Genomic DNA, 72,089 nt, shown 5'->3' on the forward strand with positions numbered 1-72,089 from the left:
AGTTACACTCATAAATTAAAGTTTCATTTATAAAACATTAAAGTTCTCATCTTAAAATTTTAAAATCTCAACCATCAATCTTACAAGATCAATGGTTAGGATTAGGACTTAGTGGACTCACCAATTTAGGTGGACTCATTTGAACTTGGCTCTATATATATATATATATATATATATATATATATATAGAGATAGATAGATAGATAGATAGATAGATAGAGAGAGAGAGAGAGAGGGGGGGGGGGGGGGGGGGGGGTTCTCATGAGTCCACTATATCTTATAAGTCCCTAAGTTCTCATATGGATCATTGGATGTAAGGGATGGATGGATGAGATTGCATCTAAATGGAAGGCCATAAATCTTCCTCTCTAATCTCCTCCCTAATCCTCCATAACTCTTCCTAATTCTGTATAACTTCTTCCTCATTCTAATCTCCCTACTCACTCCCTGATTATTCATTCTCTCACACTTCTCTCATTCCCATTCTCTCTCTTTCTTCACTCCCATATTTCTCTAAAAAAAAACCCAAAAACAAAAACCAAAACAAACAAAAAACCAAACATTCCAACCCCTCCATTTAGCCCCACCCACCACCACCATCTTCCAGCCCCACGACACCACCCACCACCGCCAACTTCCAGCCCCACCACCGCCAACTTTCAGCCCCACGCCTCCTCCCCCAGGACATCAACACCACACCACCCTTGGTTAAATCTGGTGAAAGGACCGCCCTTTCATCCCCAACACCAAGATACCACCACGACAACATCACCTGTTGCCGACACACCAACAACCTGCCGACATACCACCACCAGAACCGCCATATCGTCATCACCATCAGATCTCGAAAATTTCGAACAAACCTTGCTGTGTGTTGGGTGTTGATTTGGGGGTGTTCCATGAGTTGTTGTCGCCGTCTCCCTTCTCCGCCGCCACATACTAATGAGATCTGCCTCTCCTCGACGTCGTCTCCCCTTGTCGCAGCCACCGTCTCCCCTCGTTGTTGTCGCTGTTCTTTTTTTTTTTTTTTGTGTATGTTTATGTGTCTTTGTTTGTGTTGTTTTGTTTACTTCATAATTTTCTAATTTCGAAATTTTTTAAATTGTTTTGATTTTTTTGCTATTTTTTAGCATTTGAAGTTTAGATCTATTAAAAAGAAAGTAGATTTTGTTTTGTTAACTAATTTGTTGATTTTATTTTAAGATTTACTAAACAATAAAGTAGATTTTATGTTAATTTTTTTTAGATCTGCTTTGTTAATTTTTATTGATTTTTATTAATTTTTCGATCTATTTGTTAATTTTTGTTTTTGTTATTAGTTTTCAGATCTAGTTTTCTTCTTCTCAATTTTGTTTTTTTTTTTAAATTTTGTTTTTGGTTTTTTTTATTTTAGATCTAGATGGTGTTTGGCCATATTTAAAAACTGTTTTTTCAACTACAAAAGCAGAAGTGAGGCTAAACATTGATTTTTAGTAATGTAGAAACAGTTTTTTAAAAGCCTTTTTTCTAAAACTAGCCCCTAGAAACAGAAGTAGCAATTTGCTAATTCTGCTTCTGTTTCTACAAAAGCTTTGTGAATATTCCTTGATGCCACTATTAAATAATAAAATATCTCCCTTTATTAGAATTTTTTTCCTCTTACTTTTCATTAATACCCCCCTCTTGTATTCTACTCCTACAGTCCTACACAAATAAATTGTTTCATTCATTTTATATTTTTTATTATATCAATGACTTGTTATGTACTCCCTCCACATTTCTATGTTCTTCCCATTTCATTATAATACTACTCACATATAATGGAGAAATGGAAAGAACATTAAAATGTGGAGGGAGTAAATGTTATTAATAATCTTCCACAAGTTATTATATTGGTTTTGCAATAATTTTACTGCACTTGATTTACGTTTTTCTTATTATTTGTTGTTTGTATGATGGTAAATTCTAAGTCAAAGGTTACACGTAGTTGAATAATTACAAAAATTTATCTTAATTCAAAAAATATAAATTTTTACTTGAATTACGACTACAAAAATGATATGGAGGAAATGTAAATCAATATAAAAAAAAAAACTAATTAGGCCAAACATGTAAAACTAGTAAAAAACAGTTTTGTAAAATTTTGGCCAAACACGAACAATTTTGCGAATAAGTAGTTTTGAAAAAACTCCTTTAAAAAAGCAAAAATTCTTATTTATAAGCAAGGCCAAACATGCTGCTAGTATTGGCGAGATTTACGGTTTTTCTACTTTATAATTTCTGTTTACAATTTACATTTGTCAACTTTTTTTATTTTGAATTTTCAAAACTATATGTTACACTACTTGTGATGAAACTTTTTTTTATTTGGTGAGACTATATGACTAAAGTTACACTACTTGTGATGAAAATTGCATTAATTATGACTAAAGTTATACCCTTTAAACATTAAAGTTACAATATTTAGGACAAAAGTTATATCATTAAGGATTAAAGTTATACCTTTAAAATATTAAATCTCTTATTCTTCTCACTTCTCTCTTTTTTTTGGGACTAAAGTTGCACAATTTTAAACTAAATAGTGTAAGTTTATGGACTAGAGTTATTTGGACTAAAAGTTATACAAATATGGACAGAGTTATTTAATAAAATTCACTCTCAAGAAATAAAGTTTTACCTGTAAATTACAAAAGTTATACAAATTTGGACTAAAGTTATACAAATATGGACTAAAGTTACAGAATCTTGACTTAAAATTATACAAATTAAATTTATATTTTCAAAATCATGTAACTCTAGTGTTTTAAGAGTGTAGTTTTAGTCCTTAATATTATAACTTTGGTGTATAATAGTGTAACTTTAGTCCTTTTTTGTATAACTTTAGTCCAAATTTTCGTAATTTTAGTCCAAAATCGTGTAACTTTAGTCCAAAATTGTATAACTTTAGTCCGAATATAAATTCAGATTTGAAACCAACACAATAACTTGAGTTTATGTAACTCTAGTTTCTGGTGTGTATAACTTTTGTTCATTGATAGTGTAATTTTAGTCCATAATAGTGTAACTTTAGTCTTTTTTTGTATAAATTTAGTCCAAATATAAATTTAAATTTGAAACCAACACAACAACACGATGAGATTGAAGTTAATATCACTAAAGCCCACTGAAGTTGCACATAATGTCAGTGAAGTTGCACACAATGTCATTGAAGTTGCACATAATGTGGATTGAAGTTATACATAATGTCAGTGAAGTTATACATAATGTTAGTGAAGTTATACACATTGAAGTTTTAATATTAAATCTGAAAATTATTCATAATGTGGATTGAAGTTTTACATAATGTTAGTGAAGTTATATATAATACCACTGAAGTTGCACATAATGTTCATTGAAGTTGCACATAATGCCATTGAAGTTATACATAATGTGGATTGAAGTTACACATAATGTCAGTGAAGTTGCACATAATGTCATTGAAGTTATACATAATGTGAATTGAATATATGTATAATGTCAGTGAATTTATACACATTGAAATTTAAATACTAAATCTGAAAATTTTATATAACAAGACGAATTTTAACAAGACGAGATTTTAAATAATTTATAAAACAAGACATTGAAGTTATACGCATTGAAATTTGAGAAAATAAATAAATACACATTAAAATTTAAATACTAAAACTGCAAAATTTATATAACAAGACGAATTTTAACGAGACGAGATTTGAAAAAATAAAAAACCAGACGATATTTAAAATGTCAAAATATGAATTATAATAACTTTAATATATTTAATTTAAGATTAATATTAACAAATATAAATAAAACAACTCCAAACAACAAATTTAACACAAAATCTGAAAAAAAAGGACGATAAAAAAGAGACTCCCAATCCGGTAAAAAAAAAAAAACCGTTACTGATTTACGGTGGTAGTGGGACGGTGGGTAGTAGGACGGTGGGTGGTGTCAGGTGGGGTGGTGGTGTATGAGGAAGAGAAGTTTTTTATTTATTTGGACTTTTGATTTTTTTGGGTTTTTGATTTTTTTGGGTTTTTTTTTTATTTATTTGGATTTTTGGGTTTTTTATTTATTTGGATTTTTTGGGTTTTTTTATTTATTTGGTTTTTTTTTATTGAGGGTTTGAGAGAAGAGAGGAGTGAAATGTGTAAGATGAGAGAGAAATGGGTGAGTGGAAAACAAATATATAGTAAATTAGTGATTAATTAGGGTGGATTAGTGAGGGAGGAGAGAGATGGTGAGATTAGCCATTAAACACACTTTTTTGGAGTTGATCTTGGCCATCCATTTTTACCATCCAAAGGCCCTTCAAAGTGGATCTGCCATTCCCAGTAACCAAACATGTGAGAGATATACAAGGATGCAAAGTTAAGCTCGTCAAGAGCAATGAACCATACTGTGCCGTGGCGTCTACTTCCACTTCATCGATGATCCATCTCAAAGAAAGAAAAGATGGCCGACACATTTACTCCGCAGGATTCGTCACCTTTAAGCCGCTTAAACAACCTGGTCTATGCAACCAACAATCTAGTGAGACAAAGTCCAACCTATTGTACCAATAGAAGAAAGTGGATTAATAAAAACTCGAAATAACAACAATTACAACATCGTACAACATAATTACAGCGATTACAGCAGAAAAACAACAACATTTACTACATTTTACAGCAAAACAACAACATTATATAGCAAAAGAATTATATTACAGCATTTGCAGCAATATTTTACAGCATTTTACTTCAAAGCAACGACATTTTACAACAAAAATACCAGATTACAGCATTTAGAACAACCATTTTACATCATTTTACTGCAAAACAACAACATTTTACTAAATTTTACAGTACTTTACAACATTACACAGAAAATTGGCATCGTTTTAACAAAAATTCGGAGCATAAACAATGAGACCTTAATTTCCAGAAATACAACATACATAATTATAACGTGTGGTACTGTTAAACATAACATGTGATACTAATAAGTATAAGGTGTGATACTAATTTACATTAATTAGCTAAACAACCATGTATTATATTATATTTCAATCTGTGATACTATTAAGAATGACATGTGATGCTATTAAGGATAACATGTGATACAGATTTACACTAATTAGTTGAACAATATTAGGTAGTTAGAAAAGGATGAACAACAAAGATAACTCATACAGAAATTGTTAATCGGTAATACTTGAATGAAAACTTGATTAAAACGCAAATCCGAAGAAAATAATGCAAAATGTAGTGAATATACAAAGAGAAATAGAAGAAGAAAGAATAAACATTAAACGAGATGATAAGAATACATCAATTAAAAGAATATAGGATCAATTAAAACAAAAATTATAATAGTTATGTTCAAATCATAGAAAAAGAGATCATAACAAGACATCAATTAAAACGAAATGAGATGATAAAATTACATCAATCAATTAAGTTAAAACGAAAAAGTTGATAAAAATAGACCAGTTAAAAAAGAAAATAATGATGATCAAAACAAACTTAAGTGCATATAATTCAATAGCAAAATTAAAATTTCCGATAAAAAGGAGAGTGAATCATACCTGACAATTCAATTGCTAGAAGCAATGAAGAAAAAATCAAATTGTATAGCTTGTATAACAGGGAAAAAGTTGACGATGAACATTTAGGTCGACGGAGGAACAACATCGCATAGAAAGAGAAAGAGAAAGAGTAGAGAGAGAAAGTGATTGAAAAAGAATGAATGAATGAATGGCTGCTGGCTATTAGAGTATATATATCAAATTATAAAATGACGAATATACCCTTACTATTCCGCGCACATCTTAGCCATTGATCTCTTAAATTTGACGGTTGTTATTTAATCCTCAATCCTCAATTATATGACTTATACTCACATGATCTCATTCCTATATATATATATATATATATATATATATATATATATATATATATATATATATATATATATTATTATTATTATTATTATTATTATTATTATTATTATTATTATTATTATAATATAGCTAAATATAATCAGTCTCGACATAAATCCTGCGCGTCAGACTTGGTTTTGCTCGATCGACCAACATAAAGTTAGTCGATCGAGAGATATCTTCCCCAAAAGTTCTCGATCGAGCACTAAAGCACTCGATCGAGTACAGTAAGAATCAAGGTAGTCGATCGAGATATCTAAAGTACTCGATCGAGCACTATAGTACTCGATCGAGTGGTTTCAGCGCGTAATTCATGCTTCGCGCAATGAACTTCAAACGGCCGCCATTTCTTCGTTACTTGTCCGAATCAAGCGATTTTTGTGGTGTTGGAAAGCTAAGAGGATAAGCTTTAATTTCCAACTAGAATAGCCTGATTATTGTTTGTATAACTCGAGATATGGCCCTTCAAAATAGGTACTGGTTATATGAAGCCCTTCCTTTGCTCGTCTAACTACCTTACTTCTACGCGGATCACAAATTAGTAGTTTCCAAGCTCCGACTCAACTCATCTCCTAAATGCATGCATAGGGACATGTTCTAAGCTTGATTCCGCTTCTCTTTGGTTCATTCCTGCAAATAGAACAAGAGAAACCAAAGTAGACAATTCGGGGGACATTTGTAGCTTAATACTACAAAATATGCATAGAAATGCGTGCAAATACGGTACAAAAAGTCTATATGAAATGCACGCATCAATGTCATGCATGGTCTAAAAATTTGAAAATCTTGTCGTAGAGTTTTTCTTGATTTAATTGAGTGACAAGACTTCAATTTTGTTAATAATGCTACGTATTGTCTTGAATCGAAAACCTTACCTTAAAATTTTGCCCAATTTTTTTATATGCCATAGCGCATATGATTGAATTTCAAATTTTATATTTGAGACGTAGTTTCCTTGATCCAATGTTGCGATCTTTGTTAATGAGGTATTATTTTGCTTATATATATGGGTCTCAATGTTTGTTTACCGTGTGAGTTGTATGGTGTTGATGAGTAAAAACGTGTAGACACACGTGGTTATGATTGAGAGAATGTGAAACAAAAGTGAGTCGGCGAGCTTATGAGGAAAAAAAGGGCAAGTGCTAATAATGTGTGATGAGTGATATTGTACTTGAGAGTTATGAATGTGAAACATGTGTTTTATTGGGGTTAACGTAAGTTGTTCGTTTGAGGTGAATTTGAACCGTGTAAGTAGGAAAGTGTATGATTCATACTTGGAAATTAGGAGTATGAGAAAGTGACTTTAACTTACGTAAGGTGTCTTGAATTGGGTACGATGATTGTATGAAGTAATTTGTGGATGATGAGTGATGTGTGATCTAGGTTGAATATTTGTTGAGTGTTTTGAACTTATGGATAGTGTATGAAGTTTGGATTGCATATTAAGGAATATTTTTTATTGAGCATGACTTGGGAACTTTGGTTGATAAATAATTGAGGTATATGATGGTGGATTTAGTATTACCAAGTTTGGGTTTTCGCGGTCATGAGAGTAAGAGTGTGACATGTAATGCTTGATGATTCAATCATATCGTATAGGTATTTGATCATTCGTATTATAGAGTGTAATCGTTTAATTTGAGTGTGTATGCATGAAGCGTGAAAGTGGTTGTGTAGGAATCCGACCCTATGAGTGGTAGTATAGATGTTGTTGTAAAGTTGCCTCCCAATCGTCAGGTAAAGCGTCCCTGGTATACATCGTGATCTTGTTGTAGTGTCCATTTGAGGGGTGATGTTGTTGTTCTCCCTTGAGGATAATGGGTGGTTAGGGCCGTGTTCATGAGGTAGTGCAATTGTTGCTGATACCGATGTGACTATTGCGATTGTTGGTGACGGTATGGTGACATCGTTACCGGATATAGGGGATGTAATGCTTATGAAACGAATTTTGAAATGTCACGTTGTGCCTGATTTGTTTTAGTTGGGTTGTAATGATAGCCATAATAAGGTCGTGAGTCTGTTTAAAATTTGGTTATTTGATGGTGTATTAGTCACCATCGGAGTCTATTACCATTTGTGTGATGAAATAGGAAAGTTGGAACCGAGTTGAGAACGAAAACATTCTGCCCAGGTGACACTCGATCTAGTGCACCATGCACTCGATCGAGTGGTCGCCTACTCGGCCGAGTGGCCTCCTACACTCGACCGAGTGGCCCGTCTTGACCCGTGTTTTGTTGATATTCGACCAAATATTAAACGTGTACCCTTATTTCGCGGTTTACATTAGTTGACTTATGTTTGGATGAGCATGTTGGCCTTACATGGGTGATATTTCGTGAATTATTTAAGTTTGATTATATGGTGCGGCATTTGACAAGTAAATGGAAATCGTTGATCCGACATGAGTGGATTGATGACATAAATAATGTGATAATCTTGTTGATATGCGTTAATCGACATGATTTTATTTCGTGTGTAAAAGTAAGATGAAAAATGCAAATTATGTGTCGGATAATGATAATTTGTATGATAGTGTATTGTGGCCTTCTGTATGAGCGGAAGTGTTGATGATGTATGGGAACGGATATGGAAACACATCTGTGATCATGTGGTGGATTTGACGCGGTATATGCGCGGCATGATGTCCGAAAATGGAAGTGTTGTTCATGGTTGAGTCATATAATGAGTAACTTTGCATTATTTGATTGTTTGCTAGAGTTCGTATATTCGTGATTGATGTGCATACATGTGAATGTGTGAAGTTTAACGTGATATAGATATGTAATAATGATCGAGTTATACCCGTGATAGATACATATACATATAGCCAACATGAATCGGGAGTTGTTTATAGGATTATAGATCGGAACCGTGGGTTTGACCTGGCGCTTGACCTTTGGTAGGGTTATATATGGGGGATTATATCAATGGAATTATAACTATACGAGGTTTGATTACGGATTTGCAATGAGTAAGAGAGAGTGTTGAACCTGGAATATAGTCATTTTTGTAATTTAGTAATGAACGTATGAGAGCACACTATGAGGTTTGATAGTTGAACTTCGGGACGAAGTTATCTTGTAGGGGGAGTGAATGTAACAATAGGGAATTTAAAGTAGGAAAACGTGTGAGCTTGTGTGAGCCTGGTGAGAGAGATAAGAATCATATTGGCATAATGAGAGTGATGATGACAGTAAGAACCCCGAGAGTACTTGAGAATAAGTGATGAGACTTGAGGAAAAGAGAGAGATGGGCGAACTTTGGGGACGAAGTTCATTTTAAGGGGGGAAGACTGTAATACTCCGTATTTTATAAATATATATTTTATATTGTTTTTACGAATTTTGTATGAGACGAAATAATAAAATTATTATTATTATTATTATTATTATTATTATTATTATTATTATTATTATTATTATAAGATAATAATAATGATAATAATAACAAGTTAGTAATGATAATAATAATAATAATACATAACACGTAGACATATGTATTATATACTTCCACCTGCCATCTACATATATACTCCACCCACACCACTCATCCTTATCTCATTTCATTTTTCCAGCACACAAAACTTTAGAGAGAATGTAACACCCCGATTATTCGGCCAAGATAATTGGAGCGTTACCATCTCGGTTTCCCGAGGTAGTATTTCAAAACTTCAATAAAAGAACATTTTATAACTAAATATAATATTAATGAATTACATAAATGTAAACGAATGAATAAATGAAATACAACTCGTCTATGACTATGTCATCTACCTAGTGACTAAGTACTCGACTCCAAAGTCCGTAGCGCGGTCCGGTTCCCGATCACGTCAACAAGCAATCCTATACTTAACCTGCTCCTCATATGACCAAAGATTATCATATGGATCGACACAGGCCACCCAAAGATAGGTGACAATTACACAGACACACAAACCTCAGTAGCAATAATTAAAGTGTGACACGACTCAAGTGCGTGAGTCTACGACATGACCATGATATGAATGGCACACAATTATCCAACCGTCACACCGGTACCGGGACATGCCCGGACGTACCCACAACCACTGGTGCCAAAAACACGTCCACGACACCGCACTCACACAAGATACTCCTAACACGTCGGTGGTACCGGGCCCAAGAGCGACTCGGATCCCCTGCCAGACGTCGTGTCTCACCCACACGCGTCCTTCCAAGACTCAAGTCATTAATGTGCACATCCCTCTTGGAGCGGGAAACTCCAAGAGGCGACTCAAGCGGAAGACGGTCTCCCAACCGCCTTCCGTCTCCATAGAACAAGTAACCAACCAACACCGCAATATCCTCCAATATACATAGACAAACACAATAAATGCAAGATACCGTATAACATGCCAATTACCGACTCATTAAATGCAATTAATGACAAACAACTCATTTTAACAAATAGACACATTATCGAAATTGAGTAGGATAAACCTACCTTTTAGAAAATCCGCACAAGCAATCCGTAACACAAGCTAGGCCCGTCTCGTAAAACCGTCTCACAAAACCCATTTCCTAAAATACGATAATAATACAAATACGTATAAATATACTAGTATATTTATACTAATACGTATAAATATACTAATACATTTATACAAATATGTATACGACTAAATTAAATACGAACTAACTTAATTAAATAAAACCCGACTTCTTAATTACCCAAAACCCGACTTACACTCCACACCCAACTACCCACCACCACCACCATCCACTGCCGCCACCGTGGCCACCACCACCAGCCATGGTGGGCCACGGCCAGCACAGCAACCCCACGACAATAAGCCCTAACACCGAACAACAACCTATCGCAACCCACACACGCACAAACTACCACCACCGTGGCAACCAGCACCACCATGGTGCCGCCCTGACCACGGTGGGTCCAAGGGCGGCCACGATGCCGGCAACCACCACCTACAACCGCAACAACCGCAATAATGACAACAACAACAAACCCGCGACAGCCGTACAACCCCTTTATACCCTCGTTTTCCACCACCTACAGCCACCCTAACTACAACCCATGGCTGCCACTGAACTCTCCTCTCAACCCTCGACACAACCACCCCAAAACCACCCATGTTCAGTCACGGTTGAAGGGGTAAAAACCCGTCTCAAAATTGTGTCACACAAACCAAAACCGTGCCCTAGATATACTCGGCCAACTCGTTTTTGAACAGTCAATGGCGGTCAAACGGGTGGTCAAACGACGGGTCAAGGTTGGTTGAGGTTGGGGCGATTCGACGTTATAAATTAATTAATATAAAAGTTAATGTAAGACGGTATAACCTTACGATTCCGAGGTGGAGGGACAAAATCTCCAAATCTCCTCTCTTTCTCTCTTCCTCTCATCTTTTCTCTCTTAAATGTGGATTGTGTTGAGATTACAAATGGATAGGGTAGTATGGATATGGTAGTATGTATACATATGGTGGTAGTGTATAATACATGTATAGTGCATTATTATTATTATTATTATCATAATCATCATTATTCTTACTATTAATATTATTATCATTACCATCTCATAATAATTATTATTATTTTATTATTCCATCTCAAACATAATTCGTATAAATGCGATATAATATTATTATTATATAATTATAAAATACGGAGTATTACAGAGAAAGAAGAGAGAAAGTGAGATTAGAAGAAAATGGAGATTTTGTCCCTCCGCCTTGAGATCGTAAGGTAATATCGTCTTAAACTAATTTATATATTATTTAATTTATACTGTCGACTCACCTATGACTTGGACCCACCGTGACCATCCTAGACCCGCCGTTGACCACCCATATTCGGGTTTGACCAAGTTATAATAGATTTGTTGTTGTTGTTGTGTAACCGTCTTAAGACGGATTTTAACCCTTCTTTCGTGGCCTGACTTGGGGGAGGTTTGAGCGAGGATTGTGGAAGGTGGAGAGAAGAGTTGATTGGTGGTCAGTGGTGGCGGCATAGGTGGCCGTAGGTGCTAGAAAACGAGTGTAAAAGGGGGGTGTACTGTAATACTTGTCCTTTTAGAGACCCGTTGACCGACGTTGGATGACCTTAGATACCTATCTTAACCTTCGAAAACCTTGTGAGTTAAACCTTGTGACGTTGTGGGCCTTTGCGTTTGTGTTACTCGATCTAGCGGAGGCCACTCGATCGAGTAAGTGGGTTACTCGATCGAGTAACGTGAGTTCAGTGGGGAATTATAAATCGTAAAATTGTGAAACCCAAATCATTTCTCCACCTTTCTTCCTAAACCTAGATGCTGTCATTTCACTTCTCCTCCATCATGGGTCATCTCCTTGAAGCTTTCAAGAGTGGTTATACCATAGGGGTGAGATGCTTGAGTCGGGTAGCGGTCTTGACGCCGGATTGCTTTGTATAGGTATTTTGTCATCATCATCATCGTCTCCCCTGATTTCAATTGTGATATTGGTAGTAGTAATAGATGGTTGTGCTGGTTGTTATAGGTGGTTATGGTGATTGCTTGTTATCTTACGGTCGTGCGCGGAATTGTTGTGGTTTGTTAAAGGTAGGTTTTCCTACTCAGTACTGTTGATTGTCTAGAGTGTCGATTGTTGTTGTGTGATTGGTTTAGTGTCGCTGTTGGTAGTGTAGATTCATGATTGCTGATTATTGTTGTTGAATAATATGGTTGGTTGTGGTTGTTTGTCTGTGGTTCGCGAGGTACGCTCTCGGCTGAGTGGAGTCACTTGCGGGAGTGGCTTCACGCCCTTGATTCGCCCTCTGTGGAACCCGCCACAGAGGAGATGTGCACATTAAGGAACATGGGTTATCGCTCGGATTAGATGACCGGGGCTTAGGTGGGAATGGCTGCGGTCCCCCACTGGCAGGACTGGACCTTCGGGCAGTTAGAGATGTGTGGATGGTTGGAGGAGGCAGTGTTTGTGATTTACTGTGTTCGTTGTGTCTGTTCTTGTATTTGTTACCTCAGTTACTGACCTTGTGTGGTATTGTTGTGTTGTCTTCTTGTGTTGTGTCTGTCGTGATCCACTATGGTGAGCAGTCAGTATTAGCAGGTTGATGTATGGATCATAGCTGGGTGCTTGGAGGGACGAGTCTACCACGAGTCATGGCAGGAGTAGTTTCATATGGTTGATAGTAGTCATGAGTTGTACCCTTTGTTTTATTTATATCACTTGTAAAATAATATAATCGTTCTATTATCGACATTTTATTATTACTGTCCTCGGGCAACCGAGATGGTAACGCTCTTATTTATTAGGGAAGGTCTTGTTAAGGCTCCTTGGTAGATGGGGGTGTTACAAAGTGGTATCAGAGCGACGATTTTGGAACTTGTAACTAATGAGCCCAATGAACGTAGTGAGTCTAATAAAATGAACCTGGTGTATGTATGTTGGGAGCCCCAGCTGATGCTTGATTTTGGGTGAGTAGGCGCCCTCATTTCTAAATCATGGCCCCAATGTGCTTAAGCTAGCCACTGAGTATGAGGATATCGAGTCGGGAATTATGTGCATGAGTGTGTATAATAGATAAGTTAGAAATAGTTGTGATGGAGTCTATGGTAATGTTTAGTGCGTGTAATTCGTGATGATGAACTGTGAAGGTTTGTGGTTTGTTGGAAGTGTGGGTGGGTGGGTGGGATAAAGATAGTGAAGGTGCTAATAGTTGCATACGAATGTTGGATGATGTGATGATAGTAACAAGTTGCGAGTCGAGTCTCTATATGCGTTCTAATTAGTATAAGTTGGCAAGTAATGTTTGGGAATGTAATGGATGAATGTTGTTGAGTACTTTTGCGATATGGCATAATTATGTTGGATATTTGGCTGATGAATTATCGTGACATGTTTGAAATTTATAGCAAACTTGAGTAATATATGATGGGTTATTGATAAGTGGATGCTTAGAGTAGTGTATACATAAGTTGGGTAGTTGAATTTGTAAATGCGTAAGGAAATGAGAAGTAATGTGTTGATTGTTTATATGTATGAGCTGATATCATAGCAAATTGTCTTGTATAATGTTTGACATAGGATGGATGATATGTGTAGTGTTCAAATGAAATAGTGGTGTTACGATTGGGTAGTAATAATGTGTCGTGATTGGATGTAATAATCTGTGGCGATTTCCAAATATACTTGGAATCGGCACGAGTTGTTGTTTTGCAGGAATCGTTAACTAAACTCATAACTTTTGAACGTATACCTAACCTTACTTGACCAAGTACGAGAGCCTACGGGACCGAGTAGACCTTATTCGATCTAGTTGAGGAGTTATAAGATCGAAAAAGTTGGAACTGCCAGCGAAAACGCGATCGAGTAGCTCCAACTCGATCGAGTAGAGGCCACTCGATCGAGTACTCTACTTACTCGATCGAGTAAGTGCTACAGTACCCGGTAAATGATGGGATTCTTATACCTTTCCTTCCTCTTTTCTTCTTTGTTCCTTCATATCTCTAAACCCTAATTTTCTCTAATCTCTCTCTTTCTCTCAAAACTTGGTGAGTTTGTGCTTGTTTCTTGGTTTTCTTCTTGTTTAATTCGTCCTTTGCACTTGCTAATCGATCATTCAAGGTAAGAATGTTCATCCTTTTCTATGTTTTTAATCAATTAGAACAATATAAAGTGTTGGATTTTTCTGAAAATTCTATTTGTGTCTATGTATTTTCGTTTATAATTGTTGAAATATGATATAATTGCTCTAGATTGTCATTTATTGATGCTAGAAGTAGAAAAATCGAATTAATATGGGGGTATGTATGGACCAAATTTTCTAGGGTTTGGGATTTAAATTGAATTTTTGTTTGTCTTTTGAGTTTGAAAGGGGAAAAATTGAGTAATGTATGTTGTAGGTATCATGTTTAGTGTTGATTTTGACTAGTTTAGCTCAAAATTTTGTCTTAAAACTCCGTCTTAAAAGTGCCCCAAACTGAAATTCGCCCCAATTCTTCATGATGTTTACCTATTTGTGAAGCTATTTTGAAAAGATTAATACCTTAATTTGGTAGTTTTTTGTTAATTGATGTTATACCTTTCATATTTTGAAAGTTGTAAAGACCGTATGAGATGAATTATGGTAGTAGCATGGTTAAAACTTTTGATTGTTTTTGTGAAAGTGTGTAAGTAGTTGTTCCTTCTTCCATGAGTATGCATGAAAAGTTTATTTATCTTCAAGTAAGAGTCTGTTTGTGTGCCTAAAGTGTGTGTTGAAATAGATGCCGAGACCTGCAGTTGGTACCCGTCAGAGTAAAAGGGGGAGGGCTTCTGAGCCTGAGGTTGGTGAGGGGAGTCAGGGACCCACTGTTCCACCCGTGCCTGAGTACCCCACCGTTGTCTTTGCAGACTTCAAGCAAAGAGAGGCCTTTGTCGAGTTACAAAAACGTCGTATGAAAGCAACCCGTTATATCGATACCACCATATTAGAGGATCTTAAAGTAGAGACGGATGTGAGGCACATATTTAAGACCCTGGGTTTGACTGGTTTATTCTGTCTTAGGAAACATTCCTATGCCTTCTTGACCTTGGCCTTCTCTATGATGCGGCGGCTAAGACTGTCCAATTTCGCCTCATGAACACTAGTTTCATCTTGACCATGGACTTGTTTGCTACCCACCTTGGCCTTACCCGACCGGAGAAGGGAGCCCTTATGGATATCCCGACTGAGTGTGGAGCCAGTAGTTACATGCCTTACGTTACCGGTAAGCATGCCCCCACCTCTAGCAACATGTTGATAAATGATGTGCAACATATCACCTTGAAGATCATTCTTCATGCCTTGACTTGTCTACTCTACTCTATGACCGGAAGGATGTGAGTAAGTTGAACTTACATGAGGTGATGTTGTTAGTTGCTTATCTTAACCCCACCCGAGCTCCGAGAGTCTCTTACAGTGCCCTGGCCATAGTCTGTGCTAGCCTAGCTTAGATGGCCACCTCTGGGACCTGATACTTGTGTTGTGGTGCCATTTCCACACGGTTGGTGGAGCGTCTAACCACTTTTGAGGCCTCCTCGGCCCTTATACCTTTGGCCCAGTCTGTGCCTACCTTGGACCGTGAGTACTTTCTCGACCAGAAATGGTTGAGAACTTTGGAGGGTGGTGGGTTGGCGTGAAGAGTTTGGGGTACGAGCTGGATGAAGATACCTGAGCCCGAGCACCTTCCTACGACTGAGCCCTTGACGGCGGTGTTAGTGGCAGCGGACTCCGATGATGAGGAGAAGGCTCCTGTGCGGCAGTATTACCTCATTGATGATGATCTTTTGGAGGTTATGCAAGAGCCAACTAAGAAGGAGCAGGCTAGACCCGAGGATAGGCAGCCTAGAGTGGGGAGGGGACCGAGACGGGTGATGCGTGTCCTAAATATGATGTTTTACACCCCATTTTACATGCATTTCAGAGCTCATTTATATAGTTTATGCTACTATTTGCCCCATTTCGTCTACTTTCGTATTTTTATGTAATATTGCAGATTTATGCGGAAATGAGTAGAAATCAAGCTAAATCCGTCCCCAAGTACTTGGCATTTTATTTGACATGAAGTAGTGACTCGAGAAATGAACTTGGTCTGTGTGTTAAGGCCTGGAAGACAATTTTATGAAGAATTTAGAAGCGACTACCAGCTACAGTGGTCGATCGACTGATGCCTATGGTCGATCGACCAGAGCACGACTTCCAGTAGCTCCTGTACAGTGCAGTCCAGTCGATCGAACGGTTGCTTTGGTCGATCGACCAAACCGTTAATTCTGACGTGAATTAATAGAACGAGAATTCCGAAGCCCATTGTAATTAGGTTTAAGAATAAGAGTTACGTAATATTCCTATATAACGTAACCTTAGTTTTCAGAATAATCATCAAGCTTTAATCAAGTCTTTTCTTCATCATTTAGGGAAATAATTAGGGTTTGGCATTCAAGTTTAATCATTCAATACAATTTACTTTCGTTCGTGCTTTTGATCTTCTCTCTGCAATTCTTTACGGTATTCTTTTGTTCATTAATTTCAGGTTGTTTTTATCCATCCTTAGATTAGAATTGCTAGTTTAGAATTCCCGAAGCCGAAATTATCGATTCATTTTATTTGCTTATTTAGTTATTTCAATCATGCATTCAATAGCTTTACTTGTTAATCTTACTGTTGTTTTCGTAATAGTCATGAGTAGCTAAACCTTTCGTGCTAGGATGTAGGGAATCTGTAGCGTAGGCGGCATTAGAATAGTGTACCTGAAATCGCGCCATGGTCGATCGACTGGGTTACCTGGTCGATCGACTGACCTCGTGAGATTTGCTTCGTTTTAATTAATTTAATTTCTATATTTGACGAATCGAGTGCACGCGACTAGTTGAATGTTTAGGAATTGACCGACCCGGTAAGATCGAAAGCTAGGGGAGGGAAATAGACTACCTAATTGAGACGACTAAATTAATAAGATCGAGAGATAAGTTAATTTAGACTTTTAAATCACTTTTCAGGACGAAAGTTAGCATTAGTGATATTAGGGACCCGTAGCCAGATCGAAAGATGCTACCTGTTAAGAATGGACCGAGAGGACTTCTTATTTTCCCATCTCACGTGATTATCTTAGACTTGCCTAGGATACTGCCGCCGAAACTATAGTGAACCGACCATCTTAGCATCCTTTTATTATTTGATTTCATCTATTAGCTTAGTCTACTTTTCATTTGCTGCCTTTAGTTATAGAACAACTTAAAACAAACCCCCACTCATTTGTTACTTTAAGACTGAAATTAGACAACTATTAATTGCATCGCCACCCTGTGGTTCGACCCTGACTGCCACTATCTATAGTAGTAGTTTGGAATTATAAACTTATCTTTGGTACTTTACGACGGTATCAAATTTTGGCGCCGTTGCCGGGGAGGCAATTGTTTAAAATTTTTAGTTGTTTTATTTTTTGTCTTTCTTTTAGTTTAAGGGACATCTCTTCCTTAAACTATTCTCATATTCCACTTGTAGTTTCCTCTTATGCGCAGGTCACAGGGTGGTGAATTGCGACCATTAGATCCTGAGATCGAAAGGACTTTACGCGAGTTGAGACGATCATCTAGAGTAATACCGGCAGAGGAAGAGCTGAGTACTCTGTCTAGTTACTACGAGAACGAGCTGTTTGAGGAGGATCCACCTTCGTCACCTATTTCTACTTCCTTTGCTGAGACCGTCACATCTCCAGATATGGCTGAAGAAGCAAGTATAGTCAGTCACTCCGAGCCAACAGCTGAGAATCTCTATAAGGGATTCGCAGTACCAGGGACGGACAGAAAATTCGAGCCGAAACCGTCTTATATTAATTTGGTTGAGAGAAACCAATTTGGGGGAGCTGCAAATGAAGATGCAGCTAAACATATGGAGACATTCATTGACTCATCGCTCTCCATACCCCCACCAGCAGGTATGACCCAGGACCAGGTGAAGGAGACGATGTTCATATTCTCGCTTCGTGATGCTGCAAGGGAATGGTACCGAGATCTGGATCTAGCTGCTAACGGGATTACTGACTGGAATTCGCTGGCCCTAGCATTCTACAAGAAATATTTCTCTGCCTCGAAGACCAATGCCATTAGAGCTCAGATCACGAGCTTTAAACAGGGTCCTGATGAGAATTTTCATGAGGCGTGGGTCCGTTTCAAGAAGCTTGGGCGAACTTTTCCGCACCATGGGTTCGAGCAATGGAGCCTATGCAATCGGTTTTACAATGGGGTTTTATGACGATCAGAGGGCTATCCTGGATGCTGCAGCTAATGGCAGATTCCAGGAGAATGTTGGAGAAACTAAGGGGTGGAAAATCATTGATGATATGGCCACCCATAAAGCTGAGCATGGAAATTCCAGGGGAAATCAAAGGAGAGCTGCTGAATCCCCTTCTGTAGCTGCATTAGAGGCTCTTACGGCGTGATTTGATATGTACGAGTTGGTAGGAGCTTCAAAAGGAGGGATTTATCAAGTGAATGTTGTGTCAGACGGTCCTTTCGTCTGCAAGAGATGTGGAGGAGGACATGTTGCAGATTTTTGTCCTAGTCCCTATGAGTCTTGTGCTGCTTTTTAACATTATAGGCAGACAAACACTTATTTTGAGCCGAATGTCCATCCAAACTTAAGGTGAAGTAGCCAAAATGTCCAAAATCCGACTCCACCCCCACAGTAGCAGCAACAGCAAAGTTATGTGCCCCCTCATAAGCAACAACAGTTTCAAAAGCCTCCCTATATGCCTCAGCAGCAGCAATTTCAAGGTTCTGACATTTCTGAGTTGAAAAACATGGTTCAAAATCTGTCGGGTTTGCTGCAAAAGGAGTCTCAAGCTAGAGAGACTTCTACAAAAATGTTGGAGAGTAAAATTGCTCAACTGGCAAGCAAAAGTGCAACTCGAGCTCCAGGACAATTACCGTCGCAGCCGTATAAAAAAGAGACTCTCAATGCAATTACCTTGAGGAGTGGGTCTACCCTTGATGGGCCCGCTATGGTCGAGGTAACTACTGGAAAAGATGAGGTGGAACCAAGTAAGAAGAAGGCAGTAACGAACAGTGGCATGAAAAAGACGACTAGCAGGTATATCAGTTGATCGACTGATACACCTGGTCGATTGACTAGTCTGCGCAACAGTACAGGTTCTGCTTCTGTAGAAGCCAGTCGATCGACCGACCTACCTGTTCGATCGACTGAAAACGCTGCTGAAGTTGAACCTTTTCGTCCTCCAATGCCAGATAACTTGAGGGACCACTTGTTTCGGGGTACGACGACTCCGAAATTATTGAGGCAAGACCCAAATGCTGATGGGTCAGTTCCAGTTCCACAGTATGACCCGATGACGATTAATGGCTCATTTTTGAGACGGTCTGAAGAAGGTTCAAGCTACAACAAGGACAAAGTGGTGGATTTTCAGCCTAAATCCAGTGATGCCGGTATGAGAGACCTAGAGGAGAGGGCTAAGTTGCTACTTACAGCCCCGTACCCAGAGAGATTGGTGCCGACAAAGGAACATGTATCGTTTAACAAATTTGCAAATGTTATTCGTAGTTTAAATGTGCAAGTTCCTTTCCTTGAATTGGTTAATCAAGTACCTGCTTACATGAAATTTATGAAGCAACTTTTGTCTAAAAAGAAGTCACTTGTGTGGACAAGGCCCTCGGGAACTGCGTCCGCGGGATCCACACTAGGCATAATCGACTCGAGGTTCTTTCGAATCGAATTAAGACCAATTAGAGTCGCCACCAAGTTTTTTGGGAACTTGGAACCGTTCAAGTCAACTTTACACCTTTCATCGAAAAGCATAAAGCCAATCGACTACGAGTGATTAAAGATAAAGACTTGTACCCTATATCACTCGATTTGAATGACTCTCGTAATCCAATGGTATTTAGACGGATCCACAAACCATAGATCTTGAGTAAGGGGTGAGGGTACGTGTTGGGAAGCCCATAAGGACACCCAACCCCGCCCGTCAATAACGGCCTCTACTAAGTCAAGTGTCGGATTTCAAACAAGGTCATAGCTACTACGATATATGAAATGCAAACGTTGTTTTAACCCTATCATGTGACAACAATTTCTATGTCGTTTTAGATGCAACTAAACTAACTTTGTCAAAGTTGTAATTTAGCATGCGGGTTGATTGATCTAACAACATACAAACAAAACAAACAAGGCTTAAGGGGGAATGGGGGAGCCGTTGGGATCTACCTATTACAAACCAGGCATTTCATGCCGACACAACAACAAATTAAAGATACAACTCGATCTAAATACAATTGCTACATACGGAACCATAAACGACACAAAACACGGCCACTTGGCCTAGAAAACCGTGAACAAAGGGGGTGACTCACGGCCTACATGACACACGGCCTTGGGTCACTCCTCATAATGCGTGCTTTCACTTAATCTCATCGAATTAGACATAGGGCTATGCACCAAAGCATGCATTAGCATAAACCGGGCCATGTTGCTTTAGACAACATGCGGTTTACTACGCTTCTACAAGCATTGGGAACAACCGTCTAACCAAACAAGACTAAGGTTTTTGAAAAGGTTTTGACTCGATAAAAGAAAGCTAACTTGAAAGATTACAAACCAAAGAGCAAACGATAAATTACAAGCTATCAAACGACAAAGAACAAAAGATATAAAACAAACGAGACTAAGAGAGGCATGATCAACCCCACGGCCTAAAGCCACGGCCACAGACACGGCTACCCTAGTTTCTAGGTCGGGTTCATTAGTTAGATGGATTGGCAAAGCGATACGGGAGATACATTAGAAAACGATGATAAAAAAAAGGTCAGAAAGCTTCGCTTAAAGTCGAATATTCTACACGGTCCAAAGGGGGGGTTGAATTAGGTCAAGTTTGCAAATTAAGTTAACTCATCGAGTGCTAATAAGAAGGTGCTAATCACGCACTCTTATACTAGCGAGAAATTAGGTGAAAAAGAAAGATGCGTTCAATTATTTACAGAATTGTTAGTTGATTTTTAAAGCTATGTCGATGTACCCTAATATGTCTAATTAGGTTATTAAATTAATTTAATGTCATCTAAATACGTCATAGGTTAACAATCAGAGGTCATACTAACATACAACGGGTCCTAGGGTATGTCGATTTGGCCGAAACAATAAGGGGGTCAAAAGCGAAGATCGAAGTTAGAAACTTGTTTTATTTATGCCCTACCTTGAACACGAGGATATGTAAATGAGACGGGGGTGTACGACCGACAGAAGGAGCGGTTTCTTTTCCCATCTCAAGTCAACGCGGGTGTTCATGGTGGTACTTTAACTCATACTCGGACTAACTAGTTTCATAGTTAAATTTAAAACAATCGATAAACAAACAAAAAAACAAACAAAAAAAACAAACTATAAAAAGAGCATAAGAAAACGAAATAAAAAAGAGGAAAGAGAAGGGGATTTGATGCACCCTCAACCTACATGTATCGTTGACACCGTCTTGGGTCGTAATCGATGGTAGATTTTATCTCGAGAGGCCGTCGTCGACGAAGAATAAAGCAAACACGCGTTTTGGAAACTTTCTGGACAGCGATTTTCAAACAGTGATATCTCCCTCGTTTCACGACGAAAATTCGATTTAAAAGATGTTTTGAAAACTAGAAAGAGAGGAGAACAGGAATCTTAAAGCAACCCCTGCTCGTTTTGTGTTATTGGGCACGAAAAACGAGCACAAACAGAACTGGACAGACAAGAATAAACCGCGAAAACAGAGTGTTATTTCACTCTGTTTTTCGAGGGATTTCGTGTACTCTCAAGGGCAATTTGGCTCGTAAATCTTTGTCTAATGTGTAGATGGATGTTATGTGGTTAATTAGGAACAAGAAACTCGAATTTTTATGAAGGTTTGATGGAGGAACGAATGGGTTTTCGAAGAGGACACACAAACAGTTTCAGTTTGTGTGTCGGTTTTGTTTAGGGTTTTTGGAGGATGTTTAGGGTTTGTTTCTGAGGTTTAAAGCTTGTAGGTGATGGTAGGATGTATGGAGAACTTAGAGGAATGAATGTATGGTGAAGGGGTGGTATTTATAAGGAGTTAAAGTAGGTTAAAAGAGAGGGAGGGGCAATCGGGCTTCATCCCGTATGGCTGCTGTCCATCGGTTTTGGGAGGGTTTGAGAGGGGTTTTCTTGGTGATTAAGCTAGGATAATATGGGTAGGATACTAGGGTATGGGTTAGGGTTAATGGGTACGGGTTTTGGTGGTGTTTGGAGCGGGTTTTGGGCTCGGGATTGAGCTGCCAAAACAGGGGGCTGCTCGTTTGTTGCGGGCTGTTTGGGGCCTGTTTTGGGACGAGAATTTGGGCCGTGGATAGGGGGTTCGAACAAGGGTGGATGGGTATTGTCTTAGGTGGGTTAGCATACTCGAGATTCGTGCCAATTCGTAAAAGAAACGGGCTCAAAAATCGAGCTAAAATCGAGCTCAAAAACACATGGTAAAACGAGTTTTCTTCGCTTTTAAAATCGATTTTTCAAATCAAATAATCCATTAAAATAAATGACTTTTCAAATCAAATATACTCATAAAATGATTTTTCAAATCAATTATTTATTTTATTTTCAATAAAATAAACTTGGAAAAATGAAATTCAAAATAAAATAAAATAAATTGAATTTACCTAAAAAGCCATAATTTAAATATCATTTAAAAAACATTAATTTAAATATCATTTAAAATTAATAAATTACTTCATCGACGACGCCCATTCTCTCGTAAAACGAGCTCCAAATAATGACAATGACAACTAACGAATACATGTGTCCTATCATCATCGGGTGTTTGTCGGGTTCTCTATAAATTCCAATATCGACGGATACGGGTATCTACAGAGCCCCCACTTTGACTGAGGCTTGGACAAGGCGAAAGTCAAAGTACACCCCAGGTCCCTCTCGACCTGAGGATTCTTCGGGTCGTTTATAGTCCATTAGACTTGCGTATATAAGCTCGCCAGCCATAAGAAAAGATCATACCTGAAACTTCGTTGGGGTTGACTCTTGCTTCTGTTGCGTCGAAATATCATCGTTGGTCATCGACCCATAAATTGCATAAACGGTGGGTTGAGCCTTATCCTTAGGCGCCTACGTATCCGTTTCTGACGGAATCAAACCCGCGTCGTAGTTCGGCATCTGCTGACACATGCCCAAAGTTTATCATCTGCTGGCGTATGTCCAAAATTCATCATCTGCTGACATTGGCCCAAAATTTATCATCTGCTGGCGCTTGTCCGAATAGGACGGGACTTTCCAAGGAGGTTGCCGCCACTTTCATTATTTGCTTTCAGCTACGGAATTCTTCCATTTCATACTCTTGTATTGAATTGAATTCTGAGTGGATGTCATCCATTTCATCTTGATAATGGTCTCTGAAGCCAACGGCTTCAGAGCCCCAAGTTTGCAATGGATCTAAAGTCGAAGACTTTACAGCCCCCAGTTGAAGCATATCCTGCTACATTTGAAACACAAAAACGTACTTGCAATAATCATCACATAAGCACATTTGGATCATCGATCTTGAAATTTGATCATTTGAAATACTGGGTCATCGACCCGAAAATAGAATTTGAAGATTTTGAATGATTGGGTCATCGACCCGAATTTTTGAATTTGAAAATTTTGAATGATTGGGTCATCGACCCGAAAATTGAATTTGAAAATGTTGAATGATTGGGTCATCGACCCGAAAATTGAATTTGAAAAGGTTGAATGATTGGGTCATCGGCCCTTCAAAAATTGAATTTTGAATTTTTGAATTTCGAAGGATTGGATCATCGACCCACAAGGATTCCACTACTTGGATCATCTATCCACAATTCGCAAAAAGTTTTTGGAATTTTGAAATTTTGAAATTTTTTGAAATCGAACCTTGATGGGTGAGCAGGAAATACGACTCAGACACTCTGTATGACCCGTAAATAACGTGGGCGTAGCCCGCTACCGTAAAACAAAAAAGGAAAATAAAACCGTAAGTGTGCATGAGTTATAATTCAATTATTGACTTGTTGGGGGTAGAAATGTAAATTGGCCATTCTGGCGCCAAAAGATGGCAAACGGGAATCACAAGGTCGTCGAACTTGGGACGGAGATATCGTATGTCATGGGCATGCTCCCGAGGGCACATGGTAATCAAGATCACTTGGCATTGACAAGGAGGATTAAACTCACATAGCAACAGCGTTGGCTTCGCCCAGACACTAAACACAGACTGATTTTATGAGAACAGTTGGACATCACACATCACTCTTGTTGGGAACATTCTGCCACTCTTCTCCTCGCCTCCTTTCTTCTCAGCGAGTTTCATCATTTCTTGCCACCGCCTTCTTTCTTTTCAGCGGGCTTTTATTATTTTTTCTTCCACGCCTTCTTTCTTTTCAGCGGGTTTTTCATATTTTCTGTTCCCAACACAAACCCACATCTATGTGACTCAGCATCTTTGCCTACACCGTTAGATAAAGCTCATTCCGAGACTTGACACTACTTATCTGAACCTATATCCTGATCTTAGCCTACATCGAGTACTAAGACCAACTCAAACAAAGGTGGCTTCATTTGGACTTGGTTAAGACCCGTAATAAACCGACAAGATGACAACTTGGTTGATGAGTGGATTGAATCCTTTAATCTGAAGGACTGCCTACGTATTCGCGTGGAGCGAAATCAAATCCGGCGTAGTTCGATCATGGTGCATAAAAATGGCATTTTGATTGTGTGTACACACTCGAAGGTTTCACCTAAGGTATCATGTCATATCCCATTCTAGCCTGTAAAGTACCGTTAAATCCCGTGTTTGGGGTTAGGTGTAAAAGGCTTGGATCTTTTGGGATGTGGAGCTTGGTAATAACAAGTTGGAATGGTTAACCATCATTCTGAAGGTTTGTTTTGTGGTGCTAAGGCCAAGGGCTATGGCTGCTGATGTGGTTGGAATGGGTGTCTCGGGTTTGATGAACCACGAGTGCAAATGGGTTGAAAAATGATGTGGGTTGAAATTTCCATGTCTGGACCCTAAAGGCTGGGTGTAACAACACAAGCGAAATAATTCTCAAAATTTCCGACTATCCCTTTGTAACTGTCTCAGGAAGGACTTAGAGGGTAAAGAGGTTACTACTTAAGCTTTTGGGCTTCGCCCATTAAACTTCAACTACGGGTACTTGACTTGACTTCTGGCTTCCGTAACTTCGACATTCAACCAAAAGCATTCTGCAATAACTTCAACATCTTTTTTTCTTTTTCTTTCATCACTTTTCTTTTTTCATTTTTCATTTTTTTCATTTTTTTCATTTTTCTCTTTTTCTCATTTTTTCATTCTTTTTCATCTTTTTTCTCTCTTTGAAAATGATCTTCTATTCATTCTCTTAGTCACAAACGGATATACCTTAAAAACTGGGCTTCGCCAACTAAATTGGGTAGGAACTAACAATTCCTTGTTAGAACGGGTTGATATCTTCTCTCTTCGAGATGGGATGATTTTGTTGGGGAAAGGCTTGTCTTCCGTCATCGATAGGGGAAACAAGGAGCTAGTCCGGGTTCGTCATATAATCATCTAAAAGCTTGTCATAAACATTGGTTCAGATGGAGGTTTTCTACCACCAGACATGGAATAGGTAAAGGAATCAAACACGGGATCCTAGTGTACCTTACATTTTGAAACGGGATGTATTTCTACCCCAGGGATGCCTTTGAGTGTGTTGTGCATTTTATCATGTTTCCGGAATGATTGAGGATTGAAAACAAGACATATTGGGAAACGAAACTGCAACTTTTATTGGAATGACAAATGCTTAACAGACTCGAAGGAACGATTCCTAGGACACACCCTAGGTCATCGTGGAACAAACGACTCAAATTCAAAAAAACGAAAGTCCTAGACTCGACTCGACTAAGATAAGAAAACAGATCCCGACTTATAATTTTCAAATCTGGTCATGAGCTTTCTCTCGTTGAGCTGTCAGCTTAGATGCTCGGCTCTGATCCTTGATCCCTTTGATGGTCTGCCTCCATCCCGAGGTAGTCCTCTGAGGATCTACGCCAGTGATGACGGTTGGTGAATCGAATTGTCCTTTATTAACTTCGTCAACGAGAGGAGTACATTCTAGAGCGAGACTCCCGATTTGAATTTCATTCTTCGGGTTTGGCAAGAATTCAAAGCAATCCACAAATATTTTCCCGATAAACGCCCCTTTCAAGTGACATGGGCAGATAAGATGGGAATAATCGACATTGTCTTCGACAGAAACAAAATTGGCGTGATCGCCAAATGGATTGGTGATGTTATTGGGTTTAACAGTTGGGATCGGGAGTGTTCCATTCTCAATCATATCTTGAATTTCGTGCTTTAGTCTAAAGCACCTTTCAGTATCGTGTCCCTTCCCTTGATGAAAGGCACAGTAGGCATTCGGTTTGTACCATTTGCCTTGTTGTTCAGCAGGTGGATCCGGAGTTGGACCAATGGGCTTCAACTTTCCTTGGGCTATGAGCCTTTGGAGAGCATATGTATAAGTGCATCCGATATCGGTGAATGCCCTAGGTGTTTGGCGCTGCGACTTCTTCGATTGCCCTTCTAAGAGATTGATGGCTTCATCAATATGGGTCGTTGCTGGGGCTTTGCCCTTAGACGATGAGGCCCCTTGGTACCCTTTCGGCTTTTCAGCCTCTGCCCTTATGACATCATCTTCTACCTTTATCCCGATTCTTATCAATTCTTTGAAAGAGCCAAAATTCTGGTATTTCAGAGCATTGCGGTAAATAGGTCGTAGATTCTTTACGAACTTATCTACCATTTCAACTTCATCAGGCTTCTTGGCTAATTTCACGCTTTCAGCGCGCCATCTTGCGAGGAATTCAGTAAAGCCCTCTTTCTCCTTTTGTGTCATAACCTCCAAAGTTCTTATGTTGGTTTGAATCTCAACATTGTCGGATAGTGCTTACGTAACTCCACCGTAATATCTTCGAAAGTGGGGAAGTTCTTAAGGTCCAGTTATAGAACCACGCTTTCGGGTGTTCATCCGAGATTGAGCGAAAATTTCGAGAGCATGTCGCAGGTACTCCCTTCAATGCTAAGTACCCCTTATAGGCCTTAACATGGTGGACTGGATCTTCTGTGCCCTTAAACTTTGGGATGTCAGTGAGTACCATGTTCGTGGGCAACTTATCCTGAACTGGGGCATAGGCCCTAGCATTCTCATAGTGGATGTTCTTCCCCTGTGAGAGTTTCAAACGGTCTTCGATGAACTTGAACCGTTTCTCCAGATCAGTCAGTGGTGGAGGGGAATCTTCACCCAACTTAGATTCGATTGCATCCATTCGGGTCATCATGTGGTTCACGGCCTCAGTAAGCTTGTTAACAGCATCTTCCATTGCTTGACGTCGGGTTTTTGGCGGCCTTTCTACAAGAAAACCCCGTACTGAGTCAATATTTAAAGTAAGAGCCCCTGCACACTTAAGGACTCGACCCTAACTTGACTCAAACAAAGACTCGACTTGAGATTGAACAACCAGAGGTTCGACTCACGGTTTGATTTAGACATCGGTTCATTTTAGACTGGACAAAACGACATGACTCAAACTGTCATAACTCGATTCTAAACTGGACTTGGTGTGACTAAACCCGTGATTGGACCAACATAGTCCTTAGGTTCGAGTGAAACGTCCTAAAGGGCCTAGCTTGGACGTTTCTGTGGACTATCCTAGACCAAAAGTTCGACCAACATGACTCGAAGCCCAAGAGGTGAGCTTGGGTGACCCAACAAGGTCGTGTTCTAGACTCTTAGAACGAAACAAACCCGGCCTAACACGGCCACGACCCGGACACGACTCGACGCATTTCATGCTTGGTTGAGGTTCGAGAAACATTTGGATTGATTTTGGAAAATGAAGGATTGATTTGAAAATGAGATTTGAAATGGGCAAAGATGCCGCTATAAAAGCTCATTTTGGGCCGAAAATTCTAGTCCTATTTGGGCAGCATTCCGCGTTTTTAAAACCATGCTATTTCGAAAATATGTTGTTCAAAAGTTCGGTTTTGAAAAGGACATGGGAATTTTCGAAAATAAAGACTCGGGAAAACATATTGCACATTGTCATTCTCATGTTATAAGGATGTATGCTCCTAGACATCTCTAAGTCTCGGCAAGTCTTCTACAAGAAGGTCTATGCCCTCCATCCTTTTGCGGTCTTATAGAGCAAGGTGTCTTAAGGTAAAGTACCTAGAAGATCGTCCCCACTCCCAAGAACCACGCGAGGCGAAGTGGAAGCGAGCAATGTGCGCTTCCCTGGCATAGTGGGACGTCGCCCCCACGCATCACGAAGAAACGCTGGACGGCCCGGCAAGTCCTTAAGGGTTTATGCATGAATCGTAGCACTATGAGTAATGTTTTACTTTCCAACACTTTCTTTTCAAGTTTCACCTCGGAGGAAAAGACCCTAGAAACACAAAGTGTAACTAGTCCTCTTTTCCCCAGTGAGTCGCCAAATCAGGACAAGGCCCTCGGGATCTGCGTCCGCGGGATCCACACTAGGCATAATCGACTCGAGGTTCTTTCGAATCGAATTAAGACCAATTAGAGTCGCCACCAAGTTTTTTGGGAACTTGGAACCGTTCAAGTCAACTTTACACCTTTCATCGAAAAGCATAAAGCCAATCGACTACGAGTGATTAAAGATAAAGACTTGTACCCTATATCACTCGATTTGAATGACTCTCGTAATCCAATGGTATTTAGACGGATCCACAAACCATAGATCTTGAGTAAGGGGTGAGGGTACGTGTTGGGAAGCCCATAAGGACACCCAACCCCGCCCGTCAATAACGGCCTCTACTAAGTCAAGTGTCGGATTTCAAACAAGGTCATAGCTACTACGATATATGAAATGCAAACGTTGTTTTAACCCTATCATGTGACAACAATTTCTATGTCGTTTTAGATGCAACTAAACTAACTTTGTCAAAGTTGTAATTTAGCATGCGGGTTGATTGATCTAACAACATACAAACAAAACAAACAAGGCTTAAGGGGGAATGGGGGAGCCGTTGGGATCTACCTATTACAAACCAGGCATTTCATGCCGACACAACAACAAATTAAAGATACAACTCGATCTAAATACAATTGCTACATACAGAACCATAAACGACACAAAACACGGCCACTTGGCCTAGAAAACCGTGCACAAAGGGGGTGACTCACGGCCTACATGACACACGGCCTTGGGTCACTCCTCATAATGCGTGCTTTCACTTAATCTCATTGAATTAGACATAGGGCTATGCACCAAAGCATGCATTAGCATAAACCGGGCCATGTTGCTTTAGACAACATGCGGTTTACTACGCTTCTACAAGCATTGGGAACAACCGTCTAACCAAACAAGACTAAGGTTTTTGAAAAGGTTTTGACTCGATAAAAGAAAGCTAACTTGAAAGATTACAAACCAAAGAGCAAACGATAAATTACAAGCTATCAAACGACAAAGAACAAAAGATATAAAACAAACGAGACTAAGAGAGGCATGATCAACCCCACGGCCTAAAGCCACGGCCACAGACACGGCTACCCTAGTTCCTAGGTCGGGTTCATTAGTTAGATGGATTGGCAAAGCGATACGGGAGATACATTAGAAAACGATGATAAAAAAAAGGTCAGAAAGCTTCGCTTAAAGTCGAATATTCTACACGGTCCAAAGGGGGGGTTGAATTAGGTCAAGTTTGCAAATTAAGTTAACTCATCGAGTGCTAATAAGAAGGTGCTATTCACGCACTCTTATACTAGCGAGAAATTAGGTGAAAAAGAAAGATGCGTTCAATTATTTACAGAATTGTTAGTTGATTTTTAAAGCTATGTCGATGTACCCTAATATGTCTAATTAGGTTATTAAATTAATTTAATGTCATCTAAATACGTCATAGGTTAACAATCAGAGGTCATACTAACATACAACGGGTCCTAGGGTATGTCGATTTGGCCGAAACAATAAGGGGGTCAAAAGCGAAGATCGAAGTTAGAAACTTGTTTTATTTATGCCCTACCTTGAACACGAGGATATGTAAATGAGACGGGGGTGTACGACCGACAGAAGGAGCGGTTTCTTTTCCCATCTCAAGTCAACGCGGGTGTTCATGGTGGTACTTTAACTCATACTCGGACTAACTAGTTTCATAGTTAAATTTAAAACAATCGATAAACAAACAAAAAAACAAAAAAAAAAAACAAACTATAAAAAGAGCATAAGAAAACGAAATAAAAAAGAGGAAAGAGAAGGGGATTTGATGCACCCTCAACCTACATGTATCGTTGACACCGTCTTGGGTCGTAATCGATGGTAGATTTTATCTCGAGAGGCCGTCGTCGACGAAGAATAAAGCAAACACGCGTTTTGGAAACTTTCTGGACAGCGATTTTCAAACAGTGATATCTCCCTCGTTTCACGACGAAAATTCGATTTAAAAGATGTTTTGAAAACTAGAAAGAGAGGAGAACAGGAATCTTAAAGCAACCCCTGCTCGTTTTGTGTTATTGGGCACGAAAAACGAGCACAAACAGAATGGACGACAGACAAGAATAAACAAAAAACAGAGTGTTATTTCACTCTGTTTTTCGAGGGATTTCGTGTACTCTCAAGGGCAATTTGGCTCGTAAATCTTTATCTAATGTGTAGATGGATGTTATGTGGTTAATTAGGAACAAGAAACTCGAATTTTTATGAAGGTTTGATGGAGGAACGAATGGGTTTTTTTAAGAGGACACGCAAACAGTTTCAGTTTGTGTGTCGGTTTTGTTTAGGGTTTTTGGAGGATGTTTAGGGTTTGTTTCTGAGGTTTAAAGCTTGTAGGTGATGGTAGGATGTATGGAGAACTTAGAGGAATGAATGTATGGTGAAGGGGTGGTATTTATAAGGAGTTAAAGTAGGTTAAAAGAGAGGGAGGGGCAATCGGGCTTCATCCCGTATGGCTGCTGTCCATCGGTTTTGGGAGGGTTTGAGAGGGGTTTTCTTGGTGATTAAGCTAGGATAATATGGGTAGGATACTAGGGTATGGGTTAGGGTTAATGGGTACGGGTTTTGGTGGTGTTTGGAGCGGGTTTTGGGCTCGGGATTGAGCTGCCAAAACAGGGGGCTGCTCGTTTGTTGCGGGCTGTTTGGGGCCTGTTTTGGGACGAGAATTTGGGCCGTGGATAGGGGGTTCGAACAAGGGTGGATGGGTATTGGCTTAGGTGGGTTAGCATACTCGAGATTCGTGCCAATTCGTAAAAGAAACGGGCTTAAAAATCGAGCTAAAATCGAGCTCAAAAACACATGGTAAAACGAGTTTTCTTCGCTTTTAAAATCGATTTTTCAAATCAAATAATCCATTAAAATAAATGACTTTTCAAATCAAATATACTCATAAAATGATTTTTCAAATCAATTATTTATTTTATTTTCAATAAAATAAACTTGGAAAAATGAAATTCAAAATAAAATAAAATAAATTGAATTTACCTAAAAAGCCATAATTTAAATATCATTTAAAAAACATTAATTTAAATATCATTTAAAATTAATAAATTACTTCATCGACGACGTCCATTCTCTCGTAAAACGAGCTCCAAATAATGACAATGACAACTAACGAATACATGTGTCCTATCATCATCGGGTGTTTGTCGGGTTCTCTATAAATTCCAATATCGACGGATACGGGTATCTACAACTTGGTACTGTGCAATCTGTCGCACTAACTGAGGAGTCATGTTCCTATTTGACCTATACTGCACCTCACAAGCTAGAAGACCCAGGTAGCTTTTCAGTCCCATGTAATATTGGCACCTTTTCTATTGAGAAGGCATTATATGACCTAGGAGCCAGTATTAGTGTCATGCCTTTGAGTCTTGCTAGGAAGTTGAAATTGACTAGGTTTGCAGTTACCAACATGACAAGACTGGATGGGTGATCGATCTGCGGTCCAAATTTATATCGGAGTCTTAGAGGACATTCCTGTACAAATAGGAAAGTTCTTTTTCCCTGTTGACTTCGTTGTGTTAGATATGCCCGAGGATGCTCACATACCTATCATTCTGGGTAGACCATTTCTGCACAATGCTGGTGCAGTTATAGATGTTGGCTCAAGGACATTGACCTTTAAAGTAGGGAAATATTCCATCGTCTTTGCCCAGACAGCTAAGAAGAAAGATCCTATGTGGCCAGTCACTTGTAATGTGATTTCTGAAAAGAAATCTTATTTTATGCTTTCTGACATGCCTACCTCTATGCCTATTTCTGCTGTAACACCTCCGCCCCAGATTGGGAGCGAATTGGAGGAAGATTCTTCTGTTTTGGATATTGCAGGAACCGATTTGGGGAAGGAAAAGCCGCATGTTGCTCCAGCTGAGAAGGAGCCAATCGTTCAAAGAGGCGGCTTAGGATGTCTTAGCTATAGCACTGATGAGGAGCCAGTCAAGGTGACGGAGTCCGATTTGGATTTTGATAAGCCAGATGAGGTCATTGATTGGGAAGATGTCCGAGCTGTTAATCCGTTGAGTTCTACGGATGTTGAAGTTGATAGGAGTGCAGCTGAGGAGATGAGCACTGTAGAGGCTACCTCTTGTAGCCAGAAGCCGAGCAAGTGGGCCATTCCGTGGCCATTCTTGCTCAACTATTAGTTGATTAAGGCTTTTTAAACAAAACATTTTATTGCTTTCGTTAGACTCTTTTTATTGTTTTGGTTTGCGCGAGACTTCGCATTAATAATTTTGCGTAGGATTTAAATACTTTAGTCTATTACTTTGGGTTTTGCGCAATTTTGGGCGCGTTATTATGTGTATTTGCAGGTTTATAGACCAAATTAGCTCAATTTATTGAGCTAATTCGAAGAAAATCAAAAGTTACAGCAGGTATTTCAGTCGATCGACTGGCCTGTGTGGTCGATCGACTGAGCTGCGATTCCAGGAGCTTCTGTTCCTGTTCATCCTAGTCGATCGACTGGGTGATGTGGTCGATCGACCGCCCAACGCTGCTGTACCTGTTTTCGATCGTTCCCCTGCTGTGTTTGGTCGATTTGCGGAGTTGAGGGAGTCTTTTCTCCACTTTATTCTTCGACTCATTTCTGTTTTCTTCCGTTTTTTTTTTTTATTTTTGCACATAATTACCGCTTCAACATTGCTTTCTCAGAATTATGCGTGGTATTGTTTGTCTTTTCAGGTACCTATGGTAGCACTGCTGGCTACTGAAACCTCCTAGCTCACGCTGGTTTGGGGAGGTTTTCTTTTGCGCTTAAAGTCTTGTGAGTTTTCTGAGTCCTTATTTCATGTCTTATTTAGTTATTTATCGCAAAATCCCATTTCCTTTCATTACATGATTTTGCACAATGGGGACATTGTGTGATTTGGTTTGGGGAAGGGTTTTGCATAGCATTCATATGTTTTTGCATTCACATTTAATTATTCTGTTTGCATTGTTTTTTAGTTTCTCCATATATACAGAAAATTCAAAAAAAAAAAAAATTTGAAAAAATTTCAAAATTTCAAAAAAATTTCACGTTTATTTTAGCATATAGGTTGAGTCGGAACGGTAGTATTTCAATGATGACATTGCATTTTCAGCTGTTTATGCCTAAGCCTTGCTAATTGACATGTTATTAGTAGAATCAAATATGCATAGTCTACGAGTTTTCGTTAATTTATCACTGAATCTTGAGACTTGACTTAGATTTTTGGCAAACTACTTTATATTCTGAGATTTAGAGCCTATAACTGGTGACATTCATGACCATTTTATTTAGGATGTGAGTAGTACTCCTTATGAGACATGTTACATTAATTTGCATAAATATGAACTTAATCTGCTTAATACCTGTATGCATTCGGGTTCGTGGTTAGTTGACACATGTGGAAGAGGTCACCCCTTTATTCATTTCTCCCATAAGCTTCACACTGCCAGAAATAGCCTTTTTGTCCCGTTAACCACATTCTACACTTAGCCTGCCCTTGTCAAGCTAGTAGTTTATGTTTTTGGGATTGTTACTTTGTTTTTGGTAGCTAATGCTCATTTTGAGATGATGTTGGGAAGAAAAAGAAAAGGAAGGAAAAGAAAATAATAGAATTGGAAAAAGAATAAGAAAAATGGAAAAAAAAGAAAAAAAAAAGAGAAACAAGTTCGATTTATGGTCGGTTGACTGGACTCATTGGTCGATCGACTGAAGCCCGAGAAGAGAAAGAAATCAAATCGCATAATTCAAAGTCCTTATCTAATTGGCGATTTTTGCTCCCCATGTTGCATTCGTATCTTATGGGGAGTTGACTAATTATGGAGATTGTGAGATTTGTGCTTGCTATTGGCACCGTTCTATCGTTTAATCTTGAGCAAGAAGTTGGAAGTTGTTATTAATTTAGTTCCCTTAGTTACTAGCTTGGCTTTTAACTCTGTTTTTATCCAAATTTATTTTAGCCTCTTCTTACCCATTACCTCACATATCCATATTTACCTCGGCATGTGTCATGGTCATTCGTTTGGTTGGAATGCGTATGTACGGTTGTAGAGATTATTTTCATATTAGATTGCAAGCATGTTCTTATAGGTCGTAGTTAGGTGAGAGTCATTACATTTACTTCTTTCTATCTTTACATATACTCACCTGTGCTTATGTGTGATTTGAGCGACCCGTGAGAGTCCATAATGATAAGTCTCTATAGTTGACGGTTCAGCAGTTCTTAACGACTACATAACTCGTTTGCACGATTCACATTGCTAATTGACTGTTAGTTGTTGCATTAAATTGGTTTAGGTTTTACAGTTTGCATTTCGCTCTGAGATTGAAATCGTTCCATTAGGTTTTAGGATCGAGTCTAGTTCTTGCTTGGGGACAAGCAAGGGTTTGGTTTGGGGAAGTTTGATGCGTGTCCTAAATATGATGTTTTACACCCCATTTTACATGCATTTCAGAGCTCATTTATGTAGTTTATGCTACTATTTGCCCCATTTCGTCTACTTTCTTATTTTTATGTAATATTGCAGATTTATGCGGAAATGAGAAGAAATCAAGCTAAATCCGTCCCCAAGTACTTGGCATTTTATTTGACATGAAGTAGTGACTCGAGAAATGAACTTGGTGCGCGTGTTAAGGCCTGGAAGACAACTTTATGAAGAATTTAGAAGCGACTACCAGCTACAGTGGTCGATCGACTTATACCTATGGTCGATCGACCAGAGCACGACTTCCAGTAGCTCCTGTACAGTGCAGTCCAGTCGATCGACCGGCTGCTTTGGTCGATCGACCAAACCGTTTGATGTGACCATAATTAGAGCATATTTAGCCCCCGAATTAGCCTTGTTCCCATGCTTTTTAGTGCATATTTGGGTCATTTATTGTCTTTAGTTCCTTGTTTTGCATACTCTTTGAGGTTTTGTGTCCTTGGTAGGAAAGGAGTGCAAACCTTGCATTTTCATGGCAAAATGAGACTAAATTGATTGAATTCAATGACCAAGCATCAAGGAGAGACAAGATTAGAAGGCCTTTGTACATATTATAGTGGATGGGCAATGATAAGGAAAGATCCTTGCATCCCCAAGGAAATCCCCAAGGATTTTATGAAGAAAAGGGAAGAAAAGAAGAAGAAACAAGACTGAGGAGCAATCCGTGCGGATTGTCCTGAATCCGCCCGTCCCCAGCACCACAATCCATGCATCTTCCTTCAAAGACGCCCGGGCAGCAGCTACCAGAAGACGTGCGTCTTCTCCCAAAGACGCCCGGGCAGAGACTCACAAATCCGGCCGTCCCGTGCCTAAGACGCACGGATTCCAGTCCAGCACAAATCCGTTTCTTCAAGCTTCAAAGAAAGATGCCCTTCCTTCGAAAAATACCGGCGTTTCCCTGCTCAAATCTAAAAAGTGTAATTACTAATTTAGCCTTAGTTAACCCTAATGCATCCACCTAATTTCCACTATAAATACCCCATTAGTCTAATTAGAAGAGTATGTTCTTCTTAGCAATCTTTAGTGTAGTTAATATCAATCAAATCTCTCTTTAGTTTTGTAATCAACAATTAATCAAGTTTTAATACAAGTTTTATTTCCTTAATCTCTCTTTTGTTCATCCTTTATTTTAGGTAATTGAAGATTATTTGGGTTATTATTGGGAGATTGACAACCTCTTAATCAAGCATCAAGTACTTCTTTTATTCTTGCTTTATTATTGGAATCATTAGTAGGTATAATCCTCTTAATCCCTTTTTAATTATAATTAATTACTTTCATTTATTCATCATGTTTAACTTTGTTGGTATGATTGACAACCTTGCTAGCATGATCAACATGATAATGAGTGAGTAGTCACCTAGCTAGGGTTAATGGGTAATTAGGGGAAACCAACATGGGGAATGATTCATGCTTAAATTAATATGCTTTCATGGTTTATTTGCTTGCTTGTTTTGATCTCAACTCATGCACATGTTATGTTTGATGAAATGCGAGCCTATGAATCCTTGCATTTTTTACCCATCACCTATCTTTTCAATGAGACTTGTAAGACATAAACCAACTCGAGTCTCATCAGACCATGCATGTTGTTGAGTAGGGAAGATTAAGTCGACTTGTAGGTGTTGTACAATCTAATCGATTCGGCTTCGGGACCCAAACTTTCCTAGGATTGTAAGATATAACCCAACTCAATCCATCACAACAATAATTGCTTGCTTATAATTTGAGAACATGTTTGTATGATCAATTCCCATGATTCCCCTATGACCCCATGACACCCTAGTGCTTTTTATCAATTGTTTACAACCCTTTTAATTCATCTTGCTTGTTTACTTTCATTGCTATTTAGTTTAGTGACCTTCTACATCAACCTAAATTGTGACACCCCTAAGACACCACTAGTTGCAATAGAAATCTCATTTCAATTCACGTCCCTTGGGATCCGACCTTTACTTGCCTCTTTACTAATTGTAGAGTTGTTTGTGAAGTTATAAATTTTGTTTGATTGGATGTGTGACGACCAACTCTTGTCCATATCAAAATGGCGCCGTTGCCGGGGACGGTGTTAACTTGATTTAGATTTCCTTATATTGTTATTAGTTGTGTATTTCTTTGCCTTGGGGAAGTAAAACTCCTCAAGGTTTGTTCTAATTGTTTTCGAGTTGTTTGATATTTTGCAAGATGGACTTTATAGATTGTTTTGTAGAGGACCACTTAAGCATACCTTTCTTCAAAGATCCCATGCAAGCATTGGAAGCCTTGGAAGCAAGTGAGGCTAAAAATATGTATTGGGAATTGGAGGTAGATCTTTTTGAGGCCGCTCTAGCTAACAAGGAACTTACTCGTGCACAATCCGAACTGGTGCATAACATCCTTGTGGAATCATGTCAAACCATAGTGGATGAGCAATCCATCCTAGAAGATATTCTACAAGCTCAAGAGCAAGAGGAATCCATCATGGAATTTGAATGTGATGAGATTGATGAGAATGAAGAACAAGTTGAATATGCTATGAGAATGGAATGTCTAATGGAGATGGAGCAAATTCTCATTGAAACTCCAAAGGAGGAAAGTGAGGTACAAACTCCTACTTTAAAACCCCTTCCCCCAAATTTGAAATATGCTTACCTTGATGAATCAAAGACCAAACCCGTAATTGTTAATGATAGACTTGATGAGAACCAATTGGGAAAATTGCTTGATGTGTTGAAAAAACATGAGAAGGCTATAGGTTATAGTCTAGATGACCTTAAGGGGATAAGTCCCAACTTTTGCATGCATAGAATTCATCTAGAGGAAGACCATAGACCTACCATCCAACCTCAAAGAAGATTGAACCCCCACATTCAAGAAGTTGTCAAAGGAGAGGTTATGAAATTACTTGATGCGGGAATCATATATCCCATATCGGACTCTTTGTGGGTTAGCCCCGTTCAAGTGGTACCTAAAAAAGGAGGTACCACGGTGGTGACGAATGAAAAGAATGAGCTAATACCCACAAGGATGATCACCGGTTGGCGTATATGCATTGACTATCGAAAATTGAATTCCGCAACAAGAAAGGATCATTTCCCCCTACCATTCATTGACCAAATGCTTGAGAGGTTAGCCTCCAACAAATTCTTTTGTTACCTTGACGGGTATTCGGGATTCTTTCAAATCCCTATATACCCGGATGACCAACATAAGACCACTTTCACATGCCCTTATGGTACTTTTGCATATAGGAGGATGCCTTTTGGTTTATGTAATGCCCCCGCCACTTTCCAAAGATGCATGATGAGTGTCTTCTCCGATTACTTAGAGACCATAATGAAAGTTTTTATGGATTATTTTAGTGTTTATGGAAAGGACTTTGACTCATGTTTGCATAATCTTTCTCTTGTGTTGCAAAAATGTGAAGATGTTAGTCTTGTTTTAAATTGGGAAAAGTGTCACTTCATGGTCAATGAAGGAATTGTTTTGGGTCATTTAATCTCGGAAAAGGGCATCGAGGTCGATAAAGCTAAAGTTGAGGTGATAGAGAAACTCCCACCTCCCGTGAACGTTCGAGGGGTGAGAAGCTTTTTTGGTCACGCGAGTTTCTATCGCCGTTTCATAAAAGGTTTTTCAAAAATAGCGAAACCCCTCACTCAACTCTTACTTAAAGATGCCCAATTCCTTTTCACTGATGAGTGTGTTGAAGCCTTTAATAGAATCAAGGAAGCACTAATCTCGGCACCGATCATTCGACCTCCAAATTGGGAACTACCGTTCGAGATTATGTGTGATGCTAGCAACTACGCCGTTGGAGCGGTTCTTGGCCAACGGGTAGGAAGAGCTCTTCATGCCATATATTATATAAGCAAGACTCTTGATCCCTCCCAAGTAAATTATAATACCACCGAGAAAGAGCTTCTTGCCATTGTCTATGCTTTGGACAAGTTCCGTTCCTACTTACTTGGATCTAAAGTGATAGTCTTCTCGGATCACCGTGCTCTCCGACATCTCTTGATAAAGAAGGAGGCAAAACCAAGGTTGTTGAGATGGATTTTGCTCCTTCAAGAATTTGACTTGGAAATAAGAGACAAGATAGGAGCCAAAAATGTAGTGGCGGATCACTTGTCAAGAATCCGGTTTCATGATGAACATGGAGAAACCCCGATCAATGACTCATTTCCCGACGATATTTTGATGGCTATTCAAACACAACTTGAAAGGCACATCACCCCATGGTTTGCCGATTATGCTAACTATATTGTTGGAAACGTACTCCCTCCAAATTTGAACCACAATCAAAGAAAGAGGTTCCTATTCGAAGTAAAGAGGTACTTTTGGGATGACCCAAACCTCTACAAGGAGTGTAGTGATGGGCTCTACCGGAGATGCATCCCTCAATGGGAAATCCAAGGAATCTTGGAAGGATGTCACTCATCACCCTACGGTGAGCACCATGGAGCAACGAAATGCCACAAAGGAGCATTCTAGAGGTGGAGATCTTCGATGTTTGGGGAATCGACTACCAAGGTCCCTTTGTGACATCCAATGGGAATAAGTACATCCTTGTGGCCGTAGACTACGTCTCAAAATGGGTGGAGGCAATTGCCACTCCAAATCACTACAAGAAAATAAGACAAAGGCGACAGACATGCTACAGTCGCCAATTTGGCGACAGAAAAAAAACTCGGGCGACCAATACCCGTCGCCAATTTGGCGACTATACCTTTTTATCCAAAAATCCGTATGAAATCCAAGGCGACCGAATATTATCCAATTTGGCGACCGAAAACAGTCGCCAAATTTGGCGACCATTACCCGTCGCCAATTTAGCGACCAAAAACGGTCGCTAATCGCCTGTTTATTTTTTTTTTTTTTGCCAGATTCTTCACCCCGTCCCCTTCATTCATTCTATCATCAACCAAAAAAAAAAATCGCCAAGAAACCCGACGACCCGACGCCACCACCAACTACAACGACCATCGGACGCCACCACTCGCCGCCGCCATCCGCACACTACATCACCACATCACTACCGACCCTTTGTTTTTCTTTTTAATAAAGGTTTGTTTTCGACTCAAATCGATTTAATTACTTCAATCCTTCATATTTTGTTTAAGTTGTGATGCTTATTTAGTATCTAGTTGTAATTTATACATTAGTGATGCTTATTAATGTATGTAGTTGTAATTTAATTAGCATTTTTGTTAATTAATTTGAGTTAGGGTTAGAAATTAGGGTTTTTGTTAAATTAGTAATGTGATTTGATTAGGGGATGTAATTATAGGTTATCTTGATAATATTAGTATTATTGAAGGTAGTAACTTAGTTTTAGTAATATTGAAGTAGTATTGTTGAAGGTAGTATAGTTTTATGAAGGTAGTATAATGTTAGGATTGTATAAATTTGCCTTATAATTAACCAAATTAAGTTAGAATGAGCATGATGTATAAATTTGTTAAATTAGTAATGTCATTTGATTAGGGGATTGTATAAATTTGCCTTATAATTTTGACAACTTGTTTAATATATAATGACCTAGTACCCGTTCAAGAATTACTCATTAGGAGCAATTCTTGAATAGTCCCCATTTTGGGACTGTCTTTGTACGTTTCAAGTCACTTAGGTAGTAAACACATAGTTGTGATTTTATTAATGAGAAAAGAATTTGGTTGCAATTTTCTCCAATGTTCTCTGAATACTTATGTGGAATATGTATCTTTTCCACATTGTGTATTTGGAGAACTAAGGGGAATTGCTGCCGAATTTTTTTCTCATTAATAATTCACAAATGTGTGTTTGCTAGTGACTTGAAACGTACATTGATGGGTTTAGGTTAGAGTGATAAGGACCCAATTGAAATCTTGAAATTAGCATAAAATGGAGGATGAGATAACCATTGCTTTTTTTGTTGAAATTAAATATTATTATTTAAAATGGTTAGTTTGCTATATATTGCTTATAGATTAAAATGAAGAGATCTGAACGTAGCTGGATGTACGAAGAAAGAGTAGATAAGAAGAAACGTCCTATCGCTAGATTTGTAAAGGGGGTTCGTGGATTTATTGAATTTGCTAGATGTCAAGATTCATATGATTTGGAACAACATAAACTTAGGTGTCCTTGTACTAAATGTAAAAACTTAAAATATTTATTTGACATTGAAGTAGAAGAGCATCTTGTTACAAATGGTTTTTTTCCAAACTACTACAATTGGATCTCCCATGGAGAAAAATATTATCCCGAAGAGCCTCAAATCCAACAAAATGAGAACCCATATAGAGAAATGGTACTTGATGCCTTTCAGTCTAATGATTTCATTAATGACGACCGTGTACCAATGATTTATGAAGAACAACCAATCCCAAGAGCAAAAGCCTTTTTTGACATGCTAAGTGCTTCCGAAAAAACCTTATATGAGGGGAGTAGAATGACATTGTTACAAGTTGCATCCAGGATAGTTTCTTTAAAATGTGAGTATAATATGCCATTTAAAGCCGTTGATAGTATTGCTACGTTGGTTGAGGATGTTATACCCGATAATAATGTTATGACCCGAAATTTCTATAATACTAAGAAAGTGGTCAAAGGTCTTCAACTTCCACATGAAAAGATTGATGCATGTCCTAAAGGATGTATGCTTTTTTGGAAAGATGATGCTTTGCTTGACAAATGTAAGAAATGTCAAAGGGATAGATATGAGACAAGTGAAGGAAATATTGTTTTGAAGGGGAAGAAGGGTAATAAAAGGAGTGGAAAGAGAAAGAAACCAATATCAGAAAACACATTAATTTATTTTCCATTAGCTCCTAGACTTCAAAGAATGTATGCCACGAAAAATCTTGCCAACCAAATGAGATGGCAAAAAGAAAATCCTCGTACACCAGGAAAGATGTGTCATCCGAGTGACGGGGAGGAGTGGAAGCGTTTTGATAGGTTATATCCCGATTTTGCCAAGGAACCTCGCAATGTGAGACTTGGCTTGTGTACGGATGGGTTTGACCCTTTTGGTCGATTTGGTAGAAACTACTCGTGTTGGCCCGTAATGACCACGCCGTACAACTTACCTCCTTGGCTTTGTCTGAAAAGACAATTTATTTTCCTCTCTTTACTTATTCCCGGTCCTGATAACCCAAAAAACCATCTGGATGTTTATTTACAACCGTTGGTGGAGGAACTGAAGTATTTGTGGAAAGTTGGTGTAGAAACATTTGATGTGTCGAAGAAGCAAAATTTCCAACTAAGAGCTTCATTGTTATGGACTATAAATGATTTTCCCGCATATGGTATGCTATCGGGATGGGCAAATCGGGCGAAAGGCATGTCCTTATTGCATGGATAGGAGTAAAGCATTTTATCTTCCTAATTCCAAAAAAATTAGTTGGTTTGATTGTCATAGATGTTTCTTACCGGATGGACATATTCATAGAGAGAACAAGAAATCTTTCTTAAAAGGTAAGGAGGTGCGTGACAATGCTCCTGGTTCGACTCAAGGGGATGAGAAATGGGAGGTCAGTACGTGATTTGCCAACAACTCGTCGATGGGATCAAGAAGAATTTAAAGAGTTGAAAAAGAAAAAAAATGGTTGGTTTAAAAGAAGTATTTTTTGGGAGCTTCCCTACTGGAAAACAATGTTGATCAGACACAATTTGGATGTGATGCACATAGAGAAGAACTTCTTTGAGTTACTTATTCATACGATTATGGATGTAAAAGGAAAGACACGTGATGATATTAATTCAAGAATAGAATTGAAGAAATTTTGTGATCGTCCTAAACTTCATATTCGTAAGGATGGGGCTAAACCAAAAGCCATATTTACTCTTGACAAAGCTCAAAGAAAGGTATTGTGCGATTGGATAGGAAACTTGAAGTTTTCTGATGGATATGCATCCGATTTGAGCCGTTGTGTTGATTTGAAGGAACTGAAGTTGAAAGGGTTGAAAAGTCATGATTGTCATGTTTTCATGGAGCGCTTATTACCCGTGGCTTTTAAAAATTTACTCCCGACTACGATTTGGAATGCGATTCTGAGAAATAAGTCAATTTTTTAGAGATTTATGTTCCTCCACGATATCGGTTGAGGACATGAGTCGTTTAGAAGAGCAAATACCAGAAATTTTGTGTAAACTTGAGATGATATTTCCGCCTTCTTTTTCAATTCGATGGAGCATCTACCTATCCATTTGCCATATGAAGCTAAAGTTGGTGGACCCGTCCAATATAGGTGGATGTATCCTTTCAAAAGGTTTCTTAATCATTTGAAGAAAAAATTGGTAATAAAGCTCGTGTGGAAGGTTCTATATGCAATGCCTACCTAACGGAAGAGATTGCCAATTTTTGCTCTCTTTATTTTGAAAAACATATTGAGACCAAAGCAAAATACTTGAATATTGATGAAGCGGATGAACTAGACACAAGTATACCCAAGTGTTTCCAAATGCGGGATGAAATAGGGTGTTCATCAATTGGGGAACAAGATTTCTGGATGACAAGGAGTATAACCGTGCCCACCTTTATGTGCTATCTAATTGTGAGGTTTTGGAGCCATATGAAGCTCAATTTGTGACAGATTTCATTAAAGAACACCCTAATGTGAACAGAGAGGATGTTTGGCATAAGCATGAGGATCAATTTCCAGCCTGGTTTCGGAAGCATGTATGTAAGCTAAATATTCAAGATGATGTGATAAGAAGCTTGGCTTTGGGTCCTTCTCGAAAGGTTGTGACGTGGAATCGATATTCAATTAATGGGTTTAAGTTTCAAACATTTAACTATGGCAAAAGTAAGGCTAAATGCAACTACGGCGTTACTATTTCTTCTCTTGATGGCAATGAATATTATGGCATATTAGAGGATATCTTTGAGTTGTGCTACAATGGCCGGGATCGGAGTTATAAAACCGTCTTATTCAAGATTCAATGGAGGGATAATTCCGTAGGCTGGAACGAGTCCATGATCGTTACAAACTCGTGGAAGTGAATCATACTCGAACCTACTCTCAATATGACCCATTTATACTTGCACAACAAGCTCATCAAGTTTATTTTGCATCTCTTCCGAGCACAAGTAATGATAGACAACAAAAGCAATGGTGGGCCGTTTTTAAAACAAAGGCACGATCGAAGTTGATACATCTTTTTTCCAAGAAGAGGTTGTATCGAAATAGTTTTGTCCCAGTTGATCATGATGAAATTATTTATGCAAATGAGATAGAAGCGGAGGAGGAGTTAGAAGAGGAAGAAGAAGAGAATGATAAGGAGAGGGATGTGATAGAAGAGGGGGAAGAAGAAGAAGAGAAGAAGAAGAAGAAGAAGAAGAAGAAGAAGAAGAAGAAGAAGAAGAAGAAGAAGAAGAAGAAGAAGAAGAAGAAGAAGATGATGAGGATGATGATGATGATGAGTAAGAGAAGGTATTGAAAGTATACATATCAAAATTTGGAAACAATTATTAGCGTTTTATTTTTTCTTTTATACCTGTTTATTAGGTTTTATTTTTTTGTATCTTATAATAATTATCCTGTAATATTTGCCAACACTTTTTAATCAATTGTAGTACACATGGCTCGTGGAGGAGGTAGGCAGCGCGGATGCTATAGTGAGGGAGGTAGTAGCTCCCGAGAGCAGGAGGAGGACGTTGACCGTTCTACTACGGAGGTGAGTGAGGAGGAGGAGGAGGAGGTTGGTGTACCCCGACATACTGACGGCAGGATGATCCTTGATCCGAATGGTCTTTGGTAATTTTTTATTCATTCTATTTTGTAATTTTTTTATTTAGTAATAAATGACTTTTTTTAGACATATGTTAATTATACATTATTTTTTATTCCTATATAATTATGTTTTTAACATGTTTGATTTCAGGTTTAGAAGTCAAACAGTTGTTCGTGGTGTGACTAATAGCACCCAAGAGAACATGACACACGGCGTTACTTGTTGGAGTAACGCTAGTGATGAAGATAAGGAGATGTGGTTCAACAACTTCCGGGTATCTATTTATAAAATATATATTATTAAATATAATTTATTTATTCTTTTTACCTTATTATTAATTTGTTTCTCATCTATGTGTTTACTTTTTGTAGCGTGTGTTCTATTGGCCAACCGACCTTGAGCGCCTAGTTTGGCAAAGGTATAATGACATTGGCAAGAAGAGGCTAAGGGACAACATGTATAAGGTGTCTAAGAGGAAGAAGGCGCCATCTTTCATGAAAGGTATTTAGTTTCTTTTAATACCCGTAATTAGTTAAAATTCATTACATATTTTGAAAATATATTAATTAATAATTGTTATTTTATTGATTACGGTTCGTCATATGAGGAATATACCAAAATCCGGAACAACAGTCCCGAGTTCAAGGAAGCATCGGCCGGAACAAGATCAACAGAAAGGAGGAGATAAGGACGCCAAGAAGTTGAGCCTACTCATTATGGAGGGTCTCAATCTTTTCATGATCGTGTGGTGTTAGATGTAAGTTATTTGTCTTAGCTTTTAATTTAATAGTCTTCTAATTTAATTAGTCTCATTAATTATCATGTTTGAGTAACAATTTCCTTGTTTTTTTTCCGGAAGACCAAGAAGAATAAGGGCAAGGTACCCACGATTGTTGATCTCTTTGTTGACACTCACGCAAAGAAGACAAGCAAGGGCAAGTTGATCTTCGCGAAGGAAAAAGATCAACAGTTATATGTAAGTGTCAAAAAATAAAAATTTCTTAGCTTTTTAAAGTATATGTTTTATCAATTTTTAGATAAGTAACCTCTAACCATTAATGTTTTATCAATTTTTTAGGAACAATTCCTTGTCCGTAGGAAGAACAACCCGGAAATTGATGACAATGAGCTATGGTTTGATCTTGTTGAGGGGTTCCAAAGAGGAGATGTGTATGGAGCCGGGTCGGCAAAGGAGATTTTCTACCCTCCTACAAGAAGAAAAGGGTCAATTTCCTCCCAACAACAACCTTATACCCCAAGTATCGTAAGTGTGCTCCAAGCTCAATTAGCCGCCAGGGAGAGGCAGGATGCCGAGAGGGAGAGGCGGGATGCCGAGAGAGATGATGAAATTCGGAGGATGAAGGAGGAAATGGAACGGATGAACTCCTTCTTCGCCAATTGCAACACTGGGTGGCGCCCGCAACCAAAGGATCCTAGAGATCCTAATTATGGAGGTGGTAGTGGAGCGGGAGCAAGTTTTCCTGTTATGTAGTTTTTTAGAGAACATGTTATTCCCGGATAATGTTAGATGACCAAAACTCGTAGAACTCGTAGTTGTGTGTATGGAACATGATTTTCTTTATCAAGTTTGGTTGTGTTGGCTTCCCATCTGTTCTCTGCTGGAAGTGTTGGTTTATTTGCAGGTTTTTACGTATTTGGCTAGGTCAAAAACGATTTTTAGGCTAAAAAAAATGTAAATTTGGCGACGGATACTGGGCAATTGGCGACGGGAAACCGTCGTTAAGTTTCTGATCATGAATTAATTTTGCGGTCATTGGCGACGGGGAACAGTGCAATTGGCGACCAAAAACAGTCGCCAAAATGGCGACCAAAATCAGTCGCCAAAATGGCGACCAAAATCAGTCGCCAATTCTGAAGATATGGAGATGACGTGGATTGTAAAAAGGCGACTAATGCCAGTCGCTAAAAAGGCGACTAATGACAGTCGCCAATTTTGGCGACGAATTTCGGTCGCCCGCTTTAAAAAAATTCCGTCGCCAAAATTGGTGACGAAGGCCTGTCGCCAAAAGCGACTAAACCTAGCTACGAAGTGCGGGCGACGGGCCTTAGTCGCTTTATTCTTAATGGCGACTGTTCTTAGTCGCCTTATATGGTCGTCAATTACCTTATTTGTTGTAGTGAATGATGATGCAAAAATGGTCACCAAGCTCTTCAAGAAGATAATCTTCCCAAGATTTGGAGTTCCTAGAGCAATTATAAGTGATGGAGGAACGCATTTTCATGAGAAGAAACTTGCATCTCTTTTGACCAAATACGGTGTCCAACATAGAACCGGCTTGGGATATCACCCTCAAACAAGCGGTCAAGTTGAAGTTTCAAATAGAGAGATCAAGTAAATCCTTGAGAAAGTTGTGAACAAGACCCAAAAAGATTGGAGCACAAAGCTTGATGATGCTCTTTGGGCTTATAGGACGGCCTATAAGACTCCCATAGGAGCCTCCCCTTACAAGCTTGTCTATGAAAAAGCATGTCATTTGCCAATCGAATTGGAGTACAAAGCTTTTTGGGCAATCCGAGCACTTAATCTTGATCTCAAATTGAGTGGGCAAAAGAGGATGATTCAAATTCAAGAGTTGGAGGAATTCCGACTACAATCCTATGAGAATGCAAAAATTTACAAAGAAAGAACGAAATTGCTCCATGATAAGAGAATTTGACAAAAGGCCTTGCATAAAGGAGACAAAGTCCTTCTATTCAATTCCCGCTACCGAATTTTTCCAAGAAAGTTGAACTCTAGATGGATGGGTCCCTATGTGATAACCGAGGTTGGAAAATATGGAGATTTCGAACTCAAGGCGGAAGATGGAAGCAAGTTCAAGGTCAATGGTCAAAGATTAAAGCCATACTATGAGGGAGCGTTTATTGGAGAGGTCGAGGTCACCTACCTCGGGCCTCCTCATCCTTGAAAGAATCATCAAAAGGGAGAGTTTGGTGGAGTCCTCCCTAAACCACCACTTGTAAATATACTAACCCTTTAACTTGTATTTATTGTTTTATTGCATTTCTTTATTAATAAACATGAACTCTTTTCATGAGAGTAAGTGAGGGAGGGTTACTAACGAATTTTGAATGAAGGAAGGAACCAATTTTCAAGTGTGGGGAAGCATTTACAAGAAGAAAGGAAATCAAAGGAAGGATTCGCAGCTTGAACTCGAGCGACTTCAATGGAATCCGCCCGTCCTTCTGGAATCCGGGCATATTGGGAAGAATCCGTCCGTCCTGCTAAGCTGTAAAATTGAAAGATTTGGGGCTGTAGAAGAATCCGAGCGTCTCAGAAAGGAAGACGCTCCTCCCAGAGAATCCGGCCGTCTTTGCAGAAAGACGCCCGTATTTTTGCCTGTGCATTTCAAGAATTTTCCCTGTCCCAGAATCCGCCCGTCTTTGTGAAAAGGCGCCCGTCTCCTTTCAGAAGAATCCGAGCGTCTTAGGGTCGGGACGCCCGTCTTTGTGGTGTCATGTTTTTGGAAAGTTAGCTGTGACAGAATCCGGGCGTCTTACCTAGAATCCGCCCGTCCCGATAAGACAGAATCCGAGCGTCTTCTGCTAGAATCCACCCGTCTTCCTGCGGTGATTTGGCTCGCCCTTTCTTAATTAAATTACACCCCACCACACAATTAGTGACACATCACCCCTCCTTCCACTTGCATTATAAAAACCCACCTCCTTATGACTCCAAAGCATATCCCAATCACTCTTTTAACCCACAAAATCAAAAAGCCTCAATTTTCTAGGGTTTAAAAGGCAACACTCAATCCACAAGGAGCATCTTTATCCTTTCACAAATCAAAAGAATCCAGCTCAATAATCAAAGAATGGCACCAAGGAGATCCTCTTTTAGGAATGGGAGAAGACCAAGGATGAGGGGAAGTTCTTCTATCTCCCATGTCAACACATTAAGAAGGGAGCACGAAGAGATTGTAGATCTTACAAGGCTTGATGACTTCTCAAATGTGGAATTTGTCAATGATGTGCAAAGATTAGTCTTCCACCGGCTTCTAAGTAAGAATATTCTTCCCACTAAGTTTTTATGTCATGCTACCTTGAGGAAACTTGGGATTTATCACCAAGTGGAAGCTCTCTTTGAAGTATTTGGTCTCTCCACCCTTTTTCGCATGTATGAACAAACTTACCGATCTCTTGTGCTTGAATTTTTGAGCTTTTTGAAGATTACAACCTTGAACAAAACAATATGCATAGAATTTAGGTTGGAGAATGTTTCTAGGATGATGACCCTTGTAGAATTCGCAAATGTGCTCGGTCGCGATGTTTCGCCTACCCGGACATCGAAGCCAAAGAAGTATAGTGTTGAACCTTTGTGGAGGGCCATGACCGGCCGGGATTTCATACACACCAAGGAATGTCTCGCTTTTCATATCCATAATCCTATCTTGAGGCTTACTTATCGATTCCTTTCGGGCACTCTACTTGCTCGCCGAGATCCGGCCATAGTGAATCAACTTGACCTTGTGTTTATGGAATCCTACCTCAATATTCAAGGAAGGAATGTGTACCACTTCAATGCACCTCTTGTGCTACTCGAGAAATGGGCAAAGTTTAGGAATGGTGACGATGATGGGATGAAACACATTGTGAATGGAGGACTCATTACTAAACTTGCGAAGCATTTCAATCCGAGATTCAATGAGAATAATGAGTATGCTCCTCTTTTGGGAAACACAAGGATAAACGAAGATCTTCTTTTTATTCATCATCATTGGATAACCCTTGAGGGGGTCGATAAGCGGATCAAGTGGTTAACGAAAGGAAGCGATCCGATTTATCTTCCAATGACCGACCTACCACGTATCTCCCCAAGAAGAGGACCTTTAGCCCCAATCCCATCCTACCTCATCCCGAATCAAACAAGGCAAGCACCACCACCTCCGAATCCAAAACAACAACAACAACAAGAACAACAAACTCAAGATGAGATGATCAAAGTGCCTCCCTACCCATTTCCTTACCAATCGTACAACCATCCCAACCCCTTCATCCTTCCCCGTGATGACTTTGTCACGGGAATCTTACAAGATTTGCACTACCGACAATACAAAACCTCCGTGGACAATTACTATGCACTCTATCCTCAATACGACGAGATGGTTCGAAAGGGAAGGATTAGTGAGAAGGAGCATTTCCCTCATGGGCTCAATTGGATTTACTCTTCCCCAATTCAGAGAGGGCTAATGAAGGGGCAAACGGGAGACAAGAGGAGGGGAGCAACAATTCTTGCGGAGGAGACACGGTGGAACTTGAAAGTGAAGAGGACGAATTCATGGAACCGAGTATGAGTGATGCATCAAAAGAAGTATGGGATAGCAATCTAGAGGGAGATGACGACGATCTCTAGAGGATCACTTCATGGCTAGGTGGAGCGGGCGTGCGGCACCCATCTAAGTTAAAGTGAAGTTTCCTCATCTCCTCTCTTTAATTTTCAAGTTTCATGAAAAGAAGTTTATGTTTTGTTAACTTGTATTTTATTAATCTTGATCATTGTTGGAGTAGTCCTAGCACCATAGAGGACTAACACCTTGGCCCCATTGAGGTGTTCTCATTTTATTGTTCCCACCTTTCAAAATCCAAAATGACAAATTAGTCTCATGCATTGCATAGTGTGTGCATGAACTACACCCAACCTTAGGACATTAGAAATAATGTCTAACTCGGTTTGGGGAAGTCAATGCATACACAACGGGAGGTAATCTAAATTATCCTCTCCGTCATAAACAAAAAAACCATGCATCATGTAGTGTAGATTAGTGTAGCTTGCATTTAGTGTAGAAATCATGCATCATGTTTGCATAATTTCCCATCATTTTGGCCATTGAGGACAATGCCCATATTAGTGTGGGGATGGGGAATTCTAACTTAACTTCTTATTCAAAAATCCAAAAAAAAAAAAATGAATTGAAAAATTTCGAAAAACCATAAAAATTTGAAAATTGAAAAAGCCAAAAACAAGTTTATTTCTTTTGTAGTGTAGTCTTGTATATATTCTTGTATATATTGTGTTTGTTCTATCCTTGTTCACATTGATCGACTACGCCACATCCGAGACATGAGGATATTGAAGACCGCATGGTATGATCTTTCCAATCTCCTTTTTCCTCTTTATGTTAATGACTATGTGGCTTTATTTTGATTGATGCGGTATAACAATGTGAACTTAAGACTTACATTTAGTTTATATGTCATATTAGTTGGTAGAATCACTTGCATTAGGATGTATATAATAGTTGCATCATGGCATATAGTTGCATTTAGATGAAATGTTTTGAAAAGTGCCTAATTGGGAACTTTGACAAGAGCAACTAAGCCATTACAAATACTTTTTCAACTTAAGACTTCGCCTACTAGAATGGTTGTAAAACACCCTAGATTGTGTCATACTAGTGTCGTTTGACCCATGACCCAAAGCCTAGTCAATGGTTTGCATGTGAGTCACCTATCCAACCCCGTGATGCGATGTGGACTTGGTTAACTTGTCTAGGTGACCTTGATTGACCTTGTGGTAAGGCAACCCAAAAATACTTTCTATCAATAAAGTTTGAAGTGCTCATTTCGAAGATTTTGTTATGTGGAAACAATTTATTGCTAAGGAAACCTCAAATGTTATGAAATGTTGAAATATTAAGAAATTTAGTCGTTTTGATGGAGGCGTACCACTTCGATGTGCTTTGGAGAGGGATCTATTGAATTGGGCCCCCACACGGTTGTGAATTCAACCACCCAGAGACAGAGTGACTATCACCCCGAAAAGCTATTATCTAGAGGTTAACCGGTTGCCTAATAAGCGATTGGCGAAAGCAAAGGACATTAGCCCGGAAGGGACAAACCCCATCTTAAAATTTTTGAAATGTGAAAGTTGAATGAGGTCAATTTTTGAATACTAGTCATATCCACCCTTGTTTACAACGATTTGAGCATTTCATTCCCAAAAAGCCTTTTTGTCAAGCCACTTTGTCGAGCTTGGGACGATCCTTGACCTTTACTTTTGTAGAGAACTCGAGACTTGTCATGTCATATGCTACTAGCATCATAGGGATCATCATTCCATAACCATCCGATCGCTCTTGACGAAAGCATTTGGAAATTGAGGACGAAAGTAGTCTAGTTTAACACCATTTGGAGGTGATTTAGTGCCATCCTCTTAGCCTTAGTAATTTGTTGAACTAGTATTTGTGAAGGAATATATGCTCTTAAATTTGTTCCTTTTTAGTTGACTCCGCCACTTGATGAGGAAGTGGCTATTCTTTTTGTAGATGCATCCATTATTTGATTTTGTGTGCTTAATGTTTGGATGTGTCGCCATTTTGGCAAGACCCACCTTGCCTTGCAAGAAGGCTTCCTACCTCATGGTTGTCTTGTTGTGAGTTTAAGGGGCGGAGTGAGACCCGCTAATTGTCTCATATCGGCTATGTTATTAGGTTAGTTTAAATAATGGTCCTAGTCTTTGTCACCTCTTTACTCGGGACGAGCAAAGGTTCTGTTTGGGGATATTTGATGTGACCATAATTAGAGCATATTTAGCCCCTGAATTAGCCTTGTTCCCATGCTTTTTAGTGCATATTTGGGTCATTTATTGTCTTTAGTTCCTTGTTTTGCATACTCTTTGAGGTTTTGTGTCCTTGGTAGGAAAGGAGTGCAAACCTTGCATTTTCATGGCAAAATGAGACTAAATTGATTGAATTCAATGACCAAGCATCAAGGAGAGACAAGATTAGAAGGCCTTTGTACATATTATAGTAGATGGGCAATGATGAGGAAAGATCCTTGCATCCCCAAGGAAATCCCCAAGGATTTTATGAAGAAAAGGGAAGAAAAGAAGAAGAAACAAGACTGAGGAGCAATCCGTGCGGATTGTCCTGAATCCGCCCGTCCCCAGCACCACAATTCGTGCGTCTTCCTTCAAAGACGCCCGGGCAGCAGCTACCAGAAGACGTGCGTCTTCTCCCAAAGACGCCCGGGCAGAGACTCACAAATCCGGCCGTCCCGTGCCTAAGACGCACGGATTCCAGTCCAGCACAAATCCGTTTCATCAAGCTTCAAAGAAAGATGCCCTTCCTTCGAAAAATAACGGCGTTTCCCTGCTCAAATCTAAAAAGTGTAATTACTAATTTAGCCTTAGTTAACCCTAATGCATCCACCTAATTTCCACCATAAATACCCCATTAGTCTAATTAGAAGAGTATGTTCTTCTTAGCAATCTTTAGTGTAGTTAATATCAATCAAATCTCTCTTTAGTTTTGTAATCAACAATTAATCAATTTTTAATACAAGTTTTATTTCCTTAATCTCTCTTTTGTTCATCCTTTATTTTGGGTAATTGAAGATTATTTGGGTTATTATTGGGAGATTGACAACCTCTCAATCAAGCATCAAGTACTTCTTTTATTCTTGCTTTATTATTGGAATCATTAGTAGGTATAATCCTCTTAATCCCTTTTCAATTATAGTTAATTACTTTCATTTATTCATCATGTTTAACTTTGTTGGTATGATTGACAACCTTGCTAGCATGATCAACATGATAATGAGTGAGTAGTCACCTAGCTAGGGTTAATGGGTAATTAGGGGAAACCAACATGGGGAATGATTCATGCTTAAATTAATATGATTTCATGGTTTATTTGCTTGATTGTTTTGATCTCAACTCATGCACATGTTATGTTTGATGAAATGCGAGCCTATGAATCATTGCATTTTTTACCCATCACCTATCTTTTCAATGAGACTTGTAAGACATAAACCAACTCGAGTCTCATTAGACCATGCATGTTGTTGAGTAGGGAAGATTAAGTCGACTTGTAGGTGTTGCACAATCTAATCGATTCGGCTCCGGGACCCAAACTTTCCTAGGATTGTAAGATATAACCCAACTCAATCCATCACAACAATAATTGCTTGCTTATAATTTGAGAACATGTTTGTATGATCAATTCCCATGATTCCCCTATGACCCCATGACACCCTAGTGCTTTTTATCAATTGTTTACAACCCTTTTAATTTATCTTGCTTGTTTACTTTCATTGCTATTTAAATTAGTGACCTTCTACATCAACCCAAATTGTGACACCCCTAAGACACCACTAGTTGTAATAGAAATCTCATTTCAATTCCCGTCCCTTGGGATCCGACCTTTACTTGCCTCTTTACTAACTGTAGAGTTGTTTGTGAAGTTATAAATTGTGTTTGATTGGATGTGTGACGACCAACTCTTGTCCATATCACCGTTAATTCTGACGTGAATTAATAGAACGAGAATTCCGAAGCCCATTGTAATTAGGTTTAGGAATAAGAGTTACGTAATATTCCTATATAACGTAACCTTAGTTTTCAGAATAATCATCAAGCTTTAATCAAGTTTTTTCTTCATCATTTTGGGAAATAATTAGGGTTTGGCATTCAAGTTTAATCATTCAATACAATTTACTTTCGTTCGTGCTTTTGATCTTCTCTCTGCAATTCTTTACGGTATTCTTTTGTTCATTAATTTCAGGTTGTTTTTATCCATCCTTAGATTAGAATTGCTAGTTTAGAATTCCCGAAGCCGAAATTATCGATTCATGTTATTTGCTTATTTAGTTATTTCAATCATGCATTCAATAGCTTTACTTGTTAATCTTACTGTTGTTTTCGTAATAGTCATGAGTAGCTAAACCTTTTGTGCTAGGATGTAGGGAATCTACAGCGTAGGCGGCATTAGAATAGTGTACCTGAAATCGCGCCATGGTCGATCGACTGGGTTACCTGGTCGATCGACTGACCTCGTGAGATTTTATTCGTTTTAATTAATTTAATTTCTATATTTGACGAATCGAGTGCACGCGACTAGTTGAATGTTTAGGAATTGACCGACCCGGTAAGATCGAAAGATAGGGGAGGGAAATAGACTACCTAATTGAGACGACTAAATTAATAATATCGAGAGATAAGTTAATTTATACTTTTAAATCACTTTTCAGGACGAAAGTTAGCATTAGTGATATTAGGGACCCGTAGCTAGATCAAAAGATGCTACCTGTTAAGAATGGACCGAGAGTACTTCTTATTTTCCCGTCTCACGTGATTATCTCAGACTTTCCTAGGATACTGCCGCCGAAACTATAGTGAACCGACCATCTTAGCATCCTTTTATTATTTGATTTCATCTATTAGCTTAGTCTAATTTTCATTTGCTGCCTTTAGTTATAGAACAACTCAAAACAAACCCCCACTCATTTGTTACTTTAAGACTGAAATTAGACAACTATTGATTGCATCGCCTCCCTGTGGTTCGACCCTGACTGCCACTATCTATAGTAGTAGTTTGGAATTATAAATTTATCTTTGGTACTTTACGACGGTATCAACGGGTGAGGGAGAGAGTCGCTGAGACCCAGCCAGAGCAGCCAGTGCCCCCACAGCATCAGTTTCCCAGCTACCCTTCATTCTTTATTGCTGAGATGAGGGTGAGTGAGCTCATGGAGAGGGTATATGCCACTTTGATGCTCCGGAACCTACATGAGATGGCTTATGTTCAGGGCATTAGGACCGAGGTGGCCGAACCAGTGTGGTGGTGAGGTGTTGGAGATGACAGCGGGGTCTCCCATTCCTTCGGCGTGGATCGGACTACTAGGCGAGAGCCTCAGAGTTACCCCCACGGTTTCTTGGTACCATGGCGAGTGGGAGCAGATTATGACACTGGTGATATCGCGGGTGAGGCTACAGCTGGAGCGGGCACATCCGGAGGCGGTGGTGGCAATGAGGAGATGGAGGAGCCAGTCGTAGAATGATGCTTGTCTCTTTGGTCTTGTTTTATATATACTCGTTCCCGTGGATTTGTCAAAGTTAGTACTTTGGTTGTTGGATCGTTGGTTTGTTGGTACTTGGATTGTTATTACATTTCGGTTTGTATTTAGCCATAAGGCCGTATTTTGGGATGCTTTTAGAACTGTTATGCAGGTTACTAGTGTCGGAAATAAAGTTCCGACTCAATTATGCTCCTTTGTTGTTGCACGTAGCAACTTGGAAGAAACTGGACCTGTGGCTACTCGATCGAGTGCCCCTCACTCAATCGGGTAACTGCAGGAGGGAATTCAATATGCTCTCTAGACTCGAAGTACTCGATCGAGTAGCTGATGAACTTGATCGGTTAACATAAACTCTATCGAGTAACTCGTCAACTCGATCGAGTACCCCCGTGTGTTGGATATTTCGTTTTAAATTGAGTTTGGAACTTCATGCTTGTGTATGTTTTTTTTGCTAAACGGTAAGCTTTTCATTAGAATCAAGCATTACAAGACTGTTTTTAGGTAGAGACTTGTTGTACTAAGTAATGCACGTATTAAATTTGCACCCTAAACAACCATGCTCTATCCTTACAAGAGATATTACAAGGTTTATATACCATAAAACGATATCTAATAACCTTCTGAATTTCTGAAATAACCCCAGCAGGCCTCAGCAGACATTGATGCAAACGAGCCTGATTCCTTTGCATCTAGATGAAATACCAACAAGCCATCAATGCTTGTGTATGTTGTTAATAATATATTCCTTTCTTATTGTTGGTGATCGCGTGGTTGTGTTTTAAGTACGGTTTTACGTTATGAACATGGTTTTGTGATTTCACCCTTGTTGATCATACACTAAATTGCTTCAAGTAATATGTTAAATGGCGGCTATAATCCGTGTTGCAGGTTTGGTAATGTCACGTGGGGAATTATTTGATGTTATGTATGATAATGTATAACAGAATACGTAATTGTATTGTTCACTATTCCGATGGTTTTCATATAAATGAATCATATCTATGTAATGTCAAGAAAGTATCATGGTCGTCGTGAGTCTCAATGTATAATATGATTGTTCATAATGTCAATGTGGAATAAAACTTTATTGCCTTCTGTAATAGTTACAGTTGTTTCGATGGTGAACTTCGGGGACGAAGTTCCTTTTAAGAGGGGAAGAGTAATGTCGCATGGGAAAATGACAAATTATGACAATCTCATAGTATTTTGAGTAGTTGTGTGAGTAAATTAGTAGTGATTATTGTATAATTGTTGGCAATTGTTGACTAAATTATCATGTTGTTGTATGTTGTTTTCAAGTAATTGAAGTTGTTATATAGTTGAATGGTGGTTGTTAAATAATCGAATTGTGGTTGCATGGTGAAGTGATGGAAATGACTTAAAGGAATTAATGTAATTGAATGATATATTGTTTGTGGGTAAGTGATCGATAATCTACTGCTTTTGAGTGTTTGGTGACTGATGATTGTTGACAAGTAATTGATGGAGGAATAAACAGATAGTCGTGTTGATTTATATTTGAGGAATGACATGAGTTAAGTGGAAGTGATAGTAGAGTTGGTTGTTCTTGTGTATAATGTATGTTTGACGGTTTGATAGGAAGTCTTGTTGAGTGATGAGTGGTAAGGTAGATGATGATGATGGTCGAAGAACATTCATATCAGGGTGGTATTCAAGAAGGGTTGTGTTAGTCCTCGTCGGGTTGGATAGTGGTAGGTTTCCTTTGTTCATTTGAGCCTCGTGTCGTGGGGGAGGATGAGTTGAACTTCGGGGACGAAGTTCTTTTTAAGGAGGGAAGACTATAATACCCATCCTTTTAGAGACCCGTTGACCGATGTTGACTGACCTTAGATACTTATCTTAACCTTCGGAAACCTTACGAGTTAAATCTTGAGACGTTGTGAGTCTTTGAGTTTGTGTTGCTCGATCTAGCAGAGGCCACTCGATCGAGTAAGTGGGTTACTCGATCGAGTAACGTGAGTTCAGTGGGGAATTATAAATCGTAAAATCGTGAAACCAAAATCATTTCTCCACCTTTCTTCCAAAACCTAGATGCCGTCATTTCACTTCTCCTCCACCATGGGTCATCTCCTTGAAGATTTCGAGAGTGGCTACTGATGTATCACTTTTATATACACTTTTATAACGCCTTTCATAGCATTTTATATACCGTTTCCGTGCCTTTATGTCATTTATATGCCCTTTTATAATGAATTGTCGATACTGCCGCTATTTTATGTTTTAATGCAGAACGAGGTGAATCAAGCTAGGATGAGCATTGCGGATATGGCATAGTGGAATACACAAAGCATGACACGAGAAACGAGGGGACTTGAAGATAAGAAGTGAAGGAAAGACGAGAACGAGTTGTGAAACTGGTTCCTCGATCGAGTGCAATGAGGCTCGATTGAGTAATCGTCCTCGATCGAGTGACCTCAGGCTCGATCGAGGATCCTATTTTGACGGATTAATTTCCGTAATTTCCTAAAACACGTATTCTTGTAATATAAATTCTAAACTCCTAGAATTTATTAGGTTACGCTTTTTATCACTTTTAGACGGCTGGAAACTTGCTTTAGCTTTGATAGTTTGCTCTTAATCTTTCCTTGTTGATTACTACGGTACTAATCATTACTCGTTAGTTACTTCATTCAAGTTTTATGCTTTAAATTACTTGATGTTATTTCATATCTTTAATCATGTTTTCAATCATAGTTATTGTTATTGTTAGATCCAACATGAGTAGCTAAATTCTTCATCTAGGATGAAGGGGATCTAGGTAAAATAGAAAGGGGAATATTAATTGATTGCTAGTAATATCGCATGAATTATCGTTTGATTATTGTTCTTATTCTAATTAATTGATTTAGGCCTGAATTGATAATTAGTGTAGCGAATTAATACTTTCACCGACAGGGTTAGAATTAATATAGGCTGCGATAATCAAAATATATTGAGTCTAATAATAGCGATTGCATGTTAGATTTGATCTAAAGGACATAATAGAATTAATCAATCTTGTGACCTTAGATAATTCGATTGACCTAGCAATTGATTAAGAAACCCCATATAATTGACCTAGTGAACCGGAAATCCTAGACCTTTAATATTATTGTTATACACCTCTTATTTACTTGCTATTTAGTTGATAGATAACAAACAAACCAAAACCCCCAAGAAAATGATTACCTTCAGACGATCTAAATATTAGCAAATTGATTATTACCGCCTCCCTGTGGATTCGATACTTGTCTTACCACTAGCTATTTTGTTAGTACTGAGATAGGTTTATTTTGATATTGGTGATACGACTTTAGCCATATCAAATTTGGCGCCGTTGCCGGGGAGGCAACAATTGTCTTGTTTGTTTCTATTTATTTTGTCGTTTTTTCTCAGGGAACCTAGTTCCTTGAGACCGTTCTCACACTTTTCTTGTTAGTTTCGTGTATGCCCAGGTCAACTAGGTCCGAGATTCTTCCCTTAGATCCCGAACCAGAGAAGACTTTTCGCTATAGACGAAAGTTTCAGCAAAAAGTTGGTCAAGTAGAAGACTTGAGTATACTTGACGTTGAGACATAACACTCTATTATTTCAGAAAATCAGTCCTACGAAGAGGACACCCTTTCTGACCTTGAAATTCCGGTTGAAATTCACATTCCTGAGATTACCATCATGCCTACTTTAGCGAGTCACTCCGAGCCTACCTTGGATTCACAAACGGATTCAAGCTGCCTACTATTGATAATGGCACTTTTGAAATTCGTCCATCATACATCAATTTGGTGGAGCGGAATTTATTTGGAGGGGCAGCTGCTGAAGATCCAGTGACACATATGGAGAAATTTGTCACTTATTGCTGTTCTATCCCTTTAACAGCTGGAGTGACGCAAGATCAGGTAAAGGAGGTACTCTTCCCTTTTTCTCTGAAGGATGGAGCTGCAGAATGGTTGAGAGATTTAGATATGGCGGATGAAGGAATTACTGACTGGAATACTTTAGCTGATGAAGGTATTTCCCACCCCAAAAAACTAATGCGCTGAGAAGTCAAATTACTAGTTTCAAGCAAGGAGCTACTGAAGATTTGAATGAAGCATGGATTCGCTTCAAACGTTTAGTCCGATCAGTTCCCCATCATGGTTTCCAACAGTGGTTTCTTTACAACCAATTTTATAACGGGTTGTATGGTGATCATCGTGCTCTGTTAGATTCTTCAGCTAATGGGAGGTTTCAGGACAACACCAATGATAATACCGCATGGAAGTTAATTGATTAGATTGCCATCCATATTGCTAAGTATGGAAATCCTAGGGGAAGTACGCGAGGGAATGGTGGGGATAGTGCTCTTGCGGCACAATTAGATGCTGTTGTGCCCAAATTAATGAGATGAAGACTACCCAATCATTGGGTAATAGAGAGACTGTTCATGCTATGAGTCAACAACAAGAGGAGTCTTGTGCTAGATGTGGTTTAGACGGTCATAATGCAGCTGAGTGTTTGAGCACATCGGAGCAGGTTAATGCTTTTCAGTCTTACAGACAAGGTACACAAGGCACACCTTTCTCCAACTTTTACAATGAAAGAAGGAAGGAGCATCCTTTCCTTCAATGTTCTAGTCAAAATGTGCAAAATCCGCAGCAGCAACAACCACAAAAGAATACTTATATGCCTCCTAACAATCGTGGTAATCAACCACAAGAGGGATATCAAAGGCAGAACCAAGGAGGTCATCATTTTAACAATCAATATCAACACCCTCCTCAACAAACTCCTCAACAAGCTCCAAACAATGAGATGGCAGAGTTGCGCAGTCTTTTGCAACAAAATTTGTCGATGCAGCAAAAGCAGACGGCTCAAATTTTTGAGCTGATTGCCCATAGTAAGATGTTGGATACTCAGGTGGCTCAGATGGAAATTCAAAATCCCTCAAAACAGCCCGGAGGTCTTCCTCCTCAAGGTAAGAAAGCTCATGAGCAAGCTAATGTCGTCCAATTGAGGGGCGGTACTACTTATAAAAATTCGGAGTTGTCAAGCCATGATGAAGAATTGCCCACTAATGATAATGAGGTACCTTATATGCATCCTAAGGGATTGGGAAATTTGGAGCTGAGTGATGATGAAAAAGATGAAAAAGAAACTGACGAAGTTGAAACACGAGCTGAGAACAAAAGCGAAAAAAATAAAAAAGACGAATCTGCTAAGGTTCCTCGATCGAGTGGCCTCAGGCTCGATCTAGGAACTTTCGTGCTCGATCGAGTGATATCAGGACTCGATCGAGGATCCTCCCTAGCAGACGACGGTGTTTCAAAAAGTGATTCTAAAGCAAAGGAAGACGAGCCGATTGCTATTGCGCTACCTTTTCCTCATCGTCAACAAAAGTCTAAGCTGGATAAGCAGTTTGGTAAGTTTATGGAGGTAGTGAAGAACTTATAGGTAAGTTTTCCTTTTACTGAGTTAATCACTCAAGTCCCGGCTTATGCGAAGTTCATGAAGGAGATTTTGACAAGGAAACGATCCTTTGATGCAGCGGAAACCATTGATTATACTAAAAAATGCAGCGCCATGTTGCAAGTTAATTCACCACCTAACCTAAAGGATCCAGGAAGTTTTTCTACCCCTTGTTGGTCATCTTGCTATTAGTAAAGCTCTTTGTGATTTAGGAGCTATCGTTAGTGTCATGCCTTATTCTATTTGTAAGAAATTAAATATGGGTAAAATGACTGTTACTAATATGACTTTGCAGATGGCTGATCGATCTGTTAAACACCCATTGGGGGTGTTGGAGGATGTTCCCATTCGAATTTTGAAATTCTTCATTCTCGTAGATTTCGTTGTCTTAGACATGGCTGAGGACAACTAAATTTCTATCATCTTGGGTAGACCATTACTAGACACAGCGGGGGCGGTTATAGATGTTAGGTAAGGGAGACTGCCTTTAGCTGTGGGGGATGATACAATTGTTTTTAACTTATAAAAAGCGTTAAAACATCCTATGATAGAAGCAACTTGTCATAGTATTGATGTTGTTGATTTTACTATTGATGAGTGTCTTTCTATGTGTTTAAACATGGATCCTCTAGAGATTGCCTTGTTTTTTATTCAGCTGCTCAGACGAGTTCGTGGAGTCCAGAAGTTCATGAGATTGAGAAATTGCTAACTGGAGAGGAATGCCCCCATCAAAAGGTATACAGTATGGGTGTCTCACCTAAGGTAACTGAGGTAAAGAAACCTGAACTAAAACCCCTTCCATCTCATCTTAAGTATGAATTTCTTGATGACTGTGAAATGAACCCTGTAATTGTCAATGCTAGCCTAACTGAAGGTCAACTTTCTGCTTTGTTGACTGTTTTGAGAACTCATAAAAATGCCATTGGGTATAGCATTGATGATCTACAAGGCATTAGTCCTGACTTTTATATGCATCGTATTCACTTGGAAGAAGGCCACAAGCCTGGTGCACAGGGTCAGAGACAACTAAATCCTCCAATGCAGGAGGTGGTAAGGAAAGAGGTACAGAAATTACTAGATGCTGGCATTATTTTCGCTATATCTGATTCTAAATGGGTCAATCCTGTCCAAGTTGTACCTAAGAAGAAGGCACTACAGTAGTAAAGAACTATAAAAATGAATTAATTGCTACTAGACTTGTTACAGATTGGAGGATGTGTATTGATTATAGGAAGTTGAATACAGCTACTACGAAAGACCATTTTCCACTTCCTTATATTGACCAAATGATAGAAAGATTGGCATACCATAGTTATTTATATTACCTAGATGGCTACTCCGGTTTCTTTTAGATACCCATTCATCCTGATGATCAGGAGAAGACTACTTTCACATGTCCTTATGGTGTATTTGCTTATAGGAGGATGCCCTTTGGTTTATGTAATGCCCGAACTACCTTTCAAAGGTGTATGATGGCCATATTTTCTGATTACATAGAGTTTATTATGGAAGTCTTTATGGATGATTTCAGTGTCTATGGTACTGACTTTGATGTCTGCTTGACAAAATTGACTAAAGTTTTGCAGCGCTGTGAGGAGAGCAATCTTATGCTTAATTGGGAGAAGTGCCACTTCATGGTTACTGAAGGGGTGGTGCTCGGTCATTTGGTGTCAGGTAAAGGTATCCATGTGGATAAAGCTAAGGTTGAGGTAATTGAGCAACTCCCGTACCCGGTTAATGTTAAAAGTGTGCGTAGTTTTCTTGGTCATGCAGGGTTCTATCGCCGCTTTATTAAGGATTTTTCAAAAACTGCTCAGCCTCTAACTCAGCTGCTTCATAAAGATACACCTTTTCTGTTTACTGATGAGTGTGTTAAGTCTTTTGACAGGATTAAACAAGCTCTTATCTCAGCTCCCATAATCCGACCTCCGGATTGGAGCCTTCCTTTTAAGATTATGTGTGACGCCAGTGACTATGCAGTTGGAGCTGTTTTGGGGTAAAGAAAAGATAAGGTAATGCATGCTATTTAATATGCAAGTAAGACTCTTGACGATGCGCAGATCAACTATGCTACTACAGAGAAGGAGCTTCTTGCAGTTGTCTATTCTTTAGACAAATTTAAAGCGTATCTTGTTGGTTCTAAAGTTATTGTTCATACTGACCATGCAGCATTAAAGTATCTTTTTACTAAACAAGAAGCTAAACCACGACTTATTAGATGGATTTTATTATTGCAAGAATTTGATTTAGAAATTCGTGATAAGTCTGGCGCTGAGAATGTTGTTGCAGATCACTTGTCTAGATTGAGATTTACAGGAAGAGAGGTTTTGCCCATTGATGACTCTTTTCCAGATAACCATCTTCTAGCTGTTGCTGCGAACACTCCATGGTTTGAAGATTATGCCAATTACTTGGTAGGAGGTATTCTTCCTCTTGACTTGTCTTATCAGCAGAAGAATAGATTTATGCATGATGTGAAGCGTTATTTCTGGGATGATCCATACTTGTTTCGGGAGTGCACAGACGGTATTTACAGACGATGTATTCCAGAGGGTGAGGTACATGCCATCCTTTCTCATTGTCACTCTTCTTCTTATGGTGGTCATCATGGTCCTTCTAGGACATTTGCTAAGGTAATGCAATCGGGTTTCTTTTCGCCTACTATCTTGAAAGATGCTACTAATTTTGTCCATTCTTGTGATGCGTGTCAAAGAACAGGTAATATTTCGCAAAGGCATGAGATGCCTCAAACTGGAATCTCAGAGGTGGAGATTTTTGATGTTTGGGGCATTGATTACCAAGGGCCATTCCCTACTTCTCATGGGAATCAATATATATTGGTAGATGTAGATTATGTTTCTAAATGGGTGGAGGCAATTGCCACCCCCACTTGTGATGCTAAATCTGTTGTTAAGTTGTTTCAGAAAATCATCTTTCCACGGTTTGGAGTGCCTCGTGCTGTGATTAGTGATGGAGGAAAACATTTCTATGAGCGTCATCTTAATTCCTTATTGAAGATATATGGTGTTACGCACCGTAGAGGATTGGCATATTATCCTCAAACCAGTGGACAAGTGGAGATTTCCAACAGAGAGTTGAAATAAATATTGGAGAAGGTAGTGAGCAAGAATAGAAAAGATTGGAGTCGGAAGCTTGATGACACCTTGTGGCCTTACCGTACTGCATATAAGACGCCGATTGGGGCATCACCTTACCGTTTAGTCTATGGCAAATCTTGCCATTTACATATGGAGCTTGAGTACAAGGCTATATGGGCCATAAAATAGTTCAATATGGATCCCTCACTGGCGGGTGAGAAAAGATTGATGCAGTTGAATGAGCTTGATAAGTTTCGACTGCATGCCTATGATAGTGCTCAAGTATACAAAGAACGAACGAAGAAGTGGCATGACAAGCATATTTTGCAAAGGGAATTTCATGTTGGTGAAAAGGTATTGTTATTTAACTCTCGTTTGCGTTTGTTCCCAGGTAAGCTACGGAGTAGATGGTCTGGACCGTTCACTGTTGTTGAAGTGAACAAATTTGGGTCAGTTACACTGCAAACCGACAAAGGTGAGACTTTCAAAGTGAATGGGCAACGATTGAAAATATACTATGAAGGTGCTCATATTGGGGTAATAGAGGTCGTTGACCTCTTTGCCATTGATTCCTCTCACTGATGAGGTAATACGGTCGTGTGGGACCGCTTAAACCAGCGCTACCGAGAGGCAGCTTGGAATTTGTAATGAAATATTTTGTAATTTAGGATTTTAATTTAATTATCGTACTTTAATTATGCTTGTTCATGAGTATTGAGAGATATGAGGGTGGGTATTTAATGTGTTTCAAGTATTTTGCAGCGGATGATGGATTTTCAAGCTTTACATTATTATTTGACGAAGAAGGAGGCTGCCAACTAGTTCCTCGATCGAGGAACCAGCATGCTCTATAGAGTGTCGTCAAAACTCGATCGAGGAACCAAGGGAGTAACTAAAATTTTTAATGTCGAAAGTTGGCATGTTTTGATTTTGGTGCCTCGATCGAGCGTAAGTTGGCTCGATTGAGGAACCAACTGTGAACCGGGTTCCGCATTATTTTTTAGCCGGTTTTGGATGCCTTATTTCTTATTTTCTTCTTGCTCTATGCTTATTTCTGTCATTCCTCTGCGTCATATCATTCATTCTCTCCCTTTTCTCAACTCAAACACTCCATATTATCATAAAATCTTCATTTTAGTTTGTGTTAAGTTGCTTGCTAGTGATTTAAATCACTCCTTTGTGCTTATTTGTGAATTTCATTGCCTTTATTGCTCAAGTAAGTCCCGTTTTTCCCCAATATTGGTCCGAAAATTTCTGATTTTTCTTGCTCAAATCCTGTGTTTATTTCCTTGAATCTTCCATAGCTCATATACAATTGCTATTTCCTTGCTTAATAGCCCTTTATTTGATGAACTAAAAGCCTAATTTGCTAATTTAGGAATTAGGGTTCATGAATTCCGGGTTCAATTTTTGCATCAAATTGGTTAGAAATTGTATTCTTATGCTTGGAATCTTCACTTTTTGTTATATAATTGCAATTCCCTTGCCTTTTAGATGGTTTATGTGTGATTTTCGGCCTTAAAACCGAATTTTTCGACTCATGTGGTCTTAAAAACGTGGACTGTTTTGGGCAATTAAATTGGTTTGTGATTGTATACTTATCTTTTTGCAGGTATGTCAACTAGTGGACAAGGTAGTAAAAGGCCACGGGAGAGGCGCGCTCCCGTTCGTCAGCCGGAGGTAGTAGTGTCTTCCGAGGAGGAAGATGATGAATTACTACCGATAGACGAATTTCCTTTTATTGCGTTTCGGGACAAGGAGCAGCGGCCAGATTTGTGGTATTGATGTCTAAGGCTATGCATCCTACTCGGTGTGTTGATCGCAAAATCTTGCGAACTTTCAAAATTGATGAAATCAAGTTTGGCATGTTTGTTGAGATAGGGTTGCAGGGTCTCTTTCTTATGCACGAACTATCATATCGTGCCTTAACTCTTGAGTTTTTGAGTTCTTATGCCTATTTTCCGGTGGACCATTTAATCCGTTTCAGGTTGCTTAATGTTGAACGTTCTTTAACTTTTGACCGTCTTTCTGAGATTTTAGGCATAGATAAGCATACTGATGGTGACTTGTATAATGGCGCTGGGTTGTCTATTGTCCGATATTTTCCATTGTTTACGAGTTTTGCGGATGCAGATGTGAGTTGCATGTCTTTACTTGACGTCCAATATGTTTGTCTTAGGCTTTTCTTGCGGTATTTGAGTTATTTGTTGTATGGGAGACATGATAGGAGTAAGGCCTCGTCCTTAGAGGTTTTGATTTTGGCTAGCTACCTTAACCCTTTTCAGGAAGCTACTTTCCAGTTCTCCCCACCCGCACTCATTTGCTAGGCCCTTGACCGCATGACTGGGAGATATGCAAATTTGGATTGCGGTGCCATTGTTACTAGGATTGCTAGGGTTCTATGTGATTTTGGGGGAAATGATTCCTATGAGCCTATGGATGACCCTGAGCCTTTGGTAGATGATGATCATCTACGCTATGGTACTTCTTATATTGATGTTCTTGTTTGGACAAATCACTATAGGAAAGTGCGTGGTCAATTCTATATGCTTTTGCCTAATGATCACTTGCCAGCTATTGCACCTCTTGAGGAGAGTGTGGCTAGATTGAGACCTGCACCTGTCACCTATCTGATTCCAGATGAGCTTCTGGTTACTTTACCTGGTTCTAGTACTACTGCTACTACTGGTGGGCGTCGTAGGCAACGCCGTCAGGCTTCCACTCACTTGTCTGGTTCTTACCAGCCCCGTCCTCCTCCTCCTCCTCCTCCTCCTCCTCCTTCTCCTCCTACATTCTTTACCTCCTTTGGCTACCACTTTGACCCAGTCCTTGAGAGAGAGGTGAGGGCACATCAGGGTACCAACACCGCCTTGACACATCGGCGTTTGTGGGAGCAGATGGAGGCTGTTACTATTTCTTGGGGGGAGGGGTCAGTACACGGGTACTTCTCCGAGTTTCTACACCACACCGGGTGATGATAGTCGTGTTTTCCACCTTTACGGTGTGACCCTTGCGGAGTTTGGGCAGTTTAGTACGGATTATAGCGCTCTGGGTCGCCCCTTCTACACTCCTGTTCATCCTCACCAGCCTACCAGTGTTTTCCCAGAGGATGTTGGTGTTCCTATTTCACAGCGAGGGCCATTTGGCCAGTTTGCAGCTTCTACTTCGGCTGCAACAGCTTTTCCTGAAGGTGGTCGTGCTAGAGGCCGTGGTAGACGAGGTGGTCGTGCTAGAGGCCGTGGAGGCCGAGTTCAGGATCCTGAGTTGGTGGCCTTGTTTGAGAAGATTGATGGCTTTGATGAAGCCAACCTTGATGATGATGGAGCGTAGTAGTGACAGTTGGTCACTACATCCTTCATTTTCCAGCTGGTTTGAGGGGGCATTTGCTACACAGCTGGTATTATCCTTCCTTGTTTTAGTTTTTATTGTATTTCTTATTTTCCCTTTTTCCCTTTGTTACTAGTGTCCTATAGGTTGCTGGATTTTCTGTGTGATTGCTATGCTGTAAGCGTCACAATGAGAACACTGTGACATTTAGGTTTAGGGGAGAGTATTTATTTATGTTGTGTGTTAAAAAAACCCATAAAAATTGAAAAATTTATAAAATACAAAAACATGTTTTTATTTATTTTAGGTCGAGTCTTAGTGAATTATTTAGCAATGATGATAATTTGCTTTGTCTTTGCATTTGAATCCCATTCAGTTATCCATGTACATTGTTTTGACATGTTAGCTATGATAAACAAAGCTCTTAACTCAAGTCTTGACCGTCACAATATGCCTTATGCCGAGTAAATTTGACTATATTTTGTTGGTAAACCACTTAAATTTCTGAGGTCTTTAGAGCTTCCTAGGCCAGGAACATTAATAAATTGGTCTCATTTGTTATTTAGGCTAAAGAGCGTGGTCTCCTTGTTGAATGTGTAATATCAAACTGCATAAGTGTGACATTAGTTTCTTAGCTTTTTGCGCATTCATATGATTAAGTAAATGAGGAAAGGCGGTTCTTATTGTTCAAATATGACATACATTACCTTGTTTTGTTAGCCCGTTTGAACCTTGTAGCCATTTCATATCACATTTCATAGCTACATTCTAGAATTTGCCTACCTTTTTGGGACAGTCGCAGTTGCTTGAGTCTTATGTCATTTTAGCTACATTGGTTGGGATTGGGACACTTATGTCATGAGGGTTGTAGCTTTAATTTTTGTAGCAATTGTGTTGATCTCCTATGTTGAAGAGAAGAGTATTATGAAGAAAAAAAAAAAAAAAAAAAAAAAAGAGGAAAAAATTCGAAAATTCCGAAAAAAAGGAAAAGAAAGAAGAAAAAAAAGAATTGCTTCATCAGTTTTGTTAGGAGATCATAAGTGGTAAATACTAGAGTCTAATGCACTTTTGGAGAGTCTTTACATTCTCTCATATGTTGTCAAAGTTAAGATGATTTCTCTAGTTGGATAGTTGTAATATTTATTATTAGATTTGGTTCTTGGTTTAGCGCTGCGACTACCGTCTTAGCCTCACATGTCCATAACGTGCTTGTGCACAAACCACTTCTATACCCATGCCTATTTATCACCGCTTTGTCCTTGATACATGTACTTGGTCTATGTTGTGAATGTGTACTAGTTGGAGAAATTACTATCACATTAGATTGCATGCATGTTTCATAAGTTGAGTGAGTGTCTTTATTCTTTCTATCTTACATATATCCCACCCCTTATCAGAGCATGAGTGAAACCGCGAGAATCCAACTAAATTGTCTTGCAGGGTTGAAAAGTATTTGACTGAGTCTCGGTATCATGTCACATATTGAGTTTAGCTCCGTTAATCTTTTACTCGTGCCTTTGAATGTGTTTTATCGGCACAATTTTTAGTCATTACTTTGTTATAGATATGGATAGCTGGGATTTGTATATGCCTTGACATTTGCTCTGAGTTATTCATTCACCATTTGTATGTTAGTCTTTTGTATGGTTTGATTGCTTTTTTTGAGGACAAGCAAAGGTTTGATTTGGGGGATTTGATGTATCACTTTTATATACAGTTTTATAACTCCTTTCATAGCATTTTATATACCGTTTTCGTGCCTTTATGTCATTTATATGCCCTTTTATAGTGAATTGTCGATACTGCCACTATTTTATGTTTTAATGCAGAAATGACGCATTACGAAGTGAATCGAGCTAAGATGAGCATTGCGGATATGGCATAGTGGAACAAACGAAGCATGGCACGAGAAACGAGGGGACTTGAAGATAAGAAGTGAAGGAAAGACAAGAACGAGCTGTGAAGCTGGTTCCTCGATCGAGTGCAATGAGGCTCGATCGAGTGACCTCTGTCTCGATCGAGGATCCTATTTTGACGGATTAATTTCCGTAATTTCCTAAAACATGTATTTTTGTAATATAAATTCTAAACTCGTAGAATTTATTAGGTTACGCTTTTTATCACTTTTAGACGGCTGGAAACTTGCTTTAGCTTTGATACTTTGCTCTTAATCTTTCCTTTTTTATTACTGCGGTACTAATCATTCCTTGTTAATTAATTCATTCAAGTTTTATGCTTTCAATTACTTGTTGTTATTTCATATCTTTAATCATGTTTTCAATCATAGTTATTGTTCTTGTTAGATCCAACATGAGTAGCTAAATTCTTCATATAGAATGAAGGGGATCTAGGTAAATTAGAAAGGGGAATATTAATTGTTTGCTAGTAATATCGCATGAATTATCGTTTGATTATTGTTCTTATTCTAATTAATTGATTTAGGCCTAAATTGATAATTAGTGTAGCGAATTAATACTTTCACTGACAGGGTTAGAATTAATATAGGCTGCGATAATCAAATAGATTTTGTCTAATAATAGCGATTGCATGTTAGATTTGATCTAAAGGACATAATAGAATAAATCAATCTTGTGACCTTAGATAATTCGATTGACCTAGCAATTGATTAAGAAACCCCATATAATTGACCTAGTGAACCGGAAATCCTAGACCTTTTATATTATTGTTATACACCTCTTATTTACTTGCTATTTAGTTGATAGATAACAAACAAACCAAAACCCCCAAGAAAACGATTACCTTCAGACGATCTAAATATGAGCAAACTGATTATTACCGCCTCCATGTGGATTCGATACCTGTCTTACCACTAGCTATTTTATTAGTACTGAGATAGATTTATTTTAATATTGGTGATACGACTTTAGCCATATCAGTTACACCATAGGAGTGAGATGCTTGAGTCGGGTAGCGGTCTTGACGCCGGATTGCTTTGTATAGGTATGTTGTCATCATCATCATCATCGTCTCCCTTGATTTAAGTTGTGATATTGGTAGTAGTAATTGATGGTTGTGCTGGTTGTTATAGGTGGTGATGTAGAGCGAGTCATTGTTCGCTCCATCAAACACACTTATATTCTCAACAAACAACTAGTTAGTGGTTAAGTCGAGGTCGATCCACGAGACGGTGTGCTTTGGGTTCTAAGTCTATCTATCTAGGTTTATGCTAAACTTGAGATGATCCAAATAATAAAGCAAAGAATAAAAGACGAGAACTTGATTGATTGATGAAGAGTTGTCAATTCTCCAATAATAACCCAATAATCTTCAAATACCCAATAAATAACTTGAACAATAATTTAAGGAAAGATTAATGTGAAATGATTGAGATTAATATATTCTAATCTACTCCTAATCTAATCTAAGAGGATTTTTCTATTATGGGTGTAATACTACTGTTTTGTATGTCTATGGGTACTCTATCGAGTGGGGCTTACTCTGTCGAGTAAGTAGTTTTTGACGCAAAACAGTAGTCTGCCTGTAGGGTACTCGATCGAGCAAGTTGGGTACTCGATCGAGTAAGGGGCACTCGATCGAGTACGTTAGTTACTCGATCATGTAAGTGTGTTTTACGGGTTTGTTTCGACGGGTTTTGCTAATAACGCGAGATTAATATAAAAGGCTTCCGTCATTTTCTTTAATCACTTTTCACCTTTCTAAACCTTTCAAAAGAAAAGAAGTTACGTAGTTCTCTCTCGTCGCGTTGTTGGCAAATCCTAAGGGCTAGAGTCATCGGATCGTTGTGTTCTTTACGCCGTTGAGACCGTCATATTGTGGGTAAGGTTCTAATACAATTTTTATGTTGTTTCATTGATTTTAGTTGAAACCCTAATTGGGTAATTTGGGGGTTTTGGGAGTATTGTGTTTATTAGATGTTGATTGTATGATTGTATGTTTGATAGGAGGTGATTGTATTGAGGAACGATTTTGATTAGCTGCTAGACCGTCTGTGGTGGTTGCATTCCAAGTAGGGTTTCCCTACTCAATATTAGTTACATGATGTGTGTGGTGATTGTGCTGTAGTTAATGATTATTGATTGATTCAGACGGTTGTGATTTTATATTGTTGATTTATTCAGACGGTTGTTGATGTTGTATTGTGGTTGTTGTCTATCTGTCTGTGTCCTTCGGGGTGCGTCCCTGGCTGAGTGAAGTCACTTGCGGGAGTGGCTTCACGCCCTTGATTCGCTTTATGTGAAACCCGCCACAAAAGGGATGTGCACATTAATGAACATGGGTTTATCGCTCGATGGAGATGAGCGGTGCTTAGTGGGAACAGATGCGGTCCCCTACTGGCGACGAGGAGTATCTGTTGCG

At 39.0% G+C, this 72,089-nt stretch overlaps 1 protein-coding gene and 2 non-coding genes across 3 annotated transcripts; 1 reads left to right on the plus strand and 2 right to left on the minus strand.

Annotated features, from left to right (window-relative positions):
* Positions 1–15,145: 15,145 nt before the first annotated feature.
* On the plus strand, positions 15,146–46,672 carry LOC141657439 (uncharacterized). The gene is made up of 8 exons (XM_074464688.1): positions 15,146–15,376; positions 15,427–15,628; positions 44,909–45,089; positions 45,217–45,340; positions 45,438–45,567; positions 45,756–45,823; positions 45,926–46,042; positions 46,145–46,672. Exons 1-8 carry the CDS (start codon positions 15,146–15,148, stop codon positions 46,556–46,558), a joined length of 1,467 nt encoding a protein of 488 aa, XP_074320789.1. The 3' UTR covers positions 46,559–46,672.
* LOC141621685 (small nucleolar RNA R71) lies at positions 18,499–18,605 on the minus strand. The gene has a single exon (XR_012532577.1). It is a non-coding gene; the product is annotated as a small nucleolar RNA R71 (small nucleolar RNA).
* A 13,242-nt stretch (positions 46,673–59,914) lies between the features above and the next one.
* LOC141620710 (small nucleolar RNA R71) lies at positions 59,915–60,021 on the minus strand. The gene has a single exon (XR_012532021.1). It is a non-coding gene; the product is annotated as a small nucleolar RNA R71 (small nucleolar RNA).
* Positions 60,022–72,089: the final 12,068 nt, after the last annotated feature.

This window comes from Silene latifolia, chromosome 1 (assembly GCF_048544455.1).
Source record: "Silene latifolia isolate original U9 population chromosome 1, ASM4854445v1, whole genome shotgun sequence".
NCBI lineage: Eukaryota > Viridiplantae > Streptophyta > Magnoliopsida > Caryophyllales > Caryophyllaceae > Silene > Silene latifolia.

What these genes read in the sequence shown, in the direction of transcription:
- LOC141657439 (XM_074464688.1), top strand. Translation starts at nt 15,146, where the DNA reads ATGCCGAGACCTGCAGTTGGTACCCGTCAGAGTAAAAGGGGGAGGGCT. An exon ending in ATCTTAAAGTAGAGACGGAT is followed by an intron (nt 15,377 to 15,426) that starts GTGAGGCACATA and finishes ATTCTGTCTTAG; the next exon opens with GAAACATTCCTATGCCTTCT. An exon ending in AAAAAGATCAACAGTTATAT is followed by an intron (nt 46,043 to 46,144) that starts GTAAGTGTCAAA and finishes TCAATTTTTTAG; the next exon opens with GAACAATTCCTTGTCCGTAG.